This window comes from Haliotis rubra, unplaced genomic scaffold, assembly GCF_003918875.1.
Source record: "Haliotis rubra isolate DU_JTF1 unplaced genomic scaffold, ASM391887v1 Scf1007, whole genome shotgun sequence".
In the NCBI taxonomy this organism is placed as follows: domain Eukaryota; kingdom Metazoa; phylum Mollusca; class Gastropoda; order Lepetellida; family Haliotidae; genus Haliotis; species Haliotis rubra.
The window spans coordinates 131,752-203,840 of NW_025764901.1; the positions used below are offsets into that span (position 1 = coordinate 131,752).

A 72,089-nucleotide genomic window follows, 5' to 3' on the forward strand; every position below is an offset into this window, starting at 1 on the left:
GAAACGTGGCTATATGCAATAAGCAAGAAGTAGTCATCAACAAAGCAGGCCAGAGGTACAGATAAGCTGCATATCTGCGTAAATTACGCAAATATTTATGTGAAAACTCAATTCCTATTACGTTTATTGCATACAAGTACGCTTGCATTTTTGTAAATACTCAATAAATGTGATCTTACGTGCGTACACATAAAAATGTCAAATCTTAGCTTGCATACTGTAGCATTGAAAACCTACTAGAATTTTAAGTAAGCAGACCCATGCGCTACAGATGGAGGTTACTGAGGATAGATAGAATAACTGAGGTAGATTGTGAAGTTTCATTTCAGAACACGAACTTGGAAACGTGCAGTCTTTCTTATCTTTTCTCATATCTCTTTTTTACAGATCAAATATAGGTAACACACGTAAACCAACATTTAAACTTTATTCTATTTTCACAAATAATGGAAAATGGCAAAATACCCAGTTGAGTTTGAGTAAGGAGGATATAATTTATTTGGTTACTCATAGGAAAATTAGGACACCCAATTGAGATGAACACAAACGAGTAACTCAATGACCCAAGAAGTTCTCTGTAGCTCTGATAAAGTTGTATGCTTCATTATTGACTCACCAACCCTAGAATGCCAATCAAACAATTATCATTCAGTTACGGGAAGTAGATATAACAACGCAGGACGAGACAACTTTCTCGGGTCGTTCTAATATAATTGTTATTACATGCCTTGGCTATTCTTGAAAGATTAATCTTGGAGATTGTGCTTATCACGTAGCTACTAGGGGACCGCCTCCGTGGTGTAGTGGATAGAGCATCCGTCAGGAGAGCAGAAGGTCGCGGGTTCGATCCCCGACCGCGTCATACCAAAAGACTTGTTGGTCCCTGCCTGGCGCTCGGCATTAATGGGTTCAACAAGGACTGGTCGGCTCGGAGTCAGTATAATGTGTCTGAGTGGGGTATTAATGCCTCACTGCGGCATGGTATCTCAGATGGCTAGCACTATAAAACCAGCTTTAAGTCTGGGCTAGTACAAGCAGCCGCACATACACACGCATGCACGTCGTCATATGAGCGAAATATTCTCAAGCACGAGGTTAAACCCAATTTCACCTCACCTCACCTCACCTCACGTAGCTACTACGTTTTTATGAACACAAGGGACGGTTTCAATATACAAATGAGAGGTGGAGACAATGTCAATATAACCTCACTGCACTTTGCCCGTTTGTTCCTCAACCTGTGAATGCCCTGAAAACAGAAGTCTTCAAAGTGGTCCTGAAACCAAGCTTCAATACCAGCCTTAAGCTCGTCATCATTCAAAATTCAAAATATCTGGATCCGCGCAAGTGAGACTCCAAATTGCGAAACAGATACTCGTCACTAGGAGCCAAACCAAGGCTTATTGGAGATGATCGAACTGGCAGCTTCAGCAACTCCTTTAGGAGTGTTTCGTTGGTTACCTTCCTCGTCTTTTTCATTGAGTCAGCATATAATTTGGCATGAAATGCATGTGGACCCGGGTTTTTTTTTAAATATCTCTTCATCCATTGACCTAATCGATCTCAAACTGTGCAAGTGGATGTTTTGTCAGACAATCTAATCACATTGTAAATCACCGATTTTATGCATTTGTATTAAAGAATTTGTCTATGTAACTGTCAACAAAATAAACAGCAGAACGCAGACTGCTTGCAGAGGGAGGGAGCCAATGACCTGTAACAGCGGCAGTGTTGGGTCATAAAGGTCAACGTTCGTCAATTTTTGGGTATCCGCTTTGGGATTGAAAGTAGCTGAAAAAAAGAGTATTTCATTTGCATATTCAATAAAACAAATCCCATTTGTAATTCTTAAAACCTATTTAGAAATATGCATTTGGAAATATAAGGTGAACAGCTGATTATAATTACGTTCGAATATGTCTTTAACACACATTTTTTCTCCTTCTATTAGTTGGATCAAATTGTTTTAATTCTTTAGAATGAATAAATAAAAACAAAAACAGCAATACAATGTACGCGTGCTTCGGTAATATTAAGTGCCATTAGAATCAAACAGGAATGGAGTTATCGTTCTTGTTTAAAATATAGTTCTGGTGTTCATGCGCCAATACGAAATCCTTCCAGAGGGGCACGAGACGCTATTCGGCTTTTCCCGGAATAACACGAGTTGGTCACGAATGTTATCTTACCTGTAGTTGTTCGTTTTATATAGTAGCATCATAAATTTACATTTATATACCATCCAGACATTCAAAGTCAAAACGACATTGCCCATATCATCATTGCTCAGCCATGAGTGAGTGTTAAGATTTTAAGTCACATCGGCATAATTTCAGCAAACAAGTGATAATGTCATAATAAATCATGGTAAAATATAAAAACCTGTCGGCAAAGGACAGTAAAAGCAACTAGAATCTCACAAATATGATTGTAAATCTAGTATGAAAATCTAAAATATATTAACTATGTAAGACAATACAATATAAAACACGTGGTATAGGTCGCCAATAACTGAAGGTAGATCAACATACTAGGGACCATGGCGACTTACAGTACCTTTGCTGCCTGCATGGATCCTAGCTGGATTTACATCATCCCTTCAGCCATTGGCGATTGTAGTCAAAATTAGCCATACATATTCTACGATTAAACACACGTGGTATGAAAATATATTTGAATGAAATGGGACATACCTTCTCAGGGGCACAATAATTTCACTCTACTTCAACCCCTTTAGAAAGTAATGCCACTAACAGTCAAAGTCATGAATTCATTCTCACAAATCAAAATTCATATTCTAATTACAATACATATAAAAAATTATCAGTTAATTCAATTTCTTTTAAAACTCAACAATTAAATGAACATGTACATTATGAAAAAGATCCTTCTTCGTTCTTACATTGAAATAGTTATCCCTTGTGATGGAAAAGTCAATACAGTCAAGCAGAATGCTTTCATCACAAGGGATGCAAAACAGAGGATCATCATACGCATGGGTGCATCGAGAATGTCCAATACGGCATCATCTTAGAATGACCTCTTCAAAAGTTGGTTGTATTGCATGTTATTTATTGATACTTACTTGGGTGTCCCACTTCTTCTGCATCAGATCCCGGATGTAACTTCTTATAACATGGTTGTAATCACTATTAAGTATCATAAGTTTCTGTCACAAATTTGTTGAGAGCGGGGGGCGGGTAGCCTAGTGGTTAAAGCGTTGGCTCGTCACGCCGAAGACCCGGGTTCGATTCCCCACATGGGCACAATGTGTTAAGCCTATTTCTGGTGTCCTCCGCCGTGATATTGCTGGAATATTGCTAAAAGCGGCGTAAAACCAAACTCAGTCAGTCAGTTGTTGAGAGCGGCCTTTGCGGTGTTGCCAGTGATTCCAGCATGCCTAGGCAACCAACAAAAGACGATGTCATATTGGCCAGTAGCAAGATAATTTTGCAATTCAAGTATTTCAATTAAAAGTGGATGTTTATACATATTGTTAATGGCCTGAAAGCAAGGAAGAGAATCTGAAAAAACGTGCATTTTTGTATTTGGATTGTTTTTGGATATACTTAAAAGCAGATAAAATGCTTCGGCTGTAAAAATGGAGCTGTTGTTTGGCACTTTAGAAGAAACTGTTCTGGATCCAATGAAAGTGGCACTAGCAACTGCGCCACCATCCTTGGATCCATCTGTGAAGATAGATTTATATGTTTATATGATTATATTCCTGTTTGTAAATTAGTTGATTGGTTTCTGATTTCTTAAGTTTTGTTAATGTAAGGTCTACCTGCGGCCTTACCAATTGCCAAGATGGGGAAGAGAGCTAGCGACAAGGATATATATTCTCAAGGTCGATATTATCAACAGAAATGAAAGGTTTAATTCTTCTTCCTAGAGGCGGAATGAAAGAAGACTTCTTATTGAACAGATCCTCATAAAGGGGACCAGAAACGCAGCTGAAGGCAGGGCTGGACTCATTTGAATATATGTAATAAATCACCAGGAATTGATAAAACAATATCTGAATATTTTAAATACTCAGCAGATCTTATCGTCCCGTACTTAGAATTGCTCTTTAACTTGATATTAGAAACAGGTACGTTCCCCAGATGTTGGGCAATTGGCATAATAGTTCCGATCCATAAACAAGGTAATATAATTGATCCAAATAATTACAGAGGCATAACACTACTGAGCATATTTAGTAAAACTTTCACCTCTATAATAAATAAAAGACTTGTAAACTGGGGAGACTCAATGGATAAGATCAGCGAAGTGTAAGCTGGCTTCAGACAGGGATATACGACAGTAGATAATACGTTTATACTGCAAAGTATTATTCAAAGGTATTTAAACTCTAAAGGGGGGGAATTCTACGCATTATTTGCAGATTTTTCAAAAGCTTTCGATTCAATACAACGAAAAAAACTTTGGCTTCTATTTAATACCCACGGTCTCAGTGGTATTATAAGTAAACTATTATGCAATATGTTTGAAAATGTTAAGGCTTGTATTAAAAGTAATCATAATTATTCAGAAACATTTGACTTGCAACTTGGTGTGAGACAAGGCTGTATACTAAGCCCATTTCTAATTTCCTTTTTTATTAATGAGTTAGCACGACAAATCGAAACTAATTGTGTACACGGGATTCAACTCCACCCTGATATAGTTCATATTTTCCTATTGCTATTTGCAGATGACATTATTTTGTTCTCAAGCACGATTAATGGCTTACAGAAACAAATTAATGAACTTGAAAGTTACTGCGATAAATGGAAATTAACTGTAAATAGAGAAAAAACGAAAGTTGTTGTATTCAAAAATGGAGGCAAATTGTCTAAAATAGAAAACTGGTTATATAAAGGTATGAAGCTGGAGTGTATTGGCTTTTATAAATATTTGGGACTATATTTCACCAGTGGCCTGTCATGGACGAGGCATATAAAATATGCAGCGTTACAGGGACAAAAAGCATTAATTGGAGTGAGTGAGTGAGTTAATATTTAACGTCACATCGGCAATATTTCAGCCATATCGTGACGAGAACATTTTACAATAAGAAATAGAATATATGTAGATACTATATAAAAACCTGCCGACGAAGGACAGTAAAAAATACTAGACAATCACAGATACCAATATAAAACTAGTGAACAAAGCTAAAACATTCCAATTAAAGAAGACAATACAAGGTAAAAATGGGCTATAGATCGCCAACAACTGAAGGTAGATCACCATACTAGTGACCATGGGGACTTACAGTGCCTTTGCTACCTGCATGGACCCTAGTTGGATTTACACCATCCCTTCAGCTGCTGGCGATTGGAAGAAATGTCAGCCAAATTAAAATAACAAAAATGCTACGTTTAAAAATCCTGGAAAGTTGAAATTGACTTTCGAAGTTTTGGGACTTACGTACCCTCTCAAGGGGACAATATTTTTACGATACTTCAACCCCCCTTGAGAGTACAACCATTAACAATCTAAGTTACTATTCAAACTACCAATCATTAAAACACAGCTATATGCAGAACATATTAATCAAAATTCATTAATGAAATCAATTTCTTTTAAAAAACCAAGAATTAAATGAAGATGAACAGAATTAAAAAGATCCTTAACAGTTTTAAGCATTAATTGGGAATTATGAAACAGTTGAGAGTACTTGGTAATATTAACTACTCTTCATTCTTTAAAATATTTGATGCCAAAGTCAGTCCAATTTTATCATATGGGACCGAACAACAAAATTTGGGGAATAACAAAATTAGACGAAATTCAAAAAATCCATTTATACGCATGCAAAAATTTCCTCGGAGTTACAATTAACACTATTAACGCAGTGATTTATGGTGAATGCGGTAGGTACCCAATGCACATTCTTACAAGCATTAAAGTTATTAAGTCCTGGCTAAAACTGTTGATTATGCCTTCAAATCGCTTACCTAAGAAGTGTTATAATATTATGCTGTTATATGATAAAGGTGGACAAGAAAACTGGACAACCAATGTAAAAAACTTTTTATATTCTATTGGTTTTGGAATTACATGGAATGCACAATATGTCGAATCACCTACGTTTTTCATACAATCCTTAACGATAAGACTAAAAGATATGTATATTCAAAAATGGTGTGAAAGGATATCCTTATTAAATAAATGCATGTATTATTCATTGTTTAAAAATGCCATAGTCCTTGAGTCATATCTATCCTGTGTTAATGTTAGAAAGTTGAGAATAGCACTGGCACGATTCAGATGCTCTTCTCATGATTTGTTGATTGAAAGAGGCAGATATATGAATGTAAAAAGAGAAAATAGAATATTTACACTTTGTAATTTTAACGAAATAGAAGATGAATTACATTTTCTCCTAATATGTCCATTTTATGACCGGGCAAACAAAATATATTAAAAGATATTACTATGTCCATCCAAATGTGATAAAATTCTCCTCACTGTTAAGTAGTAAAAATGCAGTTCTTCTACAAAATATTTCAATGTTCATTTACTATGCTGTGATTACCCGATCTAAATTCCTCTCACATGTAACATAACTTTATGTACTATAGGCCTGTGGCCTTCTCAATGCAAAGAAAGATTATTATTATATAGTTTTGTGATGTTGTAAAATTGATAAATTTATTCTGCGATATTTGAGAGATGGCTCATCGGCCTCCGCCTACACAGACTGTTAATAGGTGATGTTCTGAAAGATCCAAGATCTTGATGGTGGACAGAATCTAAAAGTTTAAGGTTGCTTTTGCAGGCTCCACCATAAACGATCGAACCATATTCGAGTTTAGAAGAAATGGGTGTTCTATACAAGTGAAGGAGCGTCGACTGATCACCACACCACCAACCCCACCCCCAACTTAGTATTGGAGACGACTTTTAAGGGATCTAATGCCTCCAGGCATTTTGCCTTAAGATATTTGATATGAGGTAGACAGACAGACAGACAAGTTTATTCAGTAAAAGGCCACAGGCCCATCATACAGTCATTTGCATATGATATAGATAGTTTAGTGCACATGCTGTGTAAGAGGAACATTTCTAATGCGCTGAAGTACATGATACAGGAAAATACTGACATCTCTTATGATACAATCATTATGCGTTTTCATAATGTTAATAAAATTGGCATTTGGATCAAAATCAGTCAAATATTTCTGAATATATCTTAACCTTAAATCAGAAAAACGTTCACACTTAAGGAGTACATGGAATTCATCTTCAATAACATTTTTGTCATCCAATTTACAAAATAGACATAGTCTCTCGTTGTAATTAACTTTATTGTATCTACCAGTTTCAACAGCTAAATTAAAATTTCCACATCTAAATTTAGAGAGTGCAGATCTGAGATGTAAAGGAATATCAGAATTTAAATACCTTTCCACATTTAAAAATGTCTTAAATTGGGAGTGATAAAAACACTTATTTGAATTTTGAATATGAGGTAGAAATGTAAGATGATGGTCAAATATGATACCAAAAAAGTTGGCTTCCTTAACTACTTTAATTGGAATACCCGATAGATGTAAGTCTGGGTCCTTATGTGGTTTATATATACAACTGAAATGGATGCAGTTAGTTCTAGATTTAGAAAACTAAGGGCCATTTCGTTCAGACCAATCTTTAATTTTATTGAGACAGAGGGGGCAACTGTCTCTCAATCTTGTGCATAGTTTTACGTCGACATGATACGTTAAAATCATTTTGATACTGAACAATGTTACAGGTACTATGCTACCTTGTGGGACACCTTGATCTTGTTCGTAAAATTCAGACAAGGTGGGACCCACATGCACCTGGAAATATCGATCTGTTAAATCTGTGACATAAAATTAGGCAAACAGCCTCTCAGCACCATTTCATGAAGATGCTTCAAAACTCCATGTTTCCACGTTGTATCATATGCTTTATCGAGATAATAACATATAGATACAGCGTGTTGTTTATTGACGATAACATTCTTAACAAACCTTTCTAATCTAACTTAATGGTCAAAATATGTAACAGGGTCTCTAAACAGTTAACAGGTAAATGTTTCAGTAACTGACAATGAATGCTATCAGCACCCGTAGCTGCATCATGAGCTTGCCCTAAGGCAGTATGGGGCTCGTGAATGGAGAACACCTCATTGTAGTCCTCCCTATTATCACAAACAAACAAAATTTCAGCATGATGTTTATATTTTTGAAATATTGGTGTATAATTTGATGAGGAGGTATGTTCAGCTAAAGTTTCTCCTAATTTATTAGCCATGTCAGATTTATCAGTTAGTATTGTGTTCCCATTCTTAAGGTGATGAACACCAGATTTTGATCCTTTACCCATTATCCTTTGCACCATATTCCAGATTTTGGACATAGGTGTTCGTGAATTAATTTTTGAAACATAGTTTTGCCAAGATTGACGTTTATTTTGCTTTAAGGTATGATGTCTTCGCATTTAGTATTTTAAATTAGAAATGGATAGTTGGGTGATAGCGGAAATATTTCTCTGCCTTTTCCCTCGCTTTTCTAGCATGTTTACAGTCTGCATTAAACCATGGCTTCCGTACATGTTAAGCTGCAGAGGACTTTGGTGTACACTCATCAGTTATAACATTTAAAACGTCAGAAAAAACATGAATAGGATCCAGCAATATCACTGAAACATTCGGGTCTTAGTTTAGATATGCATTAAGTTTGAAATAAGGACCAGTGTGGCTTGGAAAATTTCCATCTTGTGTAAGATGGAGAATCAGTTGGATATATTGCTGCTAGTATCTTGGAAAGTGATCACTCCACAGAGGTAGGTCATTGTGGACCGACAAATCAAATTCATTAAGTAGATTAGAGTCTGCAAGAGACAAATCCAGAGAACTTATTATCTCCTACGTAGGACTCTAGTATCACCTACGTAGGACATATTATCTCCTACGTAGGACATGCTATCTCCTACGTAGTACTTAATATCTCCTACGTAGGACATACTATCTCCTACGTAGTACTCAATATATCCTTTTTAAGGATGGTTATTAAGTTGAGAAATGTTTGGCTATGCAGCACGTTAGATAGTTGAAAAGTGAGTCAGTGAATATTCATGACACTAACGCAGTGTTACTATGCCTCCATGTGAATATAGCTTCACATAACATGTACGACGTGCATTTTCTCACAGGAGAGTATGAGTATCTTTCCGTATTGCAAAACAAGGTTTGGATCTCCCTTGGCCTTCGGTTGGGGGAAAGAGGAATGACGATCCTGTACCTGTGTACTTTGAAGGGGTGATGTCATAAGGGATACAACAGTGCTCCTTAAAGTTCATAAGCCTGAGCACAGAAAATTCGGACTGTACTTTTCGTCTACAAATAATGCAACCATATACGGAAATGCGCACTTGTCCAGAAGATACAAAGTGTCTGGATCAGTAGGAAAATTAAACATTTACAGAAAACTGTAGATAGATACTGACAATGTTGTATGAAAATAACCTTGAAAGATTTGCAGCATTGTGAATTTCCAAAGACTATAATTGTAAGAGTCACAAAGGCATATCCCTTTATTCTAGTGCAATATTTGATTTCTTTACCTCGGAGTCATCTAATACTTTACACAATTTCTATTGCCTTCGAATGAGATTTCAAGCTGTCACACAAAGTGAATGTTTCCTGATGAAACTGATTTGTAAATTTCCTCCCAACAAATGCCGATTTCCTCCCAAAATGATTTTTAGGTTTTTATCTGTATTATTGCCTTTTGGTCATTTAATTAAATAAAAACATTTCAGAATATGCCTTAACACCATTGGTGATGGAAACCTAACCAAAAAATGAAGGATTTACATAGCTAAATTAAATGTCGTAATTATATATGTTTGGCTTTGGTGAGGTCACGTGACATGAAGTTTTAAAAAACTGGATCCTACCTGATCAGCACATCATGACATGACATGAAACCTAATCCCGTTTACCAGGTGTTGTCAGAATAATGTTTGGTGTATTGTCTCAAGAATAAAACCGGCGTGTTTAAACAATACCATCTGAACATGTCACATTTGTATCTGTTGTCATGTTATTTTAATTTAGTAGAAGTTAAATATGCTGCGGATGCCGTATGTAGTTTTATGAATATTTATTCACATATTTATGTCGGTAACAATGAGGCATGTGCAGTTTGCATGATATATTTTGGAATGTTCATGAAATAATACACCAAGGAAGGAATATTTGAATTCGAAAGTGTTACGTCTGACTGGAAAGTGGCAGGGCTCTGAACTGAATACAGAACATTAATTTCAGACTTCTTCCCCTGAAGTGCTGGATTTGTTGAAAGTGTGGATGGGATGAGGCAAGCCTTTTCTACTCAATAATCCGTGGACGGTCACTGTAAGTTGCCACAAGTCGAGAATACCACTGATTCGGGATAATTGTGAGGATTATCTTTTAAAGGTATTGCTATCTTTGCTAATGTCGGTGTTTTGATTTGATAATTTTCCCTTTGTACAATATGTTACACCTAATAGCTGGCCACATGCTTGGTATTATTAAATCAGGGGCGGATACAGCTTTTTGAGAAAGGGAGAGGGGCCACACTCTTGAGAAAGTGGAGGTGCACACCACTGGCCCTCGTGTCTCTGCGAGGATTATAGATTCTTAATAAATAATTATATATAAAATTTAGATGGCCCCCGACTCGAAATGCTTCACAGTCTAATACATCATGAGAAGGCCGGACACTTCGATACACCCCACCCGCCTGATTTGCTGATCGCTACGCTACCATCGCATGTAATCCATTAAAACGTAATGTAAAAATAATCATGGATGATCGGCCTATAGAGCACCACTCATGACACCTACCAGTTCTTTATTGTTTTTTCTGCAAGTCGATTGAAACCCGATTTTGACTCATTAACTAAACGATCTTGACACAAATGGATCCGCCAATGAATTTTTTCAACAGAACGCTAATGCTTGTGTTATTAACCAGCGGGATCTGCACTGGGATGCCTCAATATAGCTAGAATGCCACAGATGCAAGAAATAAACTCTGTCAAAAAAGAAACGCAACCCCTGTCCTCAGATATGAAAAATTCGTTTGAATGAAGTTATTGCTTCCAAACTAAATTTTATTCGAATGTATTGAAATTATACACGTAATTAATGAAGATTACCATCCAAACAACTGCATTTGTACGCATAAGTGTATTTTATTGCTTATTCCGTCACAACGCATGAAATGACCCTCATGGTGACTTCGCACAAAAAAAACACATGCAAATCATGAAAATGGCAGTTAATGGGGTGTATAAAAGCCCATGTGCTTTTCGCATTATATTCATTCATTTGTCGCCGAAAAGCTGTGTTAAAATGCCACGATTGAGTGCTGCCGACCGAAATATCGCCATTTGTCGTGTTCAAGCCGGAGAAAGTTTTGGAACTGTTGCACGGCACCTAAATGTTCACAAAACAACGATATCCCGACTTTGGAGCCGCTACAACAACTTCAATTTGACCAACGATCGCCCGAGAAGTGGAAGGCCAAGAATCACGACCCCCTTCAAGATCGGTACATCCGGGTCCATCACCTGCGTAATCGGCATGCCCTACCAACCGTGACTGCCACACAAATACCAGGTTTGAGGAGAGTGTCAGCTCAAACGATTAGGAACCGTCTGAAAGAAGCGGGTTTACGTGCCTGTAGACCAGTTGTTGGACCTGTACTACGCCCCTACATCTCCGCCGACGACTCAGGTGGTGCAACAACGTAAGGATATGGACTTTACAAAACTGGAGGCGCATCTGGTTTTCTGATGAATCCCGTTTTCTTTTTGCAACATCACGACGGAAGAAAACGTGTGTATAGGAGACGTCATGAACGTTTTGCGCCCATCTGCGTCCGACAGGGGGACAGATTTGGCGGAGGAAGCGTTATGGTTTGGGGATCCATCTCATACAACCAGAAATCAGACTTGGTGATCGTTGAAGGGAACCTGACAGCGCAACGTTACATCAACCACGTATTACAGCCTCACCTTCTCCCGATTATTGACCAACAGACACAGATTTTTCAACCAGACAACGCCCGGCCTCATACTGCACGTGCAACAATGAACTTTCTGCAGAATTCCAACGTCAATGTCTTGCCATAGCCCTCTAAATCACCAGACCTCAACCCTATTGAACACCTGTGGATACTCTGGGTCGACGCGTACGTCAACGTCAGCCGCCGCCACAGACGCTGCAACAGCTCGGCGTTGCACTGCAGGAGGAGTGGAGAGCCATTCCCCAGGAAAGAATCCGGCGTCTTATCCGTTCTTGTCCAAGGAGATGCCGTGCAGTGATTGCAGCTCGTGGTGCTCATACGAGATACTGAGAAAGACGCCCCCCTGGTGACAAACTGGTGTCTGTGAGATGACTTTTGAAATGACAATTTTAAACATGCCCATCTTGGTTATTATTCTGCCAAATTTCAGACTTCTGTCTTAAATAATAAAAATGCTGTGTCGTCTTAAAACTTCAGATCAAAATCTCTAAAATACAGGGGTTGCGTTTCTTTTTTGACAGAGTTTACATTTGTCATAAAATCACATTGACTTTAGACAAACTTATATGGCAAAAAATGTTATCAAATATAAAGGCACTTATTTTCAATAAACTTAATCGTGCATTTTAGTCATGGATTTACCCCAGGAGGCAGCAACTCAAACTGATGATACAATTACAACATGCGACGTTACCGACAACACTCATTCCGACCATGATGGGGACGAGGAGCAGGCAAGAGGAAACTGGGGCTCGCAAGTGCAGTACCTTTTGACAGTCGTTGGCTATTGTGTTGGCCTTTCAAATGTGTTGCGTTTCCCGTATATCTGCAAAACAAATGGTGGAGGTATGCATTCCAAATACATATATGAGTAATGAGCGCTTGAAATTAATAGAGATTTTAGTAGTGGAATCAGCTAGATTATTGAATAACCTCGGAATACATGGTTTCTAAAATGGTGGTGTTTGTGACAGGATATGCTCCATGGGAATACTTGGTCTCATCACTGTGTGATGGTGATTCATAGACTGTGACCTTCTCTGACATGCATTACGAATGTCTAAAGTATTTCCTCTGCCATTACTTTTAAAATATTGACCACGTAATGGAAATTTAGTTATTATATAAATAGGTTTTATTGCTAAACTATGTTGATATTTGGTCACAACCCGGTTACTAAAGTTCCTGAACGTCAATGTAAAACATTAGATTTCACATGGAATCTCGTTAGAATTGGTATCGAGTGAGGTTTCAAATACTAATAATTATCATAATTATACGGTTATTCTATGACAATAAAATGAGCGGTCGCAGTTTTTATAACTAGTATTACGCAAACGCAGTTCCTGCATGAGTATTCTGGGAAACCCACCATTGGAGACACACACGTGTGTTCCTGTCATTTATTGTAATGGAAGTTAGAATGTTGGCAGTAGTGAGTGAGTTGAGATTTTTAGTCACGTCGACAGTATTTACGCCAATGCAATGTAAGAATGGGCTCGTGGTCGCCAACAACTGACCATACCATACTACTGACCATTTTTCAGATAAACACTGAGAACAAAAATCATCCTTAAATGGAACCCCAAGCCGTTAACAAAACACTGTGATAACATATGCTATATTTTGGATTACACTCTCTGAGTAAAGTACAGATTATAGTACTTTATGTTGGGTTGAGTCCCATCCGGGATCAGGAACCTAATCGCCAGCACACAAAGTCAGCCGCCTAACCCGCTCAGCCACCGCGACTTCCACGAAAGTGTAATCCTAAATATAACATATGTTACATTTGACCACTCTCTAAATGGCATTGTGTAATCAAAACACTGTCATGTATGACTGTTTTTCCGCAGGTGCCTTTCTCATCCCTTACATCACGTGTCTGCTGCTTTGTGGTTTGCCGCTGTTCTTTCTGGAAGTTGTTATAGGACAGTTCCACGGGAAAGGTGCCGCTCATGTGTGGGGTGTATGTCCCTTGATAAAAGGTGGGCGTCTTCTTACAGTATGCCAATTTACGATACAAAAGCCATGCCCATTTGAGTAATTTTCCGTTTGCAAAGAAGGACTGTTGATTTATTTGAACAGTCAGTAATGCTTCCTCACTATTGGTAACTTTGTGTACGAAAATACTTCCTGATATATCACTGGCCATCCTTCTCTGTTTCAGTTCATATACTTGATTGTATGCATTAAACTCTATCATTAAAATACATGTCCATCTATGATTTATCCACGATTGCTGACCAGATATTCAAAATTAGCACAACGATTGTCAATCAGTGTAGGCGTAGGATCATCCTTGAAATGAAAATCTGAAAGAACAGAGATTAGTTAGATTCAGCCTGATTTGAGTGCAGGATTAACTGTAAGATGACTGGGGTCTGAAAATTGGACTGGGCGAACTTAAGGCAACTACTTCGGGACATTTTGTATTCTAAATGGAGAAACCAAAGAATTTATGTGTATTTATATTACGTGCCCGGACCAGGCTTGGGGATCGGCATGCTTATCATTTCCGGCGGGGTGATAGTTTACTACAGTACCACCTGTGCCTGGGCCGTGTACTACACGATCTACTCCTGTAGAACAGTTCTTCCCTGGACCAGCTGCGACAACACCTGGAACACTGAGAATTGTGTTGAAAACATGAAGCTGATGACGGGTAAGATCATTGTATGTATATGTATGGGCATGGATATGCTCTCCTTGTATGTACATGGTTTTACTAGCCTAAAGTTTGCATTTGTTTTTGACGGGTGTCACCGGCGAAGCAGGATCCGCTTATCAGGATACACATGGTATCATCACAGTTTGGTTGTGATGCCTAAACCTGGCTCATGGTACAGTCGAAATCGTTCAGTCCACTTGTGTTGTTACCTTTTATTTCATAGTAAACGGCTGTTACGGGTGGTACTGCAGAAAATATAAGAAATGTGAAATATCTAACGTATTCCGATCTACAAACTTATATGTGATCGGATCCAGAAGTCTTCTTTGTATTACTGTCAGTGGATTGGTAATGATATATCAAATGATCAGTACACTATTTTCATTTTATATCGACTTAAATCTATGTACTTCAGTTTGACCACTATGTGTGGAAACACACGTACGTCCATAAATGAAAGGACTGTTTCAATTTGTCTGCCCTACTCCAATTTGTCTGCCCGTCTCACCGAAAGTGTCCTGAGGCCTATTAAGGGCTAATTATGTTCTGTTACTTTCAGCAAATAGCTTCACCGTGCCAAACGAAACCCGAGTAAATAAGTCATTGGCAGTCACCACAAATTATGCTGGCAACAGTTTGGAGAATGAAACCCTATTCCACACTGCAGCTGAAGAATTCTGGCAGTATGTAGATCCATGTTTAAGAACAGGACCCTTTTGTATCATTCGTTGATTGTGCTTAAAACCCAAAATAATGTGTTATATTGTTAGACCATGTTCCCTTTTTAATTAAGCTGTCCATGTATTTTTTTAAGATTTCGACTAATGACTACTATAAGCAGGTAATTTAGGGGAAGGGCTTTGTATAATGACATGATATATTATTTTACAGTACAACCAGAAATTATTGAGAATTTAAAGATTGTAATTTTTTATATTTTTCTTACTCATTACTCACGTATTAATGTGAATATTAGCAGAACATAACTCCAGATTCAAAGACAGGTGAACAGTTAGTACTTTGTCAAGTCACCATGGGCAGCAATGCAGGCTTCAATGCGGCGAGGCATACTAATGATCAAAGAAGTTAGAAAGTCGTCGGACCACCTCTTCTTTTATTTCAGCAATATTTGTCAGATTTTTCTCACTTTCCTTCATAAGTCCCCAAACATTTTCTATTGGATTTAGGTCAGGGCTATAGCTTTGCCAATCTAATAATGTCATATGTTGGGTCCGAAACCAGGCCTGTGAATGCTTTGAACGATGTTTTGGGTCGTTGTCCTGCTGCAAAATCCAAACATTTCCATAGAACACGTGAGCAGATGGAAGTAAATGTCCCTCGAGAATATCTGTGTACCGCTCACTGTTCATATTCCCTTCAAATGCGTTGCCCCTAACACAGATATGCCACCCCACACGGTAAATTTCAGACTGTACTTTGGGCGCTGATACAAAGGTTTTTCAGTTTGTTTGATCCAGAATTTCAGTGTATTACGAAACAGCCACACAGAACTTTCATCTGAGAAAATCACATTGTCCCAGTTAAAATGTCTATGCTGTAAGCACCAGTTCAACCTTCGCTCCTTTTGTTCAGGTTTCATGATCGGTGATGGAATTCTCGACTTTTCTGCCAACCCATTGCATGCAGCTCAGTTCTAATTGTCTCCTTACAGACAGCCACAGTTCCTCTATCAATCATATCCAGCCTTAAATTTTCTACACTCCTTCGTTTGTTTTTAGAAACAAGAATACCAAGCCGCCTCCTGTAACCGACAGTCAATTTTCTGGGCCTACCTGCGCCTTCCTGGTGCTCAATGCCATGTCCATTTGCAATATATTTCAAAACACGATAAACAGTGGACAAAGGGATGCCTGTTCTACTTGAAATCACTTTAGCTGATCTGACGTCCTTAATCATCCATACTGAGGATCACTGAAAATGTCGTCTGCTAGCAAGTAAACAAAGGGGGATAACTCTTCACAAACTAATAAAAAAGGATTAACAGAGTTGTCTCTCTTGAATGAAACCAAGCACTTGATAGCTGGTCAAGGTTGTTTATACTAGAAATCCAATTAAACATATTCCTAAAATTCTTCATAATTTCTGGTCATACTATATTTCAACAGACGACTTTAATATCGTATAAAGATATATCTTCAAGTCTGAACATCATGACGGAATGATTACCCAGGGCTTAAAATTACATTTTGCTCTGGGAACAGTTGTATTCCTCATGTAATGCCTCTTATAGCATCAGGTTCAGTGTTATGTTAGAGCATTACATCATTACACACATATTAAAATGACTGAAAATCAATTCAGCCATGATTTGTCTTCAGATACAAAGTCCTCAGCATCACCTCAGGAATGGAACACCTGGGAGGCATCAAGTGGGAACTCGCTCTGTGTCTCCTTGTCACCTGGATTTTGATATTCAGCAGTCTGGCGAAAGGTATCAAATCAATTGGAAAGGTAATGCCACTGATATGACTGCGCTTTTGTGTAGGGATTCCGTGTAAGAATGATGAACTGTACCGCATGAATGTAAAACGAGGAACTGGTGGTCAGGATCGGTGTCTTCCAAGATTGTGCACTGGCAAATATTTTCTTCTGGGAGTACACATGGAGGATACCCGTGAAGGTCCGGGTTAGAATAGGGATCTTCAGTAACCCATGCTAGTCGTAAGAGGCGACTAACCGGATCGGGTGGTCAGGCTCGCTGACCTGGTTGACACATGTCATCGGTTCCCAATTGCGCAGATTCATGCTCATGTTGTTGATCACTTGATTGTCTGGTCCAGACTCGATTATTATTACTATAATTAGAAAGGATCATTTTCCTCTCCTTGACGCTTATCGTGATACCTGATCTTCATCAGGAGGGGGGTGGTGGGGTAGCCAAGTCGTTTAAGCACCCGCTTGTCACACCGAAGACCCGGTTTCGATTCCCCACATGAGTACAATATGTGAAGCCCATTTCTAGTTTCCTAAAATATTGCTAAATGCGTCGTAAAACCATACTCTCTCATCAGATGGCAATGCCAGACAGAATAAATGGCATGTGACCTTTCTTTACACATTATAAATACATATGATGTTGCTATGTAATTGCAAATAAGCCGTCTATACATTGAAGGTTATTTACTCTTGTTAATCTGTTTTGTTTAGGTTGTGTACGTGACGGCGACAATGCCATATGTGTTTCTCTTCATCCTGCTTGTCCGTGGCCTGACTCTACCTGGCGGACCACAAGGCGTTCTGTTCTTCATCACTCCTGATTTCAACAAATTACTGGACGTGCAGGTGCGTGATGGAAGTGCATAAATACCTCTTTTTTATTTCCTTTTGGTGTCTCATGTCTCTCTTGCAAACACTTGTTGTTTTAAAATTCCTGTCATCTTAACTTGAGAAGTACTGTAAAATTATTGTCCTCCTGAGAGGGTACGTAAGTCACAAAACTTCCCAAGTCTATTTAGTTCTACACACCTTTTTAATCGTAGAATATTTGTTGTTTTATTGTAGCTAAATATCAGTACAATTGCCAGTGGCTGAAGGGATGGTATAAATCCAGCTAGGGTCCATGCAGGTAGCCAAAGTACTGTAAGTCCCCATGGTCCCTAGAGTGGTGATCTACCTTCAGTTGTTGGCGATCCTCAGCCTTATTATCCCCCACAACGCGTTTTGCGGGGGGTATTAAAATGGACTCCGTCCGTGCATCCGTCCGTGCACATTTGTCTTTTCCGGAGCAGAACTCTAAAACCGTTCGATATTTCTTCACCAAACTTGGCAAATAGATAGATCTGGTGGTGTACTGGTGCCTTTTGGTAGTTTTGGATTTCTGAATAAAATATTTTTGGCATTTCCATGGCAACAAGTTCGACTTAGACTGAAATTGGTGGTAGTGCTCTTTTCCGGAGCAGAACTCTAAAACCATTCACTACTTCTTCACCAAACTTGGCACATAGATAGATCTGGTGGTGAACTGGTGCCTTTCGGTAGTTTTGGAATTCTGAATAAAATATTTTTGGCATTTCCATGGCAACAAGTTCGACTTAGACTGAAATTGGTGGTAGTGCTCTTTTCCGGAGCAGAACTCTAAAACCATTCACTACTTCTTCACCAAACTTGGCACATAGATAGATCTGGTGGTGTACTGGTGCCTTTCGGTAGTTTTGGAATTCTGAATAAAATATTTTTGGCGTTTCCATGGCAACAAGTTTGACTAGAACAGAAATTAGTGGTAGTTCACTTTTCCGGAGCAGAACTCTAAAACCATTCACTATTTCTTCACCAAACTTGGCCCATACATAGATCTGGTGGTGTACTGGTGCCTTTTAGTATTTTTGGAATTCTGAATAAAATAGTTTTGGCGTTTCCATGGCAACAAGTTTGACTTAGCCTGAAATTAGTGGTAGTGCTCTTTTCCGGAGCAGAACTCTAAAACCGTTCACTATTTCTTCACCAAACTTGGCCCATACATAGATCTGGTGGTGTACTGGTGCCTTTTGGTAGTTTCGGATTTCTTAATAAAATATTTTTGGCATTTCCATGGCAACGAGTTTGACATAGACTGAAATTGGTGATAGTGCTTCTTTCTGGAGCAGAACTTTAAAAACCTTTCAATACTCTCCTTCCACTTTTCTATATACACACCTAAATATTTGGCATAATCATAACTTGTAGACATAATCATGAAGAGTATTTTGCCATTTCGGGGGATATTGATGACTTTGTCTTCTTGTTTTATATTGTGTTGTCCTAATCTGAAATCCTATTTTAGAGATATATGCTAGTTTTTTATTTCCTATTTCTGTGATATACTAATTGGTTTTACTGTCCTTCGTCGACAGGTTTTTAAAATTTGCGCATTTGTCATGAATTTATCGTCTTCAGTCACGATATGGCTGAAATACTGCCGCTGTGACTATAAACTTTAACTCACTCACTTAACTTGAGAAAATACGAAAATACTATGGCTAAGATCAAATATATTTGCAGAAATATTTATGATTTTATTTTCCTGTTAATTATTATTGTTTTCAACAGATAAGGAATATATGTCGTCAACCTCTAAAAAGAATATATAGAATACTATAATCACTGTCGAATAAATTGCAGTTTTCAGCTATCGGAAATATATTATTGAAAACAAGAAGGTGAATATTCCATTTTGGAGTGATGGTATTTAAGAACCAAGTTGTATGCTTGTATATTGTTTTAGAAAATGGTTATTACATTCACAACGTGTCGTTAATTTCGTGCAAATTTGTGCAAGCGTTTTCCCTAATGTGGTCGGGGTAAAACTTGAAATTAACACTGAAACGTGTCAGTGTGTTGCCTTACATTTCAGTAATAAAAACCATACCGAAAGATGTTCTGATATTATTATGAACTCAATATTAATAAAACGTCGTTTGACATGCAGCGTCAGGAACGACTACGAGCTTTTACAGTTTCACAGTCAGAAACTAGCGGATTACAATTACGATGTCGACAGATAAATCAGGATGTTCTTACAACCATTGACATTTAAATCTTGCAATTAAGTATTTTCATACCATCTGACTGTAAATCAAATGGGGTTTATTTCGTTGCTGATTAACGATCACATACTTGACATTTCCTCTGAAACTGTAATGCGTATAATTAACAAAGCCTTTGTTAAGAAACCTAAATGGTTTGTTGTTCAAATATACTGAAATTTGGCATATTTGGGGTTCAGCAGTACATGCATGTTCCGTTTCTGTAATCTCAAGAATATTTATTTTGATTAAACCTTTACAGCAAAATACGTTTCTATACAATTGAACGTAGATGCAAAAACTGTATTTTTGACCCTTCAGCACATAAGCATGCCTTTATGTTTGATCACATGATAAAATCCGTATATACGAAAATATATCTTTGCCATTGCTCCCGTCAATATATTTCCGCATACATGTTTGCCATGAAAGCTACAGCTCACTTCGAAACGATTTGGATAGCGCAAAATCTGGAGGGCTGTCGCTAATATTGTCTAGGCATCCATTGGTACAAGAATCAAAAGCAAAATCAAGTTCAAGATCACCCAAACAGTCTATGAATGGTAGGTCACAGCCACTTGCCAAATTGATTCGTGTAGCCCATTGGTTGGTCAAAGGCATCGTTCAAGCTATGAGGATAATGTCAGTCAAGAACTTACAATGTTTCAAGGTACCCTTTTTGTCACAGTCTATTTTAATGGTCAAAGACCCTGTGGCTCCTCTGAACCCCGACACTGACCTTTCCCACTGGATCATGCTCTACAGTTTCTTTTCTCCTGATTCTCTTTGACCGTATACGCCACGAAAGCCATGGAGCATATGGGTTAAACTCAGTGTAATTGTAATGACCACAGAAAAAGTTTCTTCCTGAAATTACTGTTTGCACGCAACCTTATTTCGATCAAGGATGTTTCACAAGTATTGTTACATTCATGTTCCGAGCATCTTTGGCACCAGCCCCGCATCAAAGTCTTTGCCTTAGTTATAGGCACGTTTTGTGAGCTACAGAACCTTAAATCAATTATCACATACATATGAGCACTGGCTTAAACGGCATGAGTTAAGGATATAATGATAGTTGTTGTTACGAAACTGACTATAGAATCATAGCGTGGAAAGCTGATCCCCTAAGAATAAGTCAATGATCTTGCTTATATTGTTGTAGGTGTGGGTAACAGCATGTGTTCAGGTATTCTTCTCACTGGGGCCAGGATATGGAGGTCTTATATCAATGGCTAGCTACAACAACTTTCACAGCAATTGTTTGAGGTAATCATTAAACATTATGATTCATTGATTGTTGTTTAACGCCGCACCCAGCAATATTCCAGCGACGGTCTGTAAATAATTGAGTCTGGGCCAGATAATCCCGTGATCAACAGTATGAGCATCGATCTACGCAATTTGGATACGATGACACGTGTCAACCAAGTCAGCGAGTCTGACCACCTGATCCCGTTAGTCGCCTCTTACGACAAGCCTGCGTTACTGAAAACCAATTCTAACCCAGATCTTCACGTGTCTACCTATTTTTAAGTATATTAGCTCAACTAGAATGCGTTGATTGATGTTTTTTAGTTAATTATATCCATAATTTCGAAACACTTCGTGCATTATGAGTAAAATGTATTGACCATATATGCCTAATAAAACTTATGAGGAAGATATATTTTGTACATCTGACATGTAATATATCATGTTGTATTTCACTTCATTCGTACCCGTGAGACTGATTTCAGTTTGTCCATTTTGTCCCAAGGAACGCAGTCATCTGTACATTGGCGTGTGGAGGATCAAGCTTGTTTGCGGGATTAGTTTTATTCGCGTTTCTTGGATCCATGGCTCACGAAGCCAACGTCCATATCACATATGTTTTGTCCTCAGGTGTGTGGTTATAATATTCAGATTAAATCAATTCTACCAGTTCAACTGGAGGAATGCAAAACGTCTTTGTAAATATATAGATACACATACTGTGTTTAATCCAGTTCCTTCAGGTGTTCAGTTGCGTCCTGACTTTATGCTGTCTATTGATTCAGAATTTAAGTTCCCTTTTTTTAAACATTCTTAAAGTGTAATTAATTGCTAGTTGTAGTGTCAGTGGTTGACACATTTTATTATACAATTAGCAATGTATCACGTTTTCTAGTAACAAACTAGCTGAAGAATTGTCAATGTTTGTTTCGATGTACCCACTGTATGAGGACAGAGTAACAAGGAAAGCACAGAGAATTGCCACCGACAGCTCTTCTACCCTTTGGCAGACGTTTTAAGCAACCAATTTTTAAGACTAACAGATCCATGTCTTCTTTTATCCCTGTTGTAAGTAGTTGTGAAATGAGAAATCTAACTTGAGTTTTTAAATGACTTTTCTTTTTAGTATTTATATTAGGTAATAATTGTCCTCTGTTTGGTACAAACATGCGTATATCTATCATAATGTTGTGCGACTGTGTATTTACAATGTGTTTTGAATGTGTTGTCTATTTCTTTGAGATGAGTCCCCTCTAGTCTAGCACCCTTGGACTGTGCAGTTATGTCTTTTCCAGGGCCCGGTCTTGGCTTTATCGTTTACCCAGAAGCACTGGCTCAACTGCCGCTCCCGCAGATATGGAGTGTTCTCTTCTTTGTCATGCTGATTCTTTTGGTACAAGATTCATTGGTGAGAAGCCACTCATACAAATCTATACTAGACAAGAGTGATAAGGGTAGGCCAGTGGTTAAAGTATCTAATTGGTTTGATTTCCCACATAGATATTGCTGGCAGATGTACCATTATGATGTTAATGCTAATTCGGCCACTTTCAGAGTCAACATATACGTTTGAGCACATACTTCAACATGAATTATTTTACCTCAATGTACCGGATTATTCACGAAATGGTAACACATGTTTGTGTGATGTATTTTTATAGTTTTCAACTGTGGAAACGGTAATATCGGGCATCTTGGATGAATATCCCTTCCTCCTGAAATGGAGAATCCCTGTGACTGCTGCGTACTGTCTGGTGTCATTTCTGCTAGGGCTTATTTTCACCACTGAGGTTTGCAAAGAGTTTTTTACGTCACAAGAACCGTGAGTGAGTGAGTTTAGTTTTACGCCGCACTCAGCAATATTCCAGCTATATGGCGGCAGTCTGTAAATAATCGAGCCTGGACCAGACAAACCAGTGACAAACCAGTGATCAACCGATGAGCATGATCAACAGCATGAGCATCGAAGGTCATAGTAATCTTTCGGCCATTATGTCCATCTGTGTAAGTACATTGTATATTGTTAGTTTCTGCTGTCGACTTCTAAATTGTGAAGGAATTAACCTTAAGCGAAATACATTATGTTGCAATATGATAGAAATCATGGCATTTAAGATTAAGTCATTTGCAGTTTTATTGCAACTGTTGAAAATTCGTTACGAATTGTACTCAAACCCAAACACCAGTACAATGTTTTGTTTAAAGCACCATACCGTGTGCTGCATTGTTCATTGATGATATTCAAGTATTAAAACTGAGATATATGTAAATAGTTACATTTGGAATTTTTATTAATGATATTTTTCACGGGTATTTTTCCCTTTTCCCACGGACATTGTTTCTGGGGATAGTGGAGACTGGGTATTCATTTGCGCTGACATTCTACACAAATGACGTAGAACGTTTGGTGATGTATACGAGGTGTGACTGAAAGGGTATGATGAAACATGTAAATGGGATTTACAATATGATCCCAATCCAAAGTTTGCACTTTCTTTCCAACTATAGTATTGACAGTTAGTGAGTGAGTGAGTTGGGTTTAACGCCGTTTTTAGCAATATTCCAGCATCATCACGGCGGGGGACACCAGAAATGGGCTTCAAAACATTGTAGTATTGACAGATATTTGGTGTTTCAAAATATGTTTTAACATTCGCAGGGTGGAATGTACGTGTATCAACTGGTTGACTGGTACATAGCCACCATATTCCTCATCTCTGCTGGATTTATGGAGTGTGTAACTTTTGGATGGGTATATGGTAAGACACAGATTCATTTCTGAGACTTACACAATTTGGCTTGAACGAATTGCAGGCAAAACGTGCTGACCATATTACAAGAAATTTCTTCTGTGAAGATCCGGGTATAAATTGTATTTTTCAGGAACCTATGGGGCCATCCCTGTAAATTTTAGAGGCGGTAACGAAATTGGGTGCAACACATTATAAATTTGGGGCCTTCGTTGAAACAACTGACAATCAAAAACATAATGAAAATGTGTAAAACATGTATTCTAAAATTGAATTGTCACAGACAATTGTGGACAAAATCAGAAATGCGTGCATGTCCTGTGTTATTACCAATAAGTAGCCATGATGCCACAGAAGTTTTCAGAAATTCAAAGTTTCAGAACCAGCATGGAATGGGGATCTGAAACTGTGTTCGATGTATGGAAATGTAAAAACATGATTTTGGTCTTGTTGCGACATTGCATTTTAATCACTGAATGCAATTTGTTTTTAAACCTTATTATGTACAGCGAAACATGTTTTCCTCAAAACGATCTCTAAGCCCACAATGAGTGCCTGCTATATTTCTTTATTCCAGGAGTGAATCGTATCAGTGCCGATGTTACACTAATGATCGGAAGACCAGCCCCATTGTTCTTCAGAATCTCATGGTCTTCCATCACTCCCGCAATGCTCCTGGTAAGAAGATTTGCTGACGCTTGCAATTGTGTTCTCAAACATCTCCGACCAGTAATGGTTCCTTCAAATAAATACTGCGTCAGTCTTGTTTGGAATTACACATACACCTTGACGTCTATTACGCCTGGAGTGATACAGTCATCTCATTCTCTCAAAGTCCTTGGTGGTTTCGATTAGGCAGCTGTTGATAACAAACTAGAATTCTTGTTTCTTCATTTATTCTTATTCTTGAGTCTAAGTTTCAAACATTAGATTGACTGTAACAGAATGGAAAAAATATAATTAAGTATATGGCCAACATGTTCCCTAAAGTTACACATCTACAATATAGTGACAAACATTTTGGACAATGTGAATTGTAGTACAAACAAACTTGAAAACTTTCACAATACCATGTGCAAAACCAGTATCTTAATTACATTGAATAAACAGCAAGCTTTTAATATTTCAAACATATTTCATACCAACTTTAGGCCAAAAGAATACTTGTGAATAAATTTTGAAGTCAAAGCCAATTTCCACAAGTCAAGTCCAAAATAGCTATAAAGCCTAAATTATGAAAAATTATCTGATTATGTTTGGTACAAGTTAAGAAAATGCATTAAATTCTTCCAAATGAATTGTAAAATAAGTGAATAACATTTGGCTTACCATTACTTTAGACCCTCATGAGTCCTGCCTGTGTCACATGTGCTTGCAGCACAAACCACATGGTCATTCTGTCCCCAAGAAATTATCTCCCCTCATCTTAAGGTTGACATAAAATGAGCACTTCTTTAAAAATGAAATGTGGCATTCAAAAAAAACTATGAAATAGAAATAAACCTTTTATCCATTACTACTAATTAATGTTGCAGAATACTAGTGCAATATGAAATGGTAACATTGTGGAAATATTATTAACTAAAATGTTTACTTCCTAAACCAATTGAGTCATTATAAGTGAAATAAATGAAAATCATTATTTTGACCTTTACACACCGGTCTCCTAATTGTAGAATCTGCATGAAACAATTACAAATGATTGTACAAAAATGGTCAAAATTGTCTTGATTTTAAAATCATTTCTTACTGGAAAGAACTGGTGTCTTCACTTTCACACAAATAACACCAATAAATCTTTGAGGTACATTCACAGTTTGTCATAAGGTCTTTCAAGAGTTCTGTTAATTTTTTAACCATGTACAATGATACACAATTTGTTTATGAGCTCTGTTGTAGCTGTCCTCACACGCACTACACGTACAGATCCCTTTTTGTCTGTCATGACCTGCATGATACGTCCCAGTGACCATGAATTACGAGGAGAACTGTCTGCTAGAAGAACAATGTCTCCAACTTTAAGATTGGGCTTCCTTGCAACCCACTTCTGTCTCTCTTGCTGCATGGTAAGGTATTCCTTTACCCAACGCTTCCAAAATGTATCAGCTAAATACTGTACTTGCCTCCATCGTCGACGAGAGTAGACATCGTCTTTACAAAAAGTTCCTGGTGGCATCTTTTGACCTGAACGCAGAAGCAGAAGATGGTTCGGTGTGAGGGGGTTTAGATCATGAGGATGATATGGTACATCAGTGATAGGTCTCCCATTGAGAATAGTTTCAACCTCACAAAAGATGGTACTCAGACCTTCATCATCAAGTTTGATGGTTTGTTCATGGACAACTGCATGTAAAACTTTCCTTATTGAACGAATCATACGTTCCCAACTCCCACCATGATGGGATGCTGCAGGAGGGTTAAAATGCCAATCAATTCCTCTTTCTAGCAATGATGAGTGCAAGTTGGGTTGGTTCAATTTCAGGATTTCTTCTTTGAATTCACGTTAGCTGCTAGTGAGATTGGTCCCATGGTCTGGCCTGATCACTTCTGGTTGACCTCGTCTTGATATAAATCGTCGTATAGCATTGATGCAGCTGTCGGTGTCAAGAGAACAAGCTAGTTCTAAATGCACTGCTCTCATGGTCAAACATGAGACGATCACACCATACCTTTTCATTGTTGCACGACCTCTTTTAACTAAAAAAGGTCCAAAAAAGTCCATACCCACATGCGAAAATGGTGGTTTGTCAGGTTGAAGACGGTCATCAGGAAGGTCTGCCATCTGTTGTTGTCCAGTTGGTGACTGATACTTCTTACAAATGACACATTATCAGCTTTGACAAAGGAGAAGTTTTGGGTAAAACAACCGGATGTTTAGAATCATGTTGAATCTTATGATTCCATTATGATTCCATTTTCAATGAAGGGATCTAACTTGTACAGAGGACTAGATTTACTGACTCTTCTTCCATTGTTAACTTGGTTTTTGTTTCCTTTCAAAACTTCAACCTCTTTCCTGAAGTGTTGACCCTGCACATGACGAATAACTGCAACTTCTGCTTCCTTTAGTACTGAAACTGTCAACATGGGCTTTGAAACGCACAATCTTTTAGGTTTATTTGCACCTGTTTTTGATTCCAATTTCTTTTCTTTTACCTTTCTTTTCAGCTCTCTCATAGTTAAGATGATCCATCCAACAGCCTTTCGGAGTCGTATCCAACTTGAATAATGATTCAATAGTCTGTCCATTACATCTTGGGACTGGAAAGTTACTAGACAACTTACAGAGTTCTTGACTTCTGGGTCTTCATCAGGTACAGACACACATATGTCTGGAGAAAGGGGCCATTCAACTCTTGGTCTCCACAGAAACCCTGGTCCTTTAAACCACTGTTGGGCAAGTTTGAACTTGTCAAACATCATCCCTCTTGATGCAACGTCTGCTGGATTGAGCTTAGTGTTGACGTACTTCCACTGCTCGACTTCAAAACCCTCATGGATAGTTGTGAGACTATTTGCTACAAAGGTTTTGAATCTTGATGCACTGTTATGGATGTATCTGAGCACAGACATACTGTCAGTCCAAAAGAAAGTCTCATCTATTTTGTATTGTAGCTCTTTGGTCAATAGCTTACACAGGCGAACTGCAACTGTAGCAGCTGTTAGCTCCATACGGGTTTTGTCATTTTCTTCAGGGGTGCCACCCTTGATTTAGCTTCTTGTATTACCAAGACACAGTGAACATTGTTGCTTACATTTGTTAGGCGAAGGTAGGCTACAACACCATAGTCAACTTCACTCAGCATCAAAAACAGATGCAACTGATACGATGTACTTTTTACCAAACCCTTGTGGTTTGTAACAACTGTTCTACTGCTATCTCATCCAACCTTGGCAAGTTCTCTAGCCACTGAAGCCAAATTGTCAAAGAGGGTTCATCTATTTCTTCATCCCAACCAAGATCTTTCCTGCATAATTCTTGGAGAAGATTCTTGGCAATCAACAAGTAAGGTGCTACAAAACCCAGAGGATCATATACACTACTTACAACAGATAATATGCCTCTTCTGGTGGTTTTCTTATTCTTGTCTTGAATCTTGAAACATAGAGTATCAGAGTCAACAAACCCAAAGACCCTAAGAGCTCGCTCGCTGGGCAGAGATTCACATTCCAGATTCAATTCCTTCACCTCATTGGCTCTCTCCTCAGTTGGGATAGTTTTCATTACAGATTTGCTATTGCAGACCCATTTTGTCAAACGAAACCCTCCATCTTTGCAGAGCTTTGATAGTTCATTGATTAGGTAGACTGCCCTTTCTTCATCTTCTACAGATGCTAAACAGTCATCAACATAGAAGTTGTTCTTAACCATGTTAATAACTTCCGAAACATATCTTTCTTTGTTGTCCTCAGCAGTTTGTTGCAAAGCGAATGTGGCACAACTAGACTGGCCGAAACTGACTGTGCCATAACAAGCCGAATATTCTTTCCTGTATTTATGTATTTAATCATACATATAACCTAAAAATAATAATTACATTGTATGTCCCCAATTTGTCCTTTCAGGCAATATTCATTTTCACTCTGGTTCAGTACCAGCCTCCAACATATGGCAACTACATCTATCCTGATTATGCTGCCTCCCTTGGTTGGTGCCTGGCAGCGGTTCCCTGCATTCCATTGGTCACTGTGATGTTCGTGGTCATTTACAAGGAGGAGGGGACGGTACTGCAGGTACTCAAACGTGGTGCACTGAATACAAACGTCACTCAGTATTGTAAAGTTGATTTTTAAGTTTCCTTCAAGATTCCAATCAGAACAATATTTGAAATTGCCTCTGAATGAATAGCTGCTTGGGGACAATTGAGTCATCAGCAAAGTCCCTGTCTAACGTTGTTTTAGTTCTGCTGGTGAATCAGAGTGCAAGATTTTAAATGTCATTAATAACATGGTCCAGTGTTATAAGTTGATCATATGAAAGTGTATTCAGCATTGTGTGATAAGAGTTCTGCCGAATCACCTTGTTTTTCTTGTTATTTCACAGAGGCTAAGGAAGAGTTTGAAACCTGATTGTTCTTGGGGTCCGGCAAAATCGTCATGTCGGGAAGTTTATAGTCGCACATACGGGGCACACTCCTTCGGAAACTCGTGTGAGAAAACAATTTACCTTACTACCAAACTATTCGCCTCATTTCACGTTTTCAAATGTTTCCTTTGTAATTACATGCCGGGGGATATAGTCGACGTCTGTAATCATTTTGTTTCCGGAGTACAACTCAAAAACCGTTCAATATCTATCAACAACAGATATAGATATATCCAACAGAACCTAAAGTGTTTCTTTTGGCTATTTTCAGATTCTGTCATTTTTATCTTGCTCCATTTCCATGGACTAAGTCTCAAAAAGGGAGGGGCGGGTGGGTGGGTTTCTGTTTCCGGAGAACAACTCGAAAACCTTTCAATATCTTTCAACAAAACTTAGCAGATAATTGAGACAGATCCCAAAGTGGAGCCTTTTGATACTGGCATATTTTTGGTATATTTATTTTTCTCGGTTTCCCTTGAAACGATTCGGACTTAGTCTCAAATGGGAGGGATGGGCTCCGTTTCCTGAGCCTAACTCGAAAACCGTTCAATATGTTTCTACAATACTTGGCAGATATATCAAACCGATCTTGAAGTGCTATTTGCAGATTTTTGGCATTTATATTTTACATGATTTGCATGGAAACGATTTTGACTGTCAGATCATTGATTCTTTCAAATTTGTGGGGGCCTCGGTACTTTGTCATCTTCTGATGACTCTTGTTTGAAAAGCAGTGGCTTATTCAACCTTTCCTTTGAGTTGTTTTGATTCAAAGGCTGAGTGACAATGATTTAAATGTTTTCAATGCAAACGCGGTTTGACGAATGAATCAATAACAGATTGTTCATCAACTTCAAGTTGAGGATCGTGTAAATGATTAAAGTCTTCAATTGATGACTTGATGTGTTTCAAGTACAAATTGATAGACGTAAATGAAAATAAGTGAATCATAATTGTATTTCTGTTCTACAGAATAGCAGCACCTCGCAGCATTTTGCACAAAAATATGGCTTATATTTTTCTACATCATTACAGCAAAAATTGCTTGGTATGGCTCCATTGAGAAATATTAAAATGTTAAATGCCTTGCCCTAGCAATTTACAGATTAGAGTCTCAGGACAGGAAAACGTGTGAACAAAAGCTGGTCGATTCATATGTCGATGATGATGAAGGTTTGAACCATATCAGACAAGCTATATATGATATTGCTAAAACTGAGTGTCGGGATTTTCCGGAGGGAACTCTTGTGAAGAGGGTGAAAAGAAATGGCCAGTCAAAGTCAATTGCAGAAAAGTACAAGGGAGCTATACAGTCACATGTTATACAGACTGAAGTTCTGAGCAGGGCTAAGTCGGTCCAGCCCAAAGTTCAACATGAATTAAGTGATATGGATAAAGATATTGCCTCGCAAATGCTATCTAAGATGATGTGTATTCATGAAGATATGATAAAGAAGTTTGAGTCTGTATGTAAACAATTAGAAACCTTTGAGGAAAAATATGATAGAGACATGATGCAGCTGATTGAAGCCTATGATAGAAAATCTGACGAGGTCAAGTGTTGTAAAGAAGAGATAACTTCTCTTTGCCATAGTGAAAAAACTCTCAAGTCAGAAGCTGTGAAATTACGCAATCAGATAAAGCAGAAAGACTTAGAACTGAAAGACACAAAAGATAGCCTAAATTCAAAGCTCAACTCCATTGAAAAGTGCGTACGAGCAGTTGAGGGCAAAATGGATTGCGTAAGTACAAGGCACAAGCTACTGTATTCAGAGGCCCTCAAGGATACAAGCACTGATGTAACCACGCCAAGCAAGACGACAATGGAGCCCAGGATAGTCAATCAAGCCCTGTCAGCACACCCCAGCCATTCAATGATGACGTCACAGCGGAGACCCAGACAAGCTATGATATCAACCCTCCTGTGGACACTGGTACAGTAGATTACGTCACTAACAACCAGTACCTCACACACGAGACGAAACCAATCAACAGACAGAAGAAACGTAACTTTCACTAACCACTGGAAAAAGTGTTTCTCAGGAGTATCCAGAAATAGAAACAAACGGTTTGTACTGAGTTATGTTCGTGCTGATGAACCTACGAAGTCGTTAAAGACGCCATCTGTGAATATGCCAAAGAACGTGGCGTTAACGTCTCCAATACCAGGCTGATGAAACATTGGGAAGGGGACGTAATCCAACATACACCATCAGAATAACAGTGTCAAGACGATGTGCGGATATTATATATGACGACGAGTGCTTCTGGCCCGAAACGTAAACTGCAGGGACTGATTCCAAACAGCGATTGGTACACTGACGACATTTCTGAAAAGCCAAGACAATGAAGCACACAAGTAGGGCGTGGTGTGGAGTTGTGTATATTCTCATGGCAGCTTCAGTGTAATAACGTGGAATGTACGGGTGCTAGTAACTGTTTGCCCCATCTCAAAACAAAGCTCGATGGCTGTGATGCTCTATTCATTAACGAACATTGGATGAATAAGTCTGAAATATCAACACTGCTCGATCTACATGACTCTTTTAGTGTATACTATAAGTGTAGAACTGACCATTCGTCACAGAGAGGAGCAGGTGGTGTTGCTCTGTTTATCCGGAAAACATTAAACAGCTCTGCGCTCTACGTATCAGAGAGTGAAAACATCCTTGGTGCAAAGGTGACTATTAACGGGAGCACAACATTTATAATTGGCACCCGACTTCCGTCCACAAACGTGCTTGATTCTCGGTATTGTGAAGAACTGTATAATACCTTTGATCTATATGACAAGTGCGCTCAAGAAGCAGAGACAATATTAGTTGGCGATTTTAATGCTGACATAAGACACTGTGTTGACTCAAAGCGTAGAGCTAGGTATCTAAATAGGGTTCTAACAGAACGAAACCTTGTATCTGTTATACCTCTGGATGATAGTAATGTTTTTACTTATTCCAACAAGTGTAAAACACAAAGAAGTTTGATTGACTACGTCTTCATAGACTGTGATCTCAGAAATAGGGTACTGGGTTATGCTGTTGACAATAACATAAGCTATGCTGTATCCGACCATTTTCCTATCCTCACGGTGTTTCGTAGTGAAACTCCTACATACAGCTATACTGGTGGTATACATCTAAATTGGCGAAAAGCCAATCAAGTAGATCTCTCATTGTATCGGTATGAAACTGAAAACTATTTTAGAAATGTTGAATTCGAATGCTCCCAGTATACATCTCCAGAAGAATACATCGAAGCTCATTATGCATATGTAACCCAATCTCTCCATTCTGCAGCAAATATAAGTATCCCTTCCTCTCGTTACCAGGCAAACTTGAAACCATATTGGAAAAAAAGATAATTTGAAAGATCTACATAATACAATGAGAAATTGTCGCAATGAATGGATCCGTAATGGTAAAATCCATGATAAAGAGAATAGTTACTACATTGCATATAAAGAAGCAAAACGTATTTTCCGAAAACGACATCGTCAATCAAAGAAACATGAGGATGATCTTAAATTCAAAAGAATTTATGAGGCTTCTGAACTAGGTATACAAGAGTACTTTAAAGCTACCAAAATATACAAACGTAAAAAAAGAATACACTCAAGTTCTCACTTACGAAAACACATCTTGTAATACTCAGGAAGGTATATGTGACCTATTTGCTAAATATTTCAGAGACCTATCTCTACCATGTACAGATGTTAATTTTGATTCAGATCTTACTGATTATGTAAATAACTTTGTATCTCAACTTGATAATACTCATGATGACTGTGATGATGTTTCTACACTGCTTCAGTGTCCTTTTACGTTTGATGAACTGTTATGCACTATTCGGCGACTTAAGAACGGCAAATCACCTGGACCTGATGGTATTGTTAATGAACACTTAAAGTACGCCGGTAGATCTGTTATTAATCACCTAGTAGCACTTTACAATGCTATTGTTCATTATGAATATCTACCTTGTGGTTTTAATGTTGGTACCATACTTCCCATACACAAAGGAAAAGGTAAAAGCACATGCGACCCTTCAAATTACCGGGGAATAACTTTAACTCCTATTGTCAGCAAATTATTCGAAAGAGTCATCTTAGAAAGAATAGAAAATTGGTGTTGCCACAGTAAACCTTTCCCGCACAAGTATCAATTTGATTCCGTAAAGGTGCTGGCGCTGAAACAGCTGCATTAACACTGTTAGAAAGTATAGCTTATTACAGGGAAAGAAACTCACCAGTGTATTGTGTCTTTCTAGACAACGAGAAGGCCTTTGATAGAATATGGCTTAATGGATTATTTTATAAACTCCATCACTTTGGTATAAATGGTAAACTGTGGCGTATCTTACGTACTAAATATTCTTCAATGCAGTCTTGTGTTAAAATAGGGGGAGTTGCATCTGCTCCATTTCCTGTAAAACAAGGTGTTGGTCAAGGATGTGTTTTGTCAGCTTGGTTATTTTCATTGTATATTAATGACCTATTATACGCACTAGAATCATTACAACACGGTTTAAGTCTTCCATGGGGTAATGTGCCAGGTATCTTATTAGCAGATGACACAACTATTGTAAGTGGAGCCATAGATGGCCTACAGTGTGCACTAAATGTGTGTTTTGAGTACTCTTGCAAATGGCATCTTAAATATAATGCCGACAAAAGTGTATTCTTATTGTTTGGTAATACCCAAAACATACATGTCCATCATTTTACATTGGGAGAAGATTGTAACTCAAAAGATCTTGTTGTGTATGCTGGCTTGTACATAACCACTGCATCTTCAACTTTAGTGCGTACTCAAAAATCATGTGATAAACTTAGAATGTTAGTCAACACAAATCGCTGCAATGGTTTGTTCTTTGGTGGTCTAAACCCCATGTCTGCTTGTGGAGTCTGGAACAGAGTTATGTTACCATGTGCCCTGTTTGCTTGTGAATTATGGTGTAAACTAACATCTAAAGAGTATGAAATACTTGAACGAGCTCAATCTTTCTTCTGTAAACACATCCAGGGGCTCTCTAAATGTTCTTCGACAGTTGTCGCACGAGACTGTTTAAATTTACTATCAGTCCAAGCATACATAGAAAAACGTTGTCTTATGTTCCTTGGCAAATTATGTAGAGGTAATTTAAACTTTGTATTCAAGAATGTCTTAAACTTTAAACTTAGTCAATTCTTACTTGACTCATGTTATGAAAGAGAAGCTAAAAGTACAAAAATCCCCTATCTACCATATGCTACTATTAACATATAAATACGACCTGACAGGTTATGTAAATACATACATTGTGTCTGCCAGCTTTCCTAATAAAGCACAATGGAATGTCCATGTTACGAAAACAATTCATGATGCTGAAAATATCCATATATGTAAAGAGTTAACGTCAAGGGAAAATCAACATAGATACTATTCAGTGCGAGACCAGAATATACATAGATTATGGCAAATGTCGATCCTACGACCTGATCTATTTCACTGTATTGCAAACTTGGTGCAAATTAGTACTCTGCGTATCCAATCAAAAGAGTGTATATGTGGCACATTTGCCTACGATATTGTCAAACATGTTTTTATGTACTGCGAGCTGACAAGCCGTCAGAGAGATCTTCTTATCGAATCAATTATTGACAGAGTAGATGTAAATACGTTTTCTAGCCTTTGGAACAATGATGAAGAATTGATTCTATGTTTCTTACTCGGAGGACTTCCAACGGAATATTGTCTATCCCTTGATGATAATGTATGGCTTGAATGTATGACCAATGTATGTACAACTGTTAACAACTGGAAACATTTCTTTGTAAACTGTTTGTAACTATCTGTATTCCCCTGTTTCTGATCTGCATGTCAATATATCATATCACATTGTATCTTCATTCACTGGAGGAAATAAAGAATATCTATCTATCAAACCGATCTTGAAGTGCTATTTGCAGATTTTTGGCATTTATATTTTACATGATTTGCATGGAAACGATTTTGACTGTCAGATCATTGATTCTTTCAAATTTGTGGGGGCCTCGGTACTTTGTCATCTTCTGATGACTCTTGTTTGAAAAGCAGTGGCTTATTCAACCTTTCCTTTGAGTTGTTTTGATTCAAAGGCTGAGTGACAATGATTTAAATGTTTTCAATGCAAACGCGGTTTGACGAATGAATCAATAACAGATTGTTCATCAACTTCAAGTTGAGGATCGTGTAAATGATTAAAGTCTTCAATTGATGACTTGATGTGTTTCAAGTACAAATTGATAGACGTAAATGAAAATAAGTGAATCATAATTGTATTTCTGTTCTACAGAATAGCAGCACCTCGCAGCATTTTGCACAAAAATATGGCTTATATTTTTCTACATCATTACAGCAAAAATTGCTTGGTATGGCTCCATTGAGAAATATTAAAATGTTAAATGCCTTGCCCTAGCAATTTACAGATTAGAGTCTCTCAGGTGGTTTTGAAATCCTCGTAGAGCGGCGCAATGTGTTTGGAACACTGGACACCACCCCGTCAGGCACAGGAGGACTGCAGTTCCCTGAAATAGAATCAGAGTCCTGAATATGAGGCGACCATATCACTGTGATCGGGCTGACTGGAGCTTGATACGGGGCAGTCACCTTTATCGGTCATTGTGACATCAGCGTTTGGTTGAGTGTTCGGTTCACAAACTGGTTTAACTTCATCAGCCCCTTCTCTGATCTGGTCAATATGTCATCTGATGATTTGATGCCTTGTTTCGATGATGGAGTGTCTTACACCATCCTCCGAACGCACTGTGCCAAAACCCATCTTTCTCCATTCTTAGAATAGTTCCTGGTCCATACCTTCTGACCGATGTTTAATGTTCTTGCTGTGTCACTTGCTCTGTTCCCATGTAAATCTGTTATTTTCTTTTGCAGATCTGGTTTCAGCAAGTCAAGCCGAGTCCTGAGTTCCCTACCAAGAAACAACTTTGCTGGTCTTTTCCCTGTAGTGCGGTGTGGAGAAGATCTGTACATCAAAAGAAATTGTTCACACTTCTTGTCAACTGTGTGTGAATCCGCATTTGCTGCATTCATAGCTCTCTTGAAAGCCTGAACAACTCTCTCTGCTTGTCCGTTTGTAGACGGATGGTACGGAGCCGAAAATATGTGTTTCATCCCATTTTCTTTCAGTAAACTGACTTCATCTTGACGATGCCCATGTGCCAAGAATGAAGTTCATGCAGTATTGTATCGCAAAGCCTAGATGGTATGACCACTCTTATTCCCCACAGGATGCAACCTTGGTGAATAGTGAGTTCCTGTCGCCTTTTAGCAAAATGCTGTAAACTCTCACTTGTCACATGTTCACTGTCCCAACCATTCATAATGGCATCGTACACTACTGATAGTGTTGGGTCTTTTCTGTTGCTTCTCGAATATTGGCACAAGTGACTGGTGAAGTTTCAAAATGACTTGAAATAAATCAGTGATATCTACTGTCTCCTGGTTATCTTTTCTAACATTCCTCAATGGAAGTCTTGAAAGTCCGTCTGTATTTGAATGTTCTTTTGATGCTTTCTATTCAATTGAATGTTCTTTTGATGCTTTGTATTCAATCTTGTAGGTGTAAGCACTAAAGATAAGTGCCCATCTCTGTAACCTCAAAGCTGCGAGTGTGGGGACTGGTCTGTCAGCGCCGAATAGAGCTGTGGGCGGCTTGTGGTCCGTGACAAGAGTAAACTGTCGGCCACATAGGCACTGATGAAATCGCTTCACGCCGAATATGATTCCTAAAGCCTCTTTGTCAATATGTGAATATTTGCGTTCAGTCTTGAGTGTTCTTGATGCAAAACCCATGGGTCTCTCAGTGCCGTCCGTCATAACTTGTGAAATGACCGCTCCCAAACCGTAGGAAGATGCGTCACATGCCAGTCTCAGTGGTAGATTTGTGTTGTAGTGTGTAAGCACGTTGGCGCCAATGAGCAGCTGCTTGCATTTCTCGAAAGCGGACTCGCACTGTTCAGTCCAAACCCATTTAATCCCTTTTCTCAGTAATGCGTTCAATGAATGCACAACTGTTGAGAGATTTGGAAGGAATTTTGCATAGTATCGATTCAGTCCCAAGAAAAGAGCGTAGTTCGGCAATATCTTCAGGTCGCGGGGCGTATGCAATCCATCCTGGTCGATGACATGTCCAAGATATTGTACAGATTTCACCATGAATTTGCACTTTGAGAGTTTTACTCTGAGTCCATATTCTTTCAGCTTTCCTAAAACAGAATTCAAATTGTCTAATGTTCCCCGAAGTTTTTTCCAGATACAAGTATGTCATCTTGATGACAAAGTACACGGGGAATCCCTTGCAGAATTTGGTCCATCATTGATTGAAACATAGCAGTCGCCAAAAGCTTAACGTGTGTACTGGTACAAACCCTTGGGTGTCGTTATTGTCAGTAATTTCCTCGACTCGATGTCGACCTCCATTTGTTGATAAGCATGCGCTAAATCAACCTTAGAGAACTTCTCCCCTCCTGCCACCTGAGCGAACATGTCTTCAAGTCTATTTTTGGGATACTGATTTACGTTAAGTGAAGGATATACTGTAAACTTGAAGTCGCCGCATACTCTTACCGTCTGTTCCGATATGATAACTGGCACTATGGGAGGGTCCCACTCGCTGTGCAGAACTTTCATGATCGCTCAGATTTCAATTTCTGCATTTACTCTGTCTCGCAGTGCATATGGAACAGGTCTTGCTTTCATAAATTTTGGGGCACCCCTTAAGAGCCACCTCCTCGTGGTGGGTGCTGGGTAACGCTAAGCGCACCTCAACCCCCCGTTGTGGACCCGGGGGTATATTTGGTCCACCAACCCGTTTGCCGTGGGTTGCTGTCGGTGGAGGACGGGAGTCTGGTGGTTGAAGGCACTGGGAGCCCGGAACCGTGTTCCTTTTGCCCAATACACCACTTCGCCCCTTATGGCCCCTCACGCCAAGCCCTGTGCATTGATTATATGTAATTGCACAAAATTTGATTTGGAATTGTTGAAATTTTGGTCTTGGCACCCTTTGTTCATTTACACTTATTGATTTTGTAATATACTAGCCACATAAAGAAACTGTGCATTGTCAAAATATTATCCCAGTTGATAAGTACGATAACAATGTCAAAGGTACATATAAACTTTAATGGAGGGATCATGAGACCATAACAAGTCGGGAGAATTTCAATTGAAAAGTCAATCACAATGACATCACAAGTCCACAAGCGGGACAGGGGTCAAACGACCATGTCACAAGCGCAATAACGGGTATGTCCACCATCGGCATTGAGAACAGCAGTGTATCGACGACGCATAGAGCCTATCAAACGTGCAAGGAAGGCTTGTGGGATGTCATGCCAGATTCTCTCAAGTTCTGTTGCAAGGTCAAGGACGTTATCTGGCGGATGAGGAAGACGGCGTAGACGTCGATCCATCTCGTCCCGAACATGCTCTATCGGGGAGAGATACGGTGAATTTGCAGGCCAAGGCAGTAAGTCAACGTTGTGGTGTTGCAAGAAATCCATAGCAACCCTTGCCGTATGAGGGCGGGCATTGTCGTGTTGGAATGTTAACCCAGGGCCATAACGTTGCAGAAAAGGAATTGCCACAGGTCGAAGAATCTGATCCCTGTAGCCCACACCAGTTAAGTTGCCCTGAACAATCACCAAAGGAGTTCTTTGGCGTGCTGTTATTCCACCCCAAAACATCACGGAACCACCACCAAAGCCATTCCTCTCTTAGACACAGGCCTGTGCATAACGTTCTCCCACGCGTCAAATAGGCACGTTGACGTCCATCATTATGGGAAATGTTAAAACTGGACTCATCTGTAAAAACAACATTTCTCCACCAAAACAAAGGTCTGCGGACATGATTTCGGCACCACATTCGGCGAGCTTGTCGATGATGTTGTGTCAGGATAGGCCGTATGGCGGGACGTCGTGGTCTGATCCCGTGATGACGTAAACGTTGTCGAACTGTGTTGGGGTGGATACGGCGAAGTCCTGGGATGGTTCGGGCAGTCATCACTGCAGTCTGAAACCTGTGGCGCAGATGGGTCACCCTTATCCATCTGTCCTGTCTTGGTGTTGTTACACGTGGACGTCCAGAACGTGGCCGATCGATGACGTCATTTGTGTTCTGGTAGCGTCTCAGCAGTGCAGAAATGGTGTTCCGGTGGCAGTGGAAATGTGCAGCCACTTGTCGTTGAGACATTCCCCCACGGACCATCCCAATGGCCTCATGACGTTGTGCAGACGTGAGCCTTGGCATGCTATGCGTTTCAATAGCCGTTTAATGTTTTGAACGATCGCCAGGGCAGGGGTTGAGCTTTCCAACGTGACAGTATTGTGTGGCATTCATTTGCTCTGTTTCTCTTTCCCAGAATGCACGTGCAACAACGTATTGCACGTCTCAAGGACAAACCCACTGACGTCACGGAACGTGGCACGTGCATGCATGCTGGATACATGTCACTAATCTCTGAGTTTAAATCCTTATGTGTCTACACAGGTTTGATACATTTAGATTTTAAATTTTTGTATGCACAGTTTCTTTATGTGCCTGGTATATGTTTATCATGAACTTTGCCTAGAGTCTTAATGCCCAGAAGGCGGTGGCTCATGGGCCAATCTGGTGGGATTTATCTTTTCAAGATATTTTCTGCTTGAGTATACCCTTCTAGTATCCTTGGTGCCGTGTGCTGGAGATCAACAGACATGAGGCATCGTCCTTGTTGACACTCCATGGTGGGTGGGGAGCTAGGAGGGTGAATCATATATTTTTCTACCATGGCACCCCTACTAAACAAACGTTCACACGAATCTGATGATTCGTTGTCTTCAGATGATGAAGCGCAAACAACTGTCAATAACCCTGATAATTGGCCTCGTTTCATTGTGATGTGTGGCCCTCTCAACCTAAATCCCTTTGATGTGTCAAAGGGCATTGAAGGTTTGGCTGGGGAGGTGAAAGACATCAAAAAGTTGAGATCTGGTTCCCTGCTAATCGAATGCAGGAAAGAAATTCTGCTCAAAACAAAGTCTTTAGCAAATGTTCCTGTGGAGGTGTCCCCTCACAGAACATTAAATACCAGCAAAGGCATCGTCCGTGATACTGGACGTTGCCTGTCAGACATGAGTGAAACTTTATCGTTACTGAACTGCAATCCCAAGGCGTTATAATTACTCATGTCAAACGATTTACAGTAAAAAAGAATAATGATGTTTTCAAGACAAGCACTTACCTGTTTACATTTTGTCTCTCGATGCGTCCTAAATCTCTGAAAGCAGGATATTGCAACTTAAGGGTTGATGCGTTTATCCCCAACCCCTTGAGGTGTTATAATTGCCAAAAGTATGGTCACGGGTCAAAGTCTTGCCACAATCCAGCTGCATGCTGATAATACACCTGTATGTATCAACTGCTCTGGTTGCCATCCTTCCTCATCGAAGGAATTCCTTTCTGGAAGTTACAATCAAAGATTTCACGAGTGAAGCATGAGCAAAACGTTTCTCTAAACCAAAACACGTTTCAAGCAGTTCAGTCGGTTGTCAAACGGATTATACATCAGCTCCCACATTGCTGTCTGCTGAAATTCAGGCGAAAACTCCAAAAGTAACTTCCAGAGTACAAACCATTGTTCAGACCAAGGCATCTTCTGAGAAGGATTCATCTGCTTCTCAGAAACAAGCATCCAAATCAGACTCAAATGTGAAATCAAATGTGAAAACTACATGCAGACGGAGCAATGAAATCAATAAGATAAAATTTAAAGTAACAGACCTCCGAAGGGGTCAAATGACCAGGTCCAACTGTATAATAAGTTCGGATCACCTGAGGCCATGGATGTGTCCGACCATAGCCAAGGTCGGACTCATGGCTTGTGGCCATCAAGGAAGGTGAGGGGTAGATCTTTACATCCGCCGAGGAAATAATGTCTTCAACTATAATTCAATGGAATTGTAGAGGACTCCGGACTAATTTAAACGATTTACAGTTATTAAACCAGGATTTTAAACCGTCAACGTTCTGCATCCAAGAAACCTATCTGAAACAGGCAGATAACCTTGACGTCCGTCAGTTCAATGCATATCATTGTTTTTCTCCTCCGGGTGAAAGAGCTTCTGGTGGATCATCCATCCTGGTGAGGAACAATGTTATCAATTTTAAACGCCAAAGCACGACGTACTTCCAAGCAAACTAAACGCCAATCTTGGCAAAACTATGTATCAAAAATTAATTCGCGCACACCGATATCAAAGGTGTGGAATATGATCCAGAAAATCAAGGGTAAGGGTACTAAATCTAGCATTCACCATCTCAAAGATGGGAATCAGTTATTGACTGATAAATCAGATATTGCAAATAAACTTGGTGAGAACATTCTTCCTCATCGAATTATGTACCTGAATTCCAAAAATATCAAAAACAGCAAGAAAAGAAGGCTATTAATTTCAATTCAGATAATGTGGAAGATTACAACGAAACCTTTTCAATACACGAGCTTCAATACTGCTCTTGACCAGGCTCACGATACTGCTTCCGGAGCTGATAACATTATCCACTCCTGAAGCACTTGACAGAATCATGTTTAGAGACGCTCTTATCTATTTTTCAAGATATTTGGACATCTTGAAAATTTCCTTCGTCGTGGCGCGATGTTATAATTGTTCCCATCCCTAAACCTGGACGTGATCATACTGATCCTTCCAATTATAGGCCAATTTCACTAACTAGTTGCGTTTGCAAGACCTTGGAACGCATGATAAATAATCGACTTGGTTGGTACTTGGAAACAAATAACCTTATAACAGATATACAATGTGGTTTCCGTAAAAACAGAAGTACTGTCGATCACCTAGTGAGTTTGGAATCATTTGTTAAAAATGCTTTAATTAATAAACAACACGCAGTGTCTATCTTTTTTATCTTGAAAAAGCATATGACACAACGTGGAAATATGGCATTTTAAAAGATTTACATGGCTTCGGATTGCGAGGCCGTTTGCCTCAATTTATAGCTAACTTATTAAATGACAGACAATTTCAAGTCCGCGTGGGTTCTACCCTGTCTGATCATTACAATCAGGATCAGGGTGCCCTACAAGCAGTATTTTGTCCGTGACTTTATTTAGTATCAAGATCAACAGTTTATCCAAGGTTTTAAATGATTCAATCGATGGATCACTTTTTGTTGATGATTTTAATATTTCCTGTCGTGGTAAAAATATGCATACTATTGAACGGCAACTGCAGTTGTGTTTAAACAAAATAAATAAATGGTGTCTTGAAAACGGCTTTAAATTTTCTAAATCCAAAACTAATTGTATACATTTCTGCCGTAAATACAAACCGCATAAAGACCCTGAACTATCTCTAAATGGCACACCCATCAAGGTTGTCAAGGAGGCCAAGTTCTTGGGTCTTATTTTCGACTCCCATTTAACTCTTCCACATATTAAATCCCTTAAAACTAACTGCCTGAAGGCACTTGACTTGCTGAAAGTCGTTTCCGATTCTAAGTGGGGAAGGGATCAAGCTACCCTCCGACATCTATATCGATCACTGGTACGCTCCAAACTTGATTATAGTTCAATCGTTTATAGTGGAGCCTGCAAAAGCAACCTCAAACTATTAGATTCTGTCCACCACCAAGGTCTAAGACTTTGTCTTGGGTCCTTTAGAACTTCTCCTGTTGACAGTCTCTACATCAAGGCCGATGAGCCATCTCTTGCACAACGCCGTATCAAATTATCATTACAGTATATTACCAAACTGTACTCTAACAAATCTAACCCTGCATATAACTGTGTCTTTAATCCCCTCTATGAGGATTTATACAACAACAAATCTTAAGCCCTTCATTTCTGCTGCCGGCATTGAGCTGGAAAATATATCTCCCTCCCGTCTTCTTTCTTCTCCTCCTTGGCAACTGGTGAGGCCTGAAGTTGACCTAACTCTGACAAAGTTTAAGACGTCATACTAATGAATTTGGAACTTACGTATTGAACTCGAAGATGCCATAAGTTCCAAATGCACTGGTATGACGTTCTATACAGGCCAGTAAGAAGTCTGGATAACACGCAGAGATCTCGGTGGTTGTTACATTAAATCCATAAATATGTACTCCATATTTCATACACTGTGTTTAAGAAAAAATAGTATTTACTGAAAATATATTAATTCATTCATTAATGCATCCCGGGCTCACATGGCTGGTCACATGGTCTGTCGACGGTAACAATCACGATTTCATTTATATGACATTTTTACAGAATCTTAATATCTAGATCTCGTCATCTGTCATCAGAAGCTGGCGTTGTTGAAATCACTGATTGCAGGTGATTGTTTGAGAAATCCTTTGCAACCCTCAAGTTTACCTACCGGAAAGGATTACTTTAGATGCCATGATAAACATAATGTGGAATATTAGGGGCACTGGTCATATGTATCCCCGACAAACGGTTTTCCTTATCGACCACAGAGTGCAAGTGAAGGCCTAACTTGAATGTGTTAGGCTGGAATGAATTGTTAGTTTGATTGTTGTTTAACGCTGCACTCATTAGTATTCAGTAGAAGCGACAACATCCTTTCCACACTCATAAACAATCTCTGCGAAAACAATCTCACCTGGACCAGACAATACAGTATATTCAACACCGTGAGCATCAATCTAAGCAATTTGTATACGATGACATGTGTCACAGAAGTCGGCCAGATTGACCACCTGATCCCGTTAGTCGCCCATTACCACAAACATGGCGATCAATTCTAACCCGGAGCTTTACTGGTAGGTTGGAATGATAACATGGGTCGGGAAAATTCTGTACAAGGACTATTTGTGAAGAGGTGCCTCAACAATGAACACAAACTGGCACGGACCTTCTGTTGACATCCACTAATTTAGAAGATAAAGCTACTCTGTTTTCAATTTTGCGGTCCTTTATCGTTGATTTAAGAACGCTAAATGTAATTAAAAAGCCGAACGCCTGATACACCTTATTTCCTAGCATGATTTCATTTTGAAATACTATTCCTTCGTGTGGTGTATGACACGCAGTCGAACGCACGCATGCAAAGATGTATTACCATGCACATTCCACTGCTTAATGACCCGTTTACTGATGTTAAGTACCAAGGCATGTGACGTATAACTATACAGTATTGGTTGGACCAACCTGCTGTGGTCATGTGACAAAGTGTAACTGAAGCGTACCAGTACACAGGTAGATACTGGCGTGGTAAGGTGAGGCGTGGCATTCAGAGCTGGGGGTGGATTCGTGCAGTATTCGGTCGCATCTGGTAGGTCTGCTTTCTGTTGCTTCTGTTACAAATTTATAAGAATTGTTATCCTGGGTAATAATGATCAGATTATAGCGCTTTGAGTGTGCCCCTCCATGGTGCGGAATTCAGCGCATTACAAATGCCCTTATTATCATTAATAAAGGAAATTTAAAGTAAATTCAGGGTTTTAAGACTGCCTCCGTGGTGTAGTGGTTAGAGCGTCCGCCCGGAGAGCGGAAGGTCGCGGAATCGATCCCCGGTCGCGTCATACCAAAAGGTGTTAAAATATGGTAGTTGTTGGTCCCTGCCTGGCTCTCGGCATTAATGGTTACAACAAGGACTGGTTGGCTCGGAGTCAGTATACTGTGTCTGAGTGGGGTATTCATGCTTTACTGCGGCATGGTATCTCAGTGAGCTAGCACTATAAAAACCAGCTTAAGTCTGGGCTAGTACAAGCAGCCACACATACACACCCATGCACGTCGTAATATGAGCGAAATATTCGCAAGTACGACGTTAATTACGTTAAACGAAATGCGGACAAATATTTCTTCAGCCCTACTTTGTTACTGGTCGTAGTCATTCAAAATCTGTTTGAGCTTAAAGAGGAAATAAACTTTTGTTTTTTGTACTCTTTAACCATTAAATATGAAAGACGTGTGGTTAGTCTTAAGCGGAACACCAAATTCGTTCTTAAAAAACTTGTGGTTAATTAATACCGAGCGATTAATAGTTGCCAAACAGTCGCCTGCTTCACTCTCGCCCGCCAACCCACAGAGATGTTACGTAACTCTTTCGCCAGAACACTGCAGCGAACCGGAAGTGACGTCATGTGAGGAAGGATTTTCCGTTTGTTGCACATAAAGTGTGTAACAATCTCGTCATTTTGCTGATTTCTTGACGTCAACGAAGACATGCCGAATCGTTGCGTTGCCGTCAATTGCTCCTAGGGGTCGGGTGATGATGTCACCATGCACTGATTTCCACCTGACCCCGTAGTTCGTGCTAAATGGGTTATGTTTGTGAGTGCGAAGCGAGTGTTGTGAAAGCCTCGAACGATATCTTACTTGTGTTCAGATCACTTCAAGGAAGATACACTGCTCCTTTGAGCAGTTGAACTGGATATCGGCGCTATACAAATGTTAGTATGTATGTATGTACTAGTTGTAGTAAAATATACTGAACAGCAGTAAAGTGACGTCATGATCCCCGATGAGATGATGTCATGCAATTTGACGTCCATACGAAACACTGGCACAAACACACCAGCAGTGCAACAAAACAATAATTTTAGCAAGTGCATCGACGGTTCTGGATGGAAAACATGCATTTCACTCTGAGGTATCCTTTATAAAGGTTTGTGTAAAAAAAAAACGTTCAGCATTGACGCTAGGAGGTGTACACGCCACACAAACGATGCCTAGACTAACGACTGAGCAGAGAGGAATGGCCATTGGAAAGTTGCACGGAGGTAGCTCTGCAACCGCTGTAGCTAGACAATTGGGCTGTCATTTTACCCCCCATTACACGACTTGCTCAACGTCATCAGCAAACCGGGGTTGCTGCTGATAGTCCCTGTACCGGACGGCAACGAGTGACAACTCATACGCAAGATCGGTTCATCCGGGTCACTCATTTAAGGAACCGAACTCAAACAGTAACAACAGCCTTAGTTCTTGGGTCAAGGGGAGCAGTGTCCAGCGATACGATTAGGCGTCGTCTTCGGGCTGCTGGAATCCACTGCCGAAGGCCATATGTGGGGCCAATTTTGGCACGTCAACAACGCCAATGACGTTTGCAGCCCTCACACAGCAAGGGTGTCGATGGATTGTCTGGCTCAGAACAACATTAACATTTTGCCATGGCCATCTCTTTACCGGATAAGGCTCCCATTGAACATTCTGGGACGAAATTGGACGGAGGATTGGGGCAGGTAGACAGCCACCCACACTTGCACAATTGGAATAGAGATTGGTGTTTGGGCGGAACCAATTGCCTCAGGCATCCTTTCAGACTCTAGTGAACTCAATGAGGCCACGTTGCACGGCCTGTGTGCAAGCTCAAGGTGGCTATACGCGCTACTAAAGAGACTGTCACTTTTCGCGTTCAGGGGTATCTCCATTTGACGGACTGTGATCAATTTGAACTTATTGCAATTCAATGTCAACAGCAACTTTTCCATGACACAACTTGTAACATAACGATATTTTCGAAGTACGTGTAGTATTATATTGACACCCACCTCGCTTCCACGAGAGAAATTGTTATGTTATAAGCTATGTCATGCAAAATCCTATTGGCCATCAATCAAATACATATTTTACTACCAGTAGAAAGTTATTTTGATTTTGTAACTCGGTGAAAACAAACCTAAATAGCATTTATTCTCAGCCTGGCGGATGTTCGCGACAGGGCGCCGCCATTTTTAAAAATGGAGAAGTCACGGGCTAAAGTCTGTTAGAATTAATGAGATTATGGTTTGTTTTCATCAAGTAAGAAAATCAAAACTACTTTCTAATCGTAGTTACATATGTATTTGAATCATGACCAAAAGGATTTTGCATGACACAAATTGTAACATAACGATTTCTTCCACGGAAGCGAGGTGGGGGTCGAAGTGACAATACTGCGCGATACATTTCTTGCTACATTCACGTGGTTAACGTCCACTCACCAGTATGTAGATACTAGTCAATGTATGTCTTTATATTTGGTCTTATAATCCTAATTAGGTTATTATCATACTTGTATACATTGAAACTTAAAAAAAATCAGGCGATCTGCTGATACTGATAGTGAATTTATAACAGGGCTGTAATATCTAGACATTATGTAGTTTGCCAATGTGAATCATAATTCGCACACACGCCCTAGTGTATGTTGTCTGTCTCATTACACTTCACGGCGAAAACAATGATTCTGTTGAATGCTACGACAAATGAATAAAAACAAAATGGGAATATTCAAATTAAAACAGATTAAAGTTATAGGAACAATACCAGGCTATTACCTTGTTCGACGAATGTATACATCAATATCCACAAAAACGAGTGATATGTCATTCATCTGCAGCTGTTCCAAGTGATGTGTCTTTTAACAGTCTAATGTGCGAAAAAGTGATATATCGTTTCAGATTTTTCACATTGGTATATGGTCTCATCGGTCACCCAAGATAGCACACCTCGCAACTAATTGCATAATGTCCGCCATTCTTTAAAAAAAAGTAATTTAGTTAGCCAATAATGAGGAATTAATCAATGTATTGGCGGTTAATCCTTTGAAAGAAGGACGTTGTTTTTACACAGACACAGACACGATAGAGTGTATTCAGTATAGATTAGTAAATCTACATACATAAACACTTCCTTTTGACAAATCCGCTGTGCAAGATAAAAGTAATTAATCAATCAGCGTGTTATCGGTTAATCCTTTGATCGATTTTTATAATGTTGAGTATTTACTCCAGACACAAGAACTGCCAAATGGGAACCTTTGTGGGGTAATCTAAGTGGTGTTACCACTAATTATACCTGTTATAAATTCATTAACTGACCATCAAGTGAATGGTGACAAATACCATGTGTCGGTTTATACCACCTAACACGGGTTACAACAAGGGAGTATTAATTGCTGTATTGCATGCAATTTTAATTGCATGTGAAAACTTATGGGCCGAATCTGTTTTGAGAATACGAACAGAACTTCATTGTTGCATAAGAAATACATATAAGCATTTACTGTGTGCTAAAACTGTATGGTATGTAAGTCCCAAAACATTCGAAGTAAATTAAAACGTTCCACTTTTTTAATCGTAGAATACTTGTTCTTTTACTGTATGGCTAGATTTGCTAAATTGCTAACGGCTGAAGGGATGGTGTAAATCAAGCTAGGGTCCATGCAGGAAGCAAATGTACTGTAAGTCCCCATGGTCCCTAGTATGGTGATCTGTAGCCGGTTTTTATATTGTATTGTCATCTAAAAGTAACATATTTTAGATTTAATTACTAGTCTTAAAAATTTCCCTGTGATAATCTAGTTGTTTTACTGTCCTTCGTCGACAGGTGTTTTATAATGTAATTGTGTTTATTGTTAATTTATAACTTTTTAAGTCACAATATGGCTGAAATATTGCCGATGTGACTATAAATTTGAACTCACTCACTCACTAAAACTGTATGTACCTATTTACCTAAGTAAATTTTCAGATTCTTCTAGCAATGGCAAAGTGGGGTTGTTTAGTTTACTACGCAATGCCTACTCATCAATCATATGTAACATTTTCCGGCTGTGAATCGGATCGCTTTCCAATCAAGCAAGGAGTAGGCCAGGGACGTGTTCTCTCAGCCTGGCTATTTACTGTATATATAAATGACATCATTTGTCAATTGGATAGCTCTGGGTAGGGTCTTAATCTACCATGGGGTCATTATCCAGGTCAACTTTTAGCAGACGACACCACAATTACAAGTAGCTCCCCGCTTGCACTTCAAAAGCTGTTAGACATTGCTTATCAATACGCTTGTAAGTGAGTGAGTGAGTGAGTTAATATTTAACGTCACATCGGCAATATTTCAGCCATATTGTGACGAGAACATTTTATATTGTAATGGGAAATGCATATATTATAAAACCTGTCATCGAAGGACAGTAAAACAACTAGAATATCACAATTAGATTTAAAACTAGTGTGGAAGGTTAAAACTAATAGCACTATTAGGACAATACAAGATAAAAACAGGCAATAGATCGCCAACAACTGAAGGTAGATCACCATACTAGGGACCATGGGGACTTACATTACTTTTGCTACCTGCATGGACCCTAACTGGATTTACACCATCCCTTCAGCTGCTGGCGATTGGAAGAAATGTTATCCAAAATTAAAAGAACAAGAATACTACGTTTAAAAATCCTGGCAAGTTTAAATTGACTTTGAAGGTTTTGGGACTTACGTACCCTCTCAGGAGGACAATAATTTTACGCTACGTCAACCCCCTTTAAGGGTACAGCCACTAACAATCTCAGTTACTAATAGAAACTACCAACAATATAATTTTTAACTATTTACAGATCAGTCAACAAATCTAATTCTCTTAAATGGAGACTAGTCTACATTGTGAGTAAGAGCTCCATATAGTGTTCTCTCGTTCGCAAGGTGATATTTTGTGTCCTAAGGTATTGTGTGGTGAACAAACATCAGGTATCTATGCGTCAGTGCTGTTCTCGGGTAGTGGTAAATGCATGGTGCGGACCCAACGTGCTTGTGAGAAGTTGAAAAAACTCGTCAATGTAAACCATAATCACGGACTTTACTTTGGAGGCTTAAATCCGCTCGCTTCTGTATGAGTATTTCGACGCGTAATATTACCCTCTGCACTATATGGGTGTAATACCTGGGGTCAATTATCACCAAAAGAATATGAAATGCTGGAAATACCCCAAAGATATTTCAGCAAAAAAGTTCAAGGTCTACCCAAGCAAACCCCAAATGAAGTTGTGCTGCACATCTTAAAGCTTATCAGTATACAATCCCATATTGACTCTCAATCCCTGCTTTTTATGGGTACACTTTGTAGAGTAGAGTAAGTTGCTGCTACTATTTTAAACATGTGTTCATTGGCAGACTCGCGCAATTCAAATGTGAGACTATGAGCGCTAAAAGATGTTTTTATTCACCATGCTTTAATATGTTCAGACTGGTTGAAAAGTACAATCTTTTCAATGACTTTGCTGAATATGTTGTATGTGTTCAATAAATCCAAGTGGACTGGTACTGTGTTGGAGAAAGTGCACTGCATGGATATGTCCCTCCTTACCAGCCGTATGATGAGACAAAAGGACCTATCAAGATATGTCTCTATCAGATCTGTTGAACTTAATAAACTGTGGCTGTTATGTCAGCTTTATCCAGGTAAATTTAAACAGCTGTCTCGTATTGTCTCACTTGCATCAAGAAGACTTCAATCAAAAGAATGCTGTTGTGGTACAGTCGCTCATGATATCATTAAGCATGTGTTCATATCTTGCCGTATGAATATGAAAGAAAGAAATGAACTGTATGAAAGTGTCATTGACATACTCGATGTAGATTGCTTTGTCAACTTGTGGGCAAACGATGATGACATTATGATTACATTTCTACTTGGTGGTCTTCCAGAATGTGCTGCTGACATTGATTTTGATATCTGGTGCAACATAATGTTCCTGGCTGCTGATTTTATTTATAAATGCAAACATCTATTTGTGTAATCTCTTGTTTATCACCTGTACATTAAACCTGTCATAACCATTTAAACGGTACCCCTGTAATCTTCAATTGTGGAGGAAATAAAGACTATCTATCTCATATAAGCATTGGTGTGTGCTAAAACTGTATGTACCTATTTACCGAAGTAAATGTTCAGATTCTTCTAGTAATGGCAAAGGGGGTTTGTTAAGTAAATCAAATGTAATTTTTTACTATTATACGTAATAGACGTCATATTTTTACATGACATAATTATATATCGAGGTAAAAAAACACAGGAATGGGATCAATTTGGATCAGCAATTATACCATCCAGGCATTAGAAAACCTGAAAATGCCCACACTGCTTTGATACTTTATTACAATCAGACAAATTTTCAAATAACTGCATCTGATGGGCATCCACCCTTCCCAATGTCGCACTGTTTAGGTTGAAGAAATTAACCGTAACCGTGATGAGCGAGGCTGATCATCGTTTTCCCTGTCACTAGCGTCTTACTCGAACAAATAAGGCATAGCGACACCAAGTGATTTTGACAGAATCGTCTATGAAAACAAGTTGTAACTCGGAAACTAGGCAAAGCAGAAGACAAAATTAAATGACAGTAGATTGTGAGAACATATAGCTTTCATTTGACAACAATTGTCTCGATTTCAGGTTTATTGGTTTGAAATGTACATGAATTCTACATCGGCCTTCATATCTGACATGACGTCACGGAGACGCGCCGCTCTGATTGGTTGAAATTGCGTTCGCCGGTGGAATTGTGCACTGTTGTCAAACAGGTCGATTTAAGTTATTTAAAGATCGAAATGAGTAGTTTTAATGACGGGGTTTCATTTATATAGATGCCAATTAGTGATTTATGTATTAGTACCCCCCTAGAGTATATGTGATCTTTAATAACTGGCCATGCATAAAACAAGATAGACTAACAACTCGTCTCTGAAATGAACATAGTTTACAGAAAGAAAAAAATATCATGAAAAGGACCCCTGAGACTTTCTTCATTGGAAATGTAGACTTGCCACTAAATCTGCTTCAACTGAATAATTCGCCAAGCAGGACACAAGATAAACTAACAACTCGTCTCTGAGATGAACATATTTTACAGAAAAAAAAGAAAAATATCATGAAAAGAAGACCTGAGACTTTCTTCATTTGAAATCTAGGCTTGCATGGGCTTTCTTGGATATGTTGTTTGTTTCAGGGTCTGTACGGCAGACTCAACACTAGATGCAAGCTTTTATTAAAGTTTAGTGATGCTATAACACAATTCATACGTTCATACGTGTGTCTACGTCATTTCTCATATTCGATTGAATATTTTAACACACCTATAATTTTAATATTTTTAATATTTCTCAACATTTTACAGAGCAGCGTTCTGAGATGAAGAAACCTGAAATCTACACACACGTCGTGGTATCTGGTATTTGAAATGAAAGATATGTCCTTTCCTTAAAAGTGAATTTGTAAGCTGTGCCTCGCCATAAAAAAAATACAAGTGATGTTTTCAATGTATTCCTCTAGCTTGATCACAGTTAGTAGAGTGCAATTGTCACCGATTCACCTTTAAACTCGGATCCTATTCCAAATAATTATGCGAATGTATTTTGTCCTCTGACTATGGCACACAAATATTTTCTTTGTAATGTTTGCCTGTATTTTTAAGATCATGGATTGGCATTGTGGTTGATTAATTCTTGCTTCATTCATAACAGAAAAGGATTTTCTCTTAACCTCCATTACATGTACTGCTTGTATTGCAATAACTGTAATTCTTTTCCATTATACCGATACAGCAGTTTTGGAGTATCCAAAATATACAGTTACGTCATACATCAAGAGTAGTGAGTGACTGAGTTTTAAGTTACGTTGGCAGTGTTTCAGCCATACCGTGACCAAAACTAGTTATATATTCATAATATATAGTTAAAGTATAAAAAACCTGTTAACGAAAGACAGTAAAACAACTTTATATCCTCTCATTGGGACAATAATTTTGCGGTACTTCATCCCCCGTTGAGGGCATTGCCACGAACAATCTCAGTTAATAATCATATCCTACGATTCCTAAAAATATTTAGCTATATGTACATCAAAATGTATCAATAAAATCGATTTCATTTAAAAAGCCAACGATTTCCTTAATGCTTAAACGAGAATCAATACTAAATTATCCTTCCTTGATAATGATTCGAAATATTTATCCCTTTTGATTGAAAAACCAATGCAGTCAAGCCATACATGCTTGACCGTGATTCTTTCATCACAAGGGATTCAAAATGGATGTCCCACACCTTTCAATAGGTATTCATAAGTATATCGGGAACGGCTAATACGACATCATCTTAAAATGACCTCTTGAAATCTGACAACGCAAGATGGTGTGACCAATATAGGGTTTTATTGCATGGAAGTTATTGATACGCTTTTGTAATCAGAGTGTGGAATAAGAAGTAGTTCCAACATGACTGGGTAACCAACAGAAGACGAGTCGTGTTGGTCAGTTGCAAGATCAGTATGTAATTCCATACTTTCAATTAAAAGTGGATGTTTACACCATAACTTTTTAATAGCCGAAAGTGAGTCCAAGACATTATATATTGTTGATATTTGGGTTGTTTATTGATACGTGTAAGGGCTGTTAATATAGTGGTTGCTTCTGCAGTGAAAATTGAGCTGTCATTTGGTAATCGAGAAGATATTGTTCTGGATCTGGTGGCACAAGCAACTGCACCACCATCCTTGGATCCATCTATAAATACGGATTTGTATGTATTATGTTTACTTTTAATTCTTATCTACACTGTAATTTATTAGTTTCTCATTTCTAGAACGTTGTCATTATTAGGTATCCTTATGGTCTCACTAATTGCCAAGGAGGAGAAGAAAGCAGGCGGGAAGGAGATATATTGTCTAGCTCAATGCCAGTAGCAGAAAGGAAAGGTTTGATTCATATATCTATAGATGTAATAAGTGAATACTTCTTGTTGTACAGATCTTCATAGAGGGGGGATAAAGACATGCAGGGTTACACAAGTGTTGATCAGACAAGTGATCTATACAAGTGTAGGAGGGTAGTTTGGTCCCCTCTTCACTTTGAATTAGAAACGACTTTCAACAAATAAAATCAAATATTGTGAGATATTCAAAATGCGCCAGATTAGTATAAATTACAAAATTTAAAACTGTTTTCCATTTACGAATGCCATCTCTATTGTATGCATATTTGTATCATGATAAGAGACCATCCACGAAAGGGTGATTCATTAAATGAAACAGTAAAAACCTTTAAAAGACTATTTTATACTGCATAAAGTGACAGACGAACCACTGCCTTGTGGATCAACCTAATCCTGACTGTATTGATCACTCGGACTTGAAATTGCCTCTCTGTTAAAGACTGTGATATAGAAAGAGGTGAACGTCATTTTAAATCATGTAAATCCCTCAAAATACCGTGCTTTCAAGTAGTATCAAAGGCTTTTTCAAGATCAAAGAACCTTTTAATAAAGGATCCAATCATAGTAAATATTCAACAGTTCTTCGATATTCAATGGGGGACGAATCGGGTGATTGAGAAGGCAAAGATAACACCTGAACATTGGTTGGCTGGAGGAAGACCTGTCAAACACGTGCAACGTGAGGTCGAGCATTGTCGAGTATTGGATGATGCGGCCGTGGTGTTTGAACGAAAATGTCTCAACCGGATGTAGCGATCCTGGGCGGCAGTGGTAACTCTAGGTCGACCTGACCTGGGTCTGTCATTAACACTCCCAGTATTTTTGTATCAGATCCATACGTTTGAGATGGTCTCTCTGGACGCGCTGAAGTACCTTGCCACATCATGCAGCGATGACCGTCCTTGTAAACGGCCGATGGCGTTGTGTCGTTGAGCCTCTGTCAGTCTTTTCTTTCTCTTGTCGTCTATAGTGGCTTAAAGCAATGCATGTGGAGTACCATTGACGTGGCTTTTCAAAACCTACAGTCATAGGCTTCAGCTCTGGGTGATGCACAAGTTCACGCAACTCGTGCATTTCATGTAGGGTGCGTTTTAGCGATTCACTACATACGCGAGTGTAACGTTACGTTTTTGTTAAATGTTTCTTTTTTCAAACGTTTTGTCGTCGGCAACCATTCAGCATGGATTGGTTTGTGTCAAATATTTTCCTAAAATTCAAATTTGTCCTATGTCAAGTTTCTTTTCTTTGAAGAGTATATTTTGGTGTGCACTATGTCTGGTACAGCACTCTAACCGAGACTATTGTGGTGAATTCTTTCACCAAAGTTAAAGCTTTTGCTCGTCGCACCGAAGACTCGGGTTCAATACCCCACATGGGTAGAATGTGTGCAGCCCATTTCTGGTGTTCCCCGCCGTGATATTGCTGGAATATTGCTCAAAGTGGCGTAAAACCATACTCACTCACTCATGAATACACAACTTACACTAGATTTTAGGCAGCTAGCTTGCAGTTTTTGAAAGGCATTTAGAAGTTGGATGAACATGAATACATGACACGTTTTATGAACACGACGTGTAAAGAATACAAAAACTGTTATTTATGAAACGTTTAAATTATAAAAAACAAATTTGTTATTCATAAAACGGGTCATGTATTCAGGTAGCTTGCTACCAAGTCTACTAAATATGTTGAGTGCCAGACAGATATCACCTGGGTGAATACTGAAATCTCGTTCACCATCACCTGTTGATATAAATGCCAGCAAGAACATCAACTATTCCCCAAAATCGGATCGACTGCCCAAAGGTCACCGGAATCCGGTACAACTCTTCAACAAGTATCACATTCTAGAAGATATGGATGTCACCCCTTACCACCGTGCATGCCGTAAAAGTCATTCGCCACGGTCTAGGAACAGATGCCCTGTCTTACCACCTAATGTAACATGAATAACACTACTACACTTATCCAGTGGAACTGCAGAGGTCTTAAGACCAACTTAAATGAAATACAGCTGTTAATCCAAGACTTTCAACCATCTGTTTTCTGTTTCCAGGAAACATACCTGAAGCAGACAGATACATTTGACTTACGTCAGTACAATTCTCACCATTCCTTTACTCCTTCGGGTGGCAAAGCCACTGGAGGCTCCTCTATTTTGGTGAAACAGGGTATCATACATAGCCCTGTTCATCTTACCACTAATCCTCAGGCTGTTGCAGTCCATCTAACGTTACACATTGCATTTACTTTATGCTCTTTATATATCCCTCCATCTTCAAACCTCCAACAATCTGAACTTGTTATATGAACTCTATATGACCAGTTACCTCAGCCCTGCATACTCATGCGGGATTTGAATGGACATAATCCTTTATGGGGAAGTAGTGGTATTAATACCAAAGGTGAAATATTAGAGGATTTCAATTCTGACAACAGTCTATGGTACCAACACATATTTACACCCTGCAACGGGTAGCTATTCTGCCTTGGATCTAACAATCACAGATGCAAACCTTCTGAATGAATTATTTTGGTCAGTTCATGATGATTTATTCGGAAGTGACCACTTTCCTACACTTTTAACAGTCAGTAACCCATCTGTCGTTCCGCCCTCATCAAGGTGGAATTTTTCAAAGGCTAACTGGTCTAAATTCACATCATTGTGTTCTGAGAAATTAAAACATGAAGCATTCCAGAAAATCACTGATCCCATTCAGTTGTTTTCAGATGAACTGAATGCTATAGCTACCGAATCCATTCCTAAGTCCTCTGCTAATCCACACCTTCGTAAGCCATGGTTTGATGGAGATTGCAAACAGGCTAGAAAAAATAGCAAAAGAGCGGGAAAATATTTTCGCAAGCATCCAACTGTACATAATTTGAATAATGTTAAGGTAACCAGAGCTAAAGCTCGACGTACCTTCAAACAAAATACACGTCAATCATGGAGAACCTACGTCTCCAAGATTTATTCCCGCACACCTATATCAAAGGTGTGGAATATGGTCCAAAGAATCAAAGGCAAAGGTTCAAAAACGAGTGTTAAACACCTCAAGGAAGGAGATCATTCTCTGGAGAATGCTTCAAATATCGCAAACAAACTTGGTGAAACATTAGCTAAACACTCATCTTCATCAAACTATCTTCCTGAATTTCAGAAATATCAGGAGATCGAGGAGAGGAAGAACATTAATTTCAACTCCGAAAATGGTGAAGATTACAACGAAGTATTTTCAGTACATGAGCTACAAACTGCAAGAGGGGCTGATAATATTCACTACCAGCTCCTGAAACATTTCCCTGAATCATGTCTTGAAGTACATTTAGACCTTTTTTGATGAAATTTGGACTTCAGGAAACTTTCCTCCTTCTTGGCGGAATGCTATTGTTGTTCCTATTCCTAAACCTGACGAGGACCATTCAGATGCATCTAATTATCGACCTACATCATTAACTAGCTGTGTTTGCAAAACTATGGAACGAATGGTAAATAATCGTTTAGTGTGGTATTTGGAAACCAATAATCTTTTTGCAGATATCCAATGTGGTTTCCGGAAAAACCGTAGTACCATCGATCATTTAGTCCGATTAGACTGACTGACTGACTGAACTTGGTTTTACGCCGCTTTTAGCAATATTCGAGCAACATCACGGCGGGGGACACCAGAAATGGGCTTCACACATTGTGCCCATGTGGGGATTCGAACCCGGGTCTTCGGCGTGACGAGCCAATGCTTTCACCATTAGGCTACCCCACCGCCCCTAGTCCGATTAGAATCCTATGTTAAAAATGCTATTGTAAATAAACAACACGTAGTATCAATTTTCTTCGATCTGGAGAAAGCATATGCTACTACTTAGAAGCACGGCATTTTGAAAGATTTACATCATTTCGCTTTGAGAGGTCGTTTACCTCATTTTATCTCTCAATGTTTAACAGACAGGCAATTTCAACTCCGAGTGGGTTCAGCCCAGTCTGACCATTACAATCAGGATAAGGGTGTCCCAAAAGACAGTTTTGTGTCTCTCACACATTTTAGTATCAAGATCAACAGTTTATCCAAGCTTTTAAATGATTTAATTGATGGATCACTTTTTGTGGATGATTTTAATATTTCTTGTCGAGGTAAAAATATGCATACTATTGAACGGCAACTGCAGCTCTGTTTAAATAAAAATGGTTGTCTGTCTTGAAAATGGTTTTAAATTTTCTAAATCGAAAACATATTGCATACATTTTTGTAGAAAATATGAACCTCATAAAGACCCTGAACTGTTTCTTAATGGCACCCCCACCAAAGTTGTCAAGGAGGCCAAGTTCTTGGGTGTTATTTTCGATTCACATCTAACCTTCCTACGACATATAAAATCCCTTAAAACCAAATGCCTGAAGGCTCTCGATTTGCTAACGGTTGTTTCCAAACCCAAGTAGGGAGGGGATCAAACTACCCTCCTTCACCTATATAGATCCTTAGTGCGATCTAAACTTGATTATGGCTCATTCGTATATGGTGGAGCCTGCAAAAGCAACCTAAAACTACTTGATTCTGTCCACCACCAAGGCCTAAGACTTTGTCTTGGATCTTTTAGATCTTCTCCTGTTGACAGTCTCTATGTTGAGGCAGATGAGCCATCCCTTAACCAAGGTCTTGTATAATTATCATTACAGTATATAACAAAACTCTATTCTAACGAGTCTAATCCTGCATTTAGCTGTGTTTTCAATCCTCTTTATGAGGATCTGTACAACAAAAAGTCTTCTCTTGTTCCGCCTCTTGGGCACAGAATTAAACCATTCATTTCTGCTGCGGCATTGAGCTGGAAAATATATCTCCTCCCCGTCTTCTTTCTTCTCCTCCTTGGCAACTGGTGAGGCCTGAAGTTAATCTAACTCTGACAAAGTTTAGGAAATCAGAAACAAACGATCTACAATATAAACAAGAATATAATCAAATAAATATTGAATATAATACATACAACTCCTTACTTACAGATGGGTCCAAGGATGGTGGCGCGGTGGCATGTGCCACTGTTATTGGATCCAGAACAATATCTTCTAGAATACCGAACAACAGCTCTATTTTTACAGCAGAAGCAGCCGCCATATTAACGGCCCTTAAATATATTCAAACATCCTAAACATAAACAATATATAATCTCTTCTGACTCTCTTTCTTGCCTTCAGGTTATAAAAAAAAACAATCACTTTTAATTGAAATAATCGAACTATGTAATGATCTTGCTACTGGCCAATGCGACATCGTCTTCTGTTGGTTGCCCAGCCACGTTGGCATTTCTGGGAACGCAATGGCCGATCTTGCTGCTAAGGCAGCACTCAATAAATCTGTGACACCACTTCTTCTTCCATACTCTGATTACGAAACTAGCATTAGAACCTACATCCGTGATCTGATGCAGAAGAAGTGGGACACCCAGGCAGATATCAATGAACTACATGAAATAAAACCTTATATTGGTTACACCTACTTGGGTTGTCAGTCTAGATTTCAGGAGGTCATTATGCGACGATGTCGCATTGGTCATACACGTTATACTCATAAATACCTGTTAAAAGGTGAAGATCCTCCGTTTTGTAACCCTTGTGATTAGAGAACCACGGTCTAGCATGTCCTGTTTGATTGTGTTGAATTCTCCATCATAAGGGATAAATATTTCAATGTAAAAACAATGAAGGATCTTTTTACAAATGTTAATGTTCATTTAATTATTGGTTTTTTAAAAGAGATTGATTTATTTGATGAATTCTGAGTAGTGTGTTTTGTAAATAGGTATATTTTAAAGATTGGTAGTTTCGATTAGTGACTTAGATTGTTAGTGGCTGTAGCCTCAAAGGGGGTTAAAGTATTGTAAAAATTTTGTCCTCCTGAGAGGGTACGTAAGTCCCAAAACTTTCAAAGCTAAATTTAAATTTACCTAATTTTCAAAACGTAGTTTCTTGTTCTTTTAAAGTTGGCTAAATATTTCCTACAATCGCCAGCAGCTGAAGGGATGGTGTAAATCCAACTAGGGTCCATGCAGGTAGCAAAGGTACTGTAAGTCCCCATGGTCCCTAGTATGGTGATCTACCTTCAGTTGTTGGCGATCTATAGATTATTTTCATATTGTGATGTCCTCTATAGTTAAAATGTTTTAGATTTAATTACTTGTTTTACATTTATATCTGTGATATTCTAGTTGTTTTACTGTCTTTTGTCGACAGCTATTTAGATTTATTACCTTGTTTTCATCACTATATGGCTGTAATATTGCCGATGCGATGTAAAATTTTAACTCACTCAGGTAGCTTGCAGTCAGTCAGTGTGAAAATGTGACAGCTGCGGTTGTTGCTTGGTTTCCAACTACAATATGCGCGTGAGTGTGTGCTTATGTTGCACTGTCATAAATAATGGCATGTGCATGCTAGTTATAATTCTCTCAGTGTGATATTCTAGTTGTTTTACTGTCCTTTGTGGACAGATTTTAAAATGGAACTAAATATATTACCTTCCTAGTGTGTGTATGTGCATATATATTTAGTTGATCGTGTGGTAGCAAAGGAAAATTCCCCTTGGTCCCTAGTCCTGTGATCTACCTTCAGTTGTTGGCGATCCATAGCCCGTATTTTATATTGTATTGTCTACTTTAATTAAAAAGTTTTAATTTTACATACTAGTTTTGTATTCAAATATGTGATAGTATTGTTATTGTTCATCGCCGACAGGTTTTACTCATCATTATTGTATAAATTGTTTTCGTCACGATATGGCTGAGATATTGCCGATGTGACGTTAAATCTTAACTTACTCACTCTCTCACTCACTGGTTGATGATATGAGGGAAAGGTTCGTGTCCCTGCCCTGTATCCCTTGTGTTCTGCAAGTACGTACATGAACAGAATATTTCATTTCATCATATTACCCTGCATATTCAAATTTAACATTCGGTAATCTCAGTCCCTGGAACTCAATTGCATAACACTACATTATATATATAAAGCACGTTGCAATTTGCTCCAATATCTCTTCTGATATTGAATTGTCAATGAACGTTTTTTATAAGAGAACACCACCTTTATACCCTGTGAAATGTGTTAGGGTGTAACATAGGTGCTTGGAATCCTTTTACTTCCAAAAGGAAAATAGACATAGTATTGTTTATCTAAACATGTTTTGACATGCACAACCAACAGCAGTTTCTCAACTTCCCAAAGTCTCAACACATATTTAACATAGACATTTCTATGAAAAGTGTGTGATATAGTTAACAGCGTGATTTCTCAGTTACCCTGCCCTGTTTGAGCGTCAATAAAAACCCGTACATCTCAAGCAGATCTGTTGTTGTAACAATTGTTTTACCAAATTTGAACTCTTGATGTCTTGGGGGAAATTGATCACAGTCATTTGTTGTGTTATAGTCGTTGAAGGAGAATACAAGAAAATTGCAATAACTGACTTGGTTAAAGATAAAGTCATCAGAAACATGTATCCCAATTTTTAATTTAGTGTTATTATTTGTATTTTAAACGCGAAAACAGTTGCTGTTTTCTGAGCTTTGGCAATTATGCATATTCCGCTAGCAAGTCCGTGACCTTTTATACTAGTGACGTCATATGTGACTTAGGTTGGCCATAATGCATAAAACCAAGCGCTACAGTAATGTAGACTGCTGTTGTTGTTGTTGTTTGTTTGTCGTTCTTGTAATTGGTAAATGGAGTATTGTGCAGTCTGTGGTTGCATGGCGTCATCGAACAATGGAAATAAGCACCACGGACGATGTAAATAGTTTGAGCGGCAGTTTTCAATCGACATAAACGTTACCGTATACCGCTGATTTGGTACAATACTACTCCATATTCATTTCATAATATTAAATTTATACATCATTACATGTTACAACTTACTGTCAGTCGTAAATTTTAATATTGCATAATGAAAGTGATGAAATATATATACTCTCTCAAAAAAGAAACGCATATAAGAAATTGAACTAATTTGGGTTTTTTATTATGATACATTGTATTGGTCTTAATAATAAACGAAATGCAATGAAACTTGGCCTATGTAATGTCCCAATATCGGCGTTTCGTAGGGGCTGGGGAAAAGTCAGGCAGAGGATCACACAAAGACGCTTGATGGCGCTGAAGTAATTACCTAGTGTGACCACCATTGCCGTTCAGTACTGCGCGACATCGGCTCGGCATCGAACGAATCAGTTTGATGTTGCTGAATTGCAGTCCACTTTGCCTGTAGTGCATGGGCGAGTTGTTGAAGGGTCTGCGGCTGTGGGTGACGCTGTCGTACACGCCTGTCCAGAGTATCTCAAATATGCTCGGTCGGGTTTAAGTCTGGTGACCTGGAGGGCCATGGCAGCACATTGATGTTCTGATTCATGAACGAATCTCTCGTGACACGTGCTGTATGTGGTCTGCTGCTGAAAGAGCACCCTCTGACGGTTAAGAATAGCAAGCAGGTGTGGACGAAGGATGTCAGCACAGTAGCGTTGCGTATTCATTTTGCCTTGGATCATCACCAAATCACTTCTTCCAGTGTAGGATATGACCCCCACACCATCACGCTTCCCCTCCCGAATCGGTGAACCTGGGGGACGCAGGCGTCGGCAAAACGTTCATGACGGCATCTGTACACGCTCATTCTTCCATCGCGTCGTTCCAACAGAAATCTTAATTCATCACTGAACCAGATTCGACGCCAATAAGCCATAGTCAAGACCTGAACGTTGGTGTACCACTGAACACGAAGTTGTCGATGTAGCTGACGTAGCACAGGACCAAAGTACGGTCTTCGTGCTCTGAAACCCGCCTCTCGAAGCCTGTTCCTTACAGTCTGTGCGGATAATCGTCGTAATCCGGGTATGTGTCTAGCGGCACTGGTGGCTGTAGCTCTACGATGACGTAGGTGATACACCCGGATGTACCGATCTTAGGCTCTAGTGGTCACTCGGGGTCATCCAGTTCTAGGTCTGTCTTCGACGGAGTTCTGCTAGGTGATATCTCTACCAGACTTTCTTTAGAAACTCTCAAATAAAGTGAAATCGTGCAGCAACTCACGAAACTCAAGCGGTTACATGCAGGTATTCCATGTTGGATGCGTTTGGATGTGATGTTTTCAGACAAAAACATCATGGGAATCATAAATAAATGAAACGTGTTTGTAAAATCCTCCCTGTACCAATACACGGGATGGATCAAAATTCCAATTTCGCGATGCGGTTCTTTTTTGAGAGAGTATATTATAAAAATCAATAAGACATTTTCCCTGAGCTTGAAAATATTTCCCTATAACGTTCGTTCCGATCTGGAGCCCCAAATACTGGTCTTAAAAATACAACATTATCTATAAATACAACGGCAAATGATGAAGTACCTGTGTCATTGTTGATTGGCATTTTGTCATGAAAATGTGTTTTTGTTAATTATAATGTCACATTAATCAACGTTTAGTTGTTATGGGTGACAAAAGGTTAAAGAGCTGAATGTGGATTTGAACTCGCATCTTGAGCAATGTAATTTCACCTGTTAAGAGTAAGCTGAGCTGCCTCCACCTTGTTTGGGTGGAACACGGTGGGATTCCATTAATTTCTGGATGGTGGTGGGGTGGTATAGCTTTGGTGAGGACACTCTAGAACTGTATATTAGGCATATTATGGATGGTTGCTGAGATGTAGGACTGGATGACTTATATATCAAATACATGTATACCAAGTCCCACACTGTAAAAGTTTTTATCGAAATTCTCATCTGGAAAAGGAGACGCTTGACATACCTTTCTCAATTGCTTCAGTGATGGCGGGTTTCATGCAAAGACACATTGGCTGTTTTATAGGCATATGACCTTTCACTGAATAACTGTCTGTCTGTCTCATCTCTAAGGTTCAGCAGTTAACACAAGCGACAAACCCGTTCCATAATCATTCAGATAATTGCTTGACTGCGCGCTTTCAACCACTCAGGAATGAATCACAAAGAAATGACTCACTCACTCACCGAGGAAATTCGAGGTCACCCCGCCCAGCCTGTTGGACACTCACCAAATTCAAACAAATCGTTTACCCTAACATATTTTCTCATTTGGTTTAATTCACAGCCGTTTGTCATCCCCGGGGTGAAACTTGAAAATAGCACAATGTTACATGATAGTTACTTAAACAACTTTTTCTGTGATAGATCATAAAATGTCAGATTTCAGATTCTGTTGGGTACAGAGATTTCAGGACCATATGTCTCATTTATGTTTGGTACACTTATCCCCATTTCGAGTTATTTACTCATTCATCGTTCTCATTTGGCCCCGAACGGACTGCAGTACATGTAGGAGATAAGGTAACTGTAGATATAATGAAAATGCATGAGATTGAACGTTTTTGGGCATGATTCTTAGTTTTTATTGTTAATATGAAGCAGTTTTGGTGCATTCTCTTTAAACAATGTCTAAATACACGATCACGCACTAAAAACTACTCTACCACAATAACAGGTGTGGCTACAGGGTTTTGGAGAAGGGGTGGGGGTGGACATAAATCATGAAGTCTAAAGGTTGGGGTGAAATGCTTCTCAGGGAAAATGTTTTCGGGGGTGAGGGATCAGCTCCTGAATGGACATACACACGATCACGCGCTAACAAATACACTACTACAGTGAGCATACACACGATCACGCACTAACAACTACACTACTAAAGTGGGCATATACACGATCACGCATTAACAACTACATTACGACAGTGGGCAGACACACGATCACGCACTAACAACTACACTACTACAGTCGGCATATACACGATCACGCACTAACAACTACACTACTACAGTGGGCAGACACGCGATCACGCACTAACAACTACACTACTACAGTGAGCATATACACGATCACGCACTAGCAACTACACTACTACAGTGGGCAGACACACGATCACGCACTAACAACTACACTACTACAGTGGGCATATACATGATCACGCACTAAGAACTACACTACTACAGTGGGCTTTTACACGATCACGCACTAACAACTACACTACTACAGTGGGCAGACACACGATCACGCACTAACAACTACACTAATACAGTGGGCATATACATGATAACGCACTAACAACTACACTACTACAGTGGGCATACACACGATACCGCACTAACTACAACACTACTACAATGGGCATATACACAATAACACAGTAACTACTACAGTGGGCTTTTACACGATCACGCACTAACAACTACACTACTACAGTGGATATATACACGATAACGCACTAACTGCTACACTACTATAGTGGGCATATACACGATAACGCACTAACAACTACACTACTACAGTGGGTATATACATGATCACGCACTAAGAACTACACTACTACAGTGGGCTTTTACACGATCACGCACTAACAACTACACTACTACAGTGGGCAGACACACGATCACGCACTAACAACTACACTACTACAGTGGGCATATACATGATAACGCACTAACAACTACACTACTACAGTGGGCATACACACGATACCGCACTAACTACTACACTACTACAATGGGCATATACACAATAACACAGTAACTACTACAGTGGGCTTTTACACGATCACGCACTAACAACTACACTACTACAGTGGACATATACACGATAACGCACTAACTGCTACACTACTATAGTGGGCATATACACGATAACGCACTAACAACTACACTACTACAGTGGGTATATACATGATCACGCACTAAGAACTACACTACTACAGTGGGTATATACATGATCACGCACTAAGAAATACACTACTACAGTGGGCTTTTACAGGATCACGCACTAACAACTACACTACTACAGTGGGCAGACACACGATTACTCACTAACAACTACACTACTACTGTGGACATACACACGATCACGCACTAACAACTACACTACTACAATGGGCATATACACAATAACACAGTAACTACTACAGTGGGCTTTTACACGATCACGGACTAACAACTACACTACTACTGTGGACATACACACGATCACGCACTAACAACTACACTACTACAATGGGCATATACACAATAACACAGTAACTACTACAGTGGGCTTTTACACGATCACGGACTAACAACTACACTACTACAGTGGGCATATACACGATCACGCACTAACAACTACACTACTACAATGGGCATACACACGATACCGCACTAACAACTACACTACTACAGTCGGCAAATACACGATAACGCACTAACAACTACACTTCTACAGTGGGCATACACACGATAACGCACTAACAACTACACTACTACAGTGGACATACACGCGATCACGCACTAACAATTACACTACTACAGTGGGAATATACATGATAACGCACTAACAACTACACTACTACAGTGGGAATATACATGATAACGCACTAACTACTACACTACTACAGTGGGCATACACACGATACCGCACTAACTACTACACTACTACAATGGGCATATACACCATAACACAGTAACTACTACACTACTACAGTGGGGAAATACACGATCACGCACTAACTGCTACACTACTATAGTGGGCATATACACGATAACGCACTAACAACTACACTACTACAGTGGACATACACGCGATCACGCACTAACAATTACACTACTACAGTGGGAATATACATGATAACGCACTAACTACTACACTACTACAATGGGCATATACACCATAACACAGTAACTACTACACTACTACAGTGGGGAAATACACGATCACGCACTAACTGCTACACTACTATAGTGGGCATATACACGATAACGCACTAACAACTACACTACTACAGTGGGCATACACACGATACCGCACTAACTACTACACTACTACAATGGGCATATACACAATAACACAGTAACTACTACACTACTACAGTGGGCAAATACACGATCACGCACTAACAACAACACTACTACAGTGGGCATATACACGATGACGCACTAACTGCTACACTACTATAGTGGACATATACACGATCACGCAGTAACAACTACACTACTACAGTGGGCATATACACGATCACGCACTAACTGCTATACTTCTATAGTGGGCATATGCACGATCACGCACTAACTGCTACACTACTATAGTGGGCATATACATGATAACGCACTAACTAGCTACTACAGTGGGCATACACATGATCACGCACTAACAACTACACTACTACAGTGGGCATACACACGATCCCGCACTAACAAATAGACTGCTACAGTGGGCATGTACACGATCACGCACTAACAACTACACTACTACAGTGGGCTTATACATGATAACGCACTAACAACTACACTACTACAGTGGGCATACACACGATCCCGCACTAACTACTACACTACTACAGTGGACATACACACGATAACTCACTAACAACAACACTACTACAGTGGGCATATAAACGATAATGCAGTAACAATACTAGGCACATAAAGAAACTGCATACAAAAGTTTAAAATCTAAATTCATCAAACCTGTGTAAACACTTAAGGATTTAAACTCAGAGATTAGTGACATGTATCCAACATGCATGCACGTGCCACGTTCCGTGACGTCAGTGGGTTCGTCCTTGAGACGTGCTATACGTTGTTGCACGTGCATTCCGGGAAAGAGAAACAGAGCAAATGAATGCCACACAATACTGTCACTTTGGGAAAGCTCAACCCCTGCCCTGGCGATCGTTCAAAAAATTAAACGGCTATTGAAACGCATAGCATGCCAAGGCTTACGTCTGCACAACGTCATGAGGCCATTGGGATGGTCCGTGGGGGAATGTCTCAACGACAAGTGGCTGCACATTTCCTATGCCACCGGAACACCATTTCTGCACTGGTGAGACGCTACCAGAACACAAAGACGTCATCGATCGGCCACGTTCTGGACGTCCACGTGTAACAACACCAAGACAGGACAGATGGATAAGGGTGACCCATCTGCGCCACAGGTTTCAGACTGCAGTGATGACTGCCCGAACCATCCCAGGACTTCGCCGTATCCACCCCAACACAGTTCGACAACGTTTACGTCATCACGGGATCAGACCACGACGTCCCGCCATACGGCCTATCCTGACACAACATCATCGACAAGCTCGCCGAATGTGGTGCCGAAATCATGTCCGCAGACCTTTGTTTTGGTGGAGAAATGTTGTTTTTACAGATGAGTCCAGGTTTAACGTTTCCCATAGTGATGGACGTCAACGTGCCTATAGACGCGTTATGCACGGGCCTGTGTCTTGGAGAGGAATCGCTTTTGTGGTGGTTCCGTGATGATTTGGGTGGAATAACAGCATGCCAAAAACTCCTTTGGTGATTGTTCAGGGAAACTTAACTGGTGTGGGCTACAGGGATCAGATTCTTCGACCTGTGGCAATTCCTTTTCTGCAACGTCATGGCCCTGGGTTAACATTCCAACAGGATAATGCCCGCCCTCATACGGCAAGGGTTGCTATGGATTTCTTGCAACACCACAACGTTGACTTACTGCCTTGGCCTGCAAATTCACCGTATCTCTCCCCGATAGAGCATGTTCGGGACGAGATGGATCGACGTCTACGCCGTCTTCCTCATCCGCCAGATAACGTCCTTGACCTTGCAACAGAACTTGGGAGAATCTGGCGTGACATCCCACAAGCCTTCCTTGCACGTTTGATAGGCTCTATGCGTCGTCGATGCACTGCTGTTCTCAATGCCGATGGTGGACATACCCGTTATTGAGCTTGTGACATGGTCGTTTGACCCCTGTCCCGCTTGTTATTGTGATTGACTTTTCAATTGAAATTCTCCCGACTTGTAATGGTCTCATGATCCCTCCATTAAAGTTTATATGTACCTTTGACATTGTTATCGTACTTATCAACTGGGATAATATTTTGACAATGCACAGTTTCTTCATGTGGCTAGTATACTTTGTTGTCAAATTCATAAATGGCAGCAACAAATCATCGATTGATATCTCACAATGTGGATCTTGGTTGCCTTGGACAGGATCAACGTTTGCTACTGACTTGGTGGGCAGAACTTCTTCATCAGCCTGAACATTCTCTCGCTCTGGAGCGTTCTTCTCACTCTCATGTGGAGGCGGTTTGTCAAAAGAACCTTTCTCTGCCAGAATTTTGAATATCCCCTTATGTTGAATTTCCCCTGTTTCACGACTGAATCGGCTATTCGTTTGGCGGTACCTCCAAGGCCGTCGCAGGGCCCTTTACCGTTCAAAATAATGTCACGAAGCCCGAACACCAAACTCCTCAGGATGCTGTAGGACATAGCTGAAAGTTGTGTTGTTTCTTTATTGGCTTGATGGCGAGTCCGCCCAGTAATGAACATACGACAAAGATGGAACCAGTTCTTTAACCTCTGGAAGCAATGACTGCACAATGGTGTATACTGTGCCCAACTATGGGTCATAGTATCAGAGACAAAGATGAAACTTTTGTGATTGAGAACTCCATTGTTCTTGAAGTATACAACAGCTGGATGAAGTGTTACCATAGTAGCATTCCAGTAAGCAGATTGGATCTAGTCAAGACATTGGCAGAGATATTTCTCAGCGAAATCAATTTTGATGATGACCGGCTAATTGTCCTTCAAGAAGGAGCATATTGTGTTTGACCACGAGCCACATGTTCACGGAACTGTGTACACTGATTCACATTCGGGAACCCCGCCCTAAACTTCAGGAATATATTGGCCAGATAGTCATTTAAGACTCTTCTTTTAAGCTGTGATTTTCCGACCGAGTAATAATCTCTCTCATAGAACGCAACGACATCTTGCTGAAGAGCCAGTCTAGTCTTCCACTTCATTTTGCGCACATGCATGACATCTTTAGATGATGCCGTGAGTAATGTTATCCTGTTTATTCCAGTTCTATTTGCAATGTAGCGGACTCCTCTGTACTTCTTGACAACCTTTTCAGAAACAATGTTGACCAGGTTTCTTACATGTTTCTTTCTGTTCTGAGCCTCAGATAGTTAATGGTCCACACAATTATCCAACAGCAAACGTCTTTTAACTGCCTTTCTGGATCTTGGCGTTGCAAATTTAAAGTTCTGTAATTCTTTTTCAGTTTTCCGCTTTGGAATCATAGTGTCAGAGTCTTCTGTTGTTGTCTTTTTGGAAGTGGATGGCGGGCTGGTTTCAGACGTTTTGATGTTTGATGTTTGTGTTTACGGAATTAACGTTTCGTAACGTTTGGTTACTCGTTTCACTCTCCTCTGCAGTGTCAGGTTGTCATGTTTCAGACGAGCAATTGTTCTGTTAGCTCTGGTAACTGCGTCACTTATCCTTTTTCTGCTCTTCTTGCCCGATGATGTCATACACGGAAGTTGAACCAACAACGGTGCAGTCGAAGTAGTTGGCCAATCAGTTGTGCTGGATACCATGTTCTCCTTCTCTCCTGAAACTGACTCAGTGCTTCTTGCAGGTACAGCTTCTGTCTCACGGAGTCTTCCCAACTTCACTGCTGTCCTGTGTTCCCTGACTTGTTCCCGAACCTTTCTAAGATGCTCAGCTTTGTCGTTTCTGCTCAGATCTTCAGTTTTCGTGTAGTACTGCCTCACACTGTTATTTTCCCTTTGCAAATATGCAGCACCTGCTTTCTGTTTGGGGTTTTCTTTTTGCGTTCTCGATATTGTCTCTGCCTTTCAGCTACAGTTTTAGCCATACGGTAGCTGAATTTTAGCCATACTGCAAAAACAAATGGTATATTAGTGAATTAGTTGTTTCTATTATTACAGCATTAAAATGTGCATGTTTACCAATATTTATAAATACAAGACGTACATGTTTTTGATTATTATGTTTAATGTACTTTTACATCAAGTTTACTTTACCCTTTACTTTTAAGCTTAAACGCACACATTTATACAAACACTTTTATGTCTACGTCGTGCGTAAGATACGGAATTGCCCAATCCGCGAATTACGCAAAGGAATCTTCCCATTCCCGTCAACCGCGACCAGGCTTGCGGAATGGGCACGCCTCACTGCGTAATCCCTTGGAATGAGCAAGAAATGTAGTGATGGTTTACCCTCAGCTAGCTCAAAAATGGTTCACTTGATCTCAAAATCAGTCGTGTGTAACGATGCGGTAAATTGACGTTTCTATAGCCAATTAAGCTATAATGCGTATCACACTTCAGGTCTCCGGTAGAATTGTGACCCTACTACACTCATAACCAGCATGGAGTAATATACGTCCACCCTTAGGAAGAGGTACAAACTTGACCTGAACATAGCATAAGCCATGGTGAATGATGTCCCAAACACTTCATAGTGACACCGTTAAAACAACAGGCGCCGATTAGGTGCCTGACTCTGGGTGTGTGGGTTCGAATCCCGGATGGGACTCAAGCCAACAAAAGTACAAGAATCTGTACTTAACTCAGAAAGTGTAATCCCAAATATAACATGTTACATTTGACCACTTTCTAAATGGCACTGTGTATTCATTGTTCAAACATCAGTTTTAAAAAAAACATTTCAAAACTTAAAAACACAAAGTGAAAAAAATTCATCAAAATCAAAGTGAACACAGTTCACAAATTCAAACTTTCTTTACCTGGTGAACTCAGTTCAGTTATTTGAGCTAGCTTTCACTAAGTGAACACAGTTCAGATACAGACTATAATCCCCAACCCTAATCCCCTTAATAGCCTTGAATTTCAATTTTGAGCTAGTTGAGAACACAAACCGAAACATGAGTCTCATTAATCTATTCAGACAATAACCTACTTTTCAGCCGATCCCAAAATAAACACTATTATAAACATGAGATTAATTACTCGAGATACTCATAATGCATTTAGATGATCTCATGAACTGTCGATAGTCTTCACGACTCAATGCTTCAAATACGTCAACGTCAGTATAACTGTGCATCAAACTGTGCTGTTTACAGTGACACTGCGCTTTTGTAGAACTTCACATGTGATATACATGAACACTATGAACATCATGAAACATGTTGATGCTCGTCATGATTTAGATATATAATAATCCGCGCACGTGAAGTTACCAACGACTCCCTTCATGCCTTTAGTCAGTGTCACTCACCGCTAGGTGCTAACGGTAGACACGCTGCGGATGTTGTAAAGCACGTCAGTATGTGGTATGCACGAGCAGTGTGTCCGTGCTCCACATGCTATGTAACGGCTCTGTCTACTACAGACAGACAACACGAAGTTACAATAAATCGTGCATACAAGTGAACTGTGAGCTTCCA

The 72,089-nt window shown here is 39.4% G+C and overlaps 2 protein-coding genes across 2 annotated transcripts; both read left to right on the forward strand.

The window, feature by feature from the left end:
• The first annotated feature begins 10,232 nt into the window (after positions 1 to 10,232).
• On the forward strand, positions 10,233 to 21,507 carry LOC124267987 (sodium- and chloride-dependent glycine transporter 2-like). Its single transcript, XM_046702993.1, has 8 exons — positions 10,233 to 10,444; positions 12,672 to 12,887; positions 13,898 to 14,029; positions 14,533 to 14,706; positions 15,272 to 15,395; positions 17,052 to 17,184; positions 17,881 to 18,015; positions 21,400 to 21,507. Exons 2-8 carry the CDS (start codon positions 12,674 to 12,676, stop codon positions 21,505 to 21,507), a joined length of 1,020 nt encoding a protein of 339 aa, XP_046558949.1. The 5' UTR covers positions 10,233 to 10,444; positions 12,672 to 12,673.
• Positions 21,508 to 22,138: 631 nt separating this feature from the next.
• LOC124267947 (sodium- and chloride-dependent glycine transporter 1-like) lies at positions 22,139 to 36,484 on the forward strand. Its single transcript, XM_046702946.1, has 8 exons — positions 22,139 to 22,556; positions 22,784 to 22,896; positions 23,150 to 23,278; positions 24,148 to 24,247; positions 24,816 to 24,916; positions 28,805 to 28,972; positions 29,283 to 29,388; positions 36,233 to 36,484. The coding sequence occupies exons 2-8, from the start codon at positions 22,867 to 22,869 to the stop codon at positions 36,262 to 36,264; spliced, it is 666 nt and encodes a 221-aa protein (XP_046558902.1). The 5' UTR covers positions 22,139 to 22,556; positions 22,784 to 22,866; the 3' UTR covers positions 36,265 to 36,484.
• Positions 36,485 to 72,089: the final 35,605 nt, after the last annotated feature.

Bases quoted from the DNA above. Each gene is read 5' to 3' on its own strand.
- LOC124267987 (XM_046702993.1), top strand. From the start codon at position 12,674: ATGGATTTACCCCAGGAGGCAGCAACTCAAACTGATGATACAATTACA. The intron at 12,888-13,897 runs GTATGCATTCCA...GTTTTTCCGCAG, and splicing joins CTGCAAAACAAATGGTGGAG to GTGCCTTTCTCATCCCTTAC. The intron at 14,707-15,271 runs GTAAGATCATTG...TGTTACTTTCAG, and splicing joins AAACATGAAGCTGATGACGG to CAAATAGCTTCACCGTGCCA.
- LOC124267947 (XM_046702946.1), top strand. From the start codon at position 22,867: ATGCTGATTCTTTTGGTACAAGATTCATTG. The intron at 28,973-29,282 runs GTACTCAAACGT...GTTATTTCACAG, and splicing joins AGGAGGGGACGGTACTGCAG to AGGCTAAGGAAGAGTTTGAA. The intron at 29,389-36,232 runs GTGAGAAAACAA...TTTCTTTTGCAG, and splicing joins ACACTCCTTCGGAAACTCGT to ATCTGGTTTCAGCAAGTCAA.